Genomic DNA, 72,089 nt, shown 5'->3' on the forward strand with positions numbered 1-72,089 from the left:
TTGTCAGACTATCTAAAATGATAAATGTTACAGGGGATGTAGATGTGGGGAAATGGGGACACTAATACACTGTTGGTGGAACTGTGAACTGATTTCACCATTTTGGAAAGCAATCTGGAATTATGCCCAAAGAGTTATAAAATTGTATGTCTTTTAATTCAGCAATATCACTATTAGCTTTATTTCCTAAGATGATCAGGGAAAAAAGAAAATAACTTATCAGTTCTAAAATATTTATAGCTGCTCTCTTTGTGGTGTCAAAGAATTGTAAATTGAGATGTCTGTCAATAAGGGAATGACTAAACAAGTTGTGACACATGATTGTGATAGAATACTACTGAAATGACAAGCAGGTTAATTAAAAATAACACCATGGAAAGATGCACATGAAATGATAAAGACTGAAATAAGCAAAATCACGAGGATATTATATACAACAGAACATTGTTTGAAAAATGACTTGTTATTTCCACCCCCAGAGAAAGAACTAATAAATAAAAATAAGTAAGGAATAGTTTTATACAAACATATATCTTTTTTGTCAAACAGTGCCTTTTCTATGGATGGATGGAAGGACAGGAGAGAGTTCTCTGGGAATTTTAATATAACAACTAATTAAATAAATAACTAAATTTAAAATTTAGAACTCCAAAAAACAAATAGTATTTTATTTGATCCTTACAATATCTTCTGGATATAGGTGTTATTGTCCCCCAATTTTATAACTGAGGAAACTAAAAATAGATAAAAGTCAAATGACTTGTCAAGGGTCACACAGTTAAAAATGTCTGATTCTGGTTTTAAACTTGCATATTCCTGACTCATTTGTGTTTCTTATGAACATCAGGAATTCTGAGTCAGTTCTGCATTGGTAGAAGCATGTATAGTTGAGCACTGCTTTCAAAAAATGTAATCATAGCAAAAGTATTAGTTGTCTCAAATTATCTGCACATCATTACATATACTCTGTCAACAACTGAAATGAGAAAACCAATAATTGAAAAACATCTATTTGTGGGGGTTTTCAAACTTTCAGTGGCATCATATTAGCTCGAGAAGCTATATGAACAGCATGCTTTTATTTTCCTTTTTTTCTTTTTCTTCTAGATCAAAGAATGACACAGATGGAGACTGGAACTGACAGGGATTATTTTAGGAGAAGGGCATAAAGAAAGGTCAGAATGGAAATAAATCCGTAAGCTAAAGTATCCATTGACCCATTTGTGAGAAATTGTGAAGGCTTTTGAGAGAGTGTGGCTCAAGTCCTCAATAAAGTTCAGTGGAAGTAGAAACTGGAGGGAGTAGTGTGACAGAACTCTATGATTATTTTTAAGATGATTCAGGAAATGAAAAATCTAATGAAATCCAGGGAACAAGACTAGAATTAGAATAAGCTGATTGACAAAAAAAAAAGATACCAGTATCCACTTTATAATTTATTTCCTTTAGAATTTAGTGTAGGGTGCAGTTAAGTGGTTCTGTGGATTGAGAGTCAGACCTATAGAGGGAAGGACCTGGTTCAAATTTAGCCTCAGATCCTTCCTACTTGTGTGACCCTGAGAAAGTCACTTAACCCCCATTGCCTAGCCCTTACCTCTCTTCTGTTTTGGATCCAATATATGGTATTCATTCTTAGATGGAAGGTAACGGTTAAAAAAAAAAGCCTGCTCTATTCTGCACCTTATTTAGAGGCATATTGATATAAAAGGATAGTTAGTCACTTCAGTCATGAAAGCCAATTGGGCTTTCCTCAAACAACCCAGTGTTGTCTTCTGTTTAGTCCTGTGATTTCACGGGTGTGGGGAACTACCACTGGGGGAAAATTTTGCACTAATGGAAATCTGAAACCTGACTGTAAATTGTAGCTTTGGAGACCTGCTTGGGTTACTGAGAAATTAAGTGACTTTTCCAGTTACTCACATGGCTAATAAATGTTAGAAGCAGGACTTGAATCCATGCCTTCTTGAATCTAACACTGATTCTTCATCAGCTCTCTCATGTTTCCATATATCTATATGTCTCTCTCTATACACATATATATATAAACACCCACATATATAAACAAACACTGCATATACACATGAATATATAAGCATATGTGCATATCAACACATGTAGTCACACTTGTATGCATGTCATAGCTATAGCTTTGATATAAAAACTATACATATGGCATGTGTATATTAATGCATCTAATACTACTTCTGTTTCTTTGTAACACTTGGAGTCATGAAGACCTGCATTGAAATCCAGCCTCAGATATCAACTGTGTAACCCTGGACAAATCACTTAACCTAGTTTGCCTCTGTTTCCTCATTTGTAAAATGATCCAGAAAAGGAAATGACAAATTATTCTCATATATTTACCAAGAAAATCTCCAAAAATTGACTTAAAATAAGTAAAAGAAACAAACAATTGCTATACTACTATAACTACAAATTATTTTTACTACTGTGTGCTAATATTTGCCATTTAATACTTACTATTTTCACTTCACTTTATCTTGGGCAAATTAATGTTTGTTCAATAGTACATACTCATTATAGGTTAAATCATGTTTCTACCTTCACTGCAGAAAACACACAGATTTCTTTATTTTTCTAGCCCTTATCTTCTGCTTTGGAATCAATTCCAAATATTGACTCCAAGGCGAAAGAGGGGTAAGAGCTAGGGAAATGGGGCTCAGTGACTTGCCTAGGATTACACAGGTAGGGAGCTTTTGAGGCCATATTGAACCCAGGACCTTCTATCTTTACACCTGGCTCTCAACCCATTGAACCAGCTAGCTGTACCAGATTTCTAGAATTATTTGCCATTTCCTTATCCATTGAATTAAACACAGGCTAAATGATTTAATAGCTATTAAGTATCTGATATCAGATTTGAATTCAGGTCTTTCTGACTAGCCCAGCAGTCTATTCACTAGCCACTTTACTGCAGCTAAGAATGATAATACTTGTATCATTTACCTTATGGCATTTTGAGAGTCAAATATGATAACATATTCAGTGTGCTCCATAAGCTTTGTTTATGTTTATATAGATTTTTATTCATATTTATTATTTAAATAGTATTTATTATCATTATTGAAATATAAGCATTATTCAGAAATGTGCTCATTAATTCACTTTTCCCTATTTAGTTTAAAATATAAAATATTAGTATAATGATTTCCTAGATTCTAAATGATCCATTCTATAATTATACTTCTTTCTGTCTGCAATAATAAAGAAGCAAATTACACTTAAGAAGCATTTAAATATTTAAGATATTCTGGCCATTTTCAGCCATTTTCACCTATGAGACTAAAAACCGTCCTACAACTCCATTTGTTAAATTAGACACCAACTCACTTCCATGAATATTTTATTCCTTTGCAAAGGGAGGGCTGACCATATCTAAAATTCTCTGACTCTAAGGGTGACAGCTTCCAAAATGACTTCCATCCTGTTGTGCATGTACACAAAGTCTGTGAGAAATACTTTAATGAGATGGACACAGAGAAGAGTTTTGAGAAGATGCAGACAAACATCACACGTGAGTTTGATCTCTGTCATCCCTCTCTTTGTTACTTATTTAGTTTCTTTCATGAGACTAGATTTCTATCGCTATGTCTTAATACTGAAAAGTTAATTTAATTTATTGGATAGTATTGACACTAGGGTCAAAGAAACGCAGGTTTAAACTAATTAGTTTGACAATTAGTAATTGTGTGACCCTAGACAAGTCATTTGCCTATTCTGGATTTTATTCAACTCCATATGACATTCTTATAAGCATGATAACAATGGAATGATTAGGAAAGTCAAATCACCAAGCATTAATAAAGCAATTAATTTGTGGCATGCATTATGCTAAGTTCTAGGAATACAAATACAACTAAAAGAAAAAATTCCCTTCCTTCAAAGAGATTACATTCTGATGGGAAAATATAACACCTAAAATAAGAGGGAAGGAGAAGAATTCCTGTGGCATTCTTTCAAATTGTTCTAGAAATCCAAATTTCATCCCCCCTTTTAAAAATGCTTGTATTTCCTATTGCTGTTTTTAAACTATCTCTATAGATATATTTACTAATATTGCTATATTATAAAAGTTAACTTGGATTAAAAAACGTTTTGAGAGACAGAAATGTATGTTATGTATCTACATACACACATAATGGTCTGTTTGCTGTTCTGTGAACAAGCCATTCCTCTATGCTTCAGGTATTCTCTCTGGCTTTCCTTAATGCCTGGAACATTCTCCTCTGCCATCACTACTGACCACAGTGACTTCCTTTAAGTATCAACTAAAATCCCACTTTTTATAGGAAACTTTTTTGGACCTCTCTAAATTCCAGTGCTTTCCCTCCATTAATTATTTTCTATTCGTCTAATATATAACTTGATTTGCATATGTTTGCATTGTTGTCTCCCTCAATGGCTTGTAAGCCGTTTGAAGGTAGGGACTCTCATTTGGCTCTTTTTGTATCCTTAGAACTTAGGAAAGCACCTGGCATATAGAAGGGGCTAGTAGGTGTTTAATAAATGTTTATTGATTGATTGATTCACATGCAGACAGCTTTGTGACCCTGGGCAAATCACTTAACTTATATTTGCCTCAGTTTCCTCAACTTTAAAAAGGGAATAATGATAGCACTTGCCTCATTATTGTGAGCATCAAATAAGATAATATCTGTAATAGTGCTTAAGAAGATGTCTGGCATATAATAAGCATTATGTTAATTCTTATTCTTATCTCTTGCCTTGGTTGTAAATGTCTATCCACTCTAATTTTTCAAAAGTAGTAATTAATGGGTAGTTATCTATTTTTAATTAGAAAGTTATTATAAAACAATATCTGTGTTTCATTGTCGAACTTTTTAAAGAGGTGATTCAAATATGCACATAATTTACCATGGGTTTCCGAATGACAAAGAAAAAATCTGCTATATGTAAAAATAATTTTCACAATATGGGTCGAGAGTGCTGCAGAAAAAAATAACAATGAATGATCTCCATTTAAGAACTGCCTCTGTCACCAATTATCTACAAAGCCTCATCAAATTCAAATTTTGTTTTTTGTTCTCAGTTTCCATATCTGTGAACCAATTTGCTGAACCTTTAACCTTTAAGGACACTTTCAGCTGCAATATTTCACAATACTGGTCATATAACAATCATTGAACTTCTTTGCTTGGAAATTAATTTTAATGGGTTATCAACAACAACAAATAATCCACAAGTAATCACTAATATTCACCTTAAACAACCTTCTTAAAAATCTGATATTTTAAAAGTTGGCATCAATTTTCCATTAAAACTAGTACATGAGGTCTATAGCATGTTTTAGGTGAATATTAGTGCTAATCTTGAAACAATTTCTGGGGAGAATATGATTGATGAAACTATCAACTTTGATCAAAATGTCTAAAGTTAGTCAAGAGGAGGATCCACAGTAATTATGGCTCATGACTTGGGCATTCTTCAACAACAAGCTCTTGAATGACTGCCTACACATCAGAGGAGCCAAGGAAGTGTGCCAAGAAAGGATATGAGCCTCCACATGCAGAGAAAATGTCACAAAAGTTAAAACTGGGCTGTCGGAGGATGTAAGGGGATAAGAGAAAGATTGCAAAGGAAAGATAGAGAATAATTGCATCATGGTTCAAGTTAGTGGGTGAGAAGTAGGAGTTATAATAAGTCTAATGCAGAAAATAACTTCTGCAATATTCTGGACCATGCTTTCCTGAGTTTTATTGACCTCTTCCACCACAAAAAATGGGGTTTCAGTTAAAAGATGTGAGTTAGTGTATTATAACTGTCTATATTTCTAAGAAGGAATCTCACAGAGAAAAATTGGAGGAATTTTCTCATAGATTCTTGGATTCATAATAATAACTCAGTTTGAATGATTGGGGCTGCATCTCAGGGTACCAAAATTTAAGGGACATAATAATTTAGCATATGAACCTTTTCAGCAGTGCAGAATCAATTTAACTTAATTTAGCACCTATTAATTATTGCAATTACACTCAACTATTAGCCACTGAAGTTGCTTTCAGTAATGCCTCCCCCTCAGACACAATTGAATCTGTCTTATTTATAAGGGTTATATTCATACAATGAAAAACAGAGTTGCTCAGAGAATTCAGACATACGTGCTACTTACAAAGGGCACCAAAGTTATCAGTTAATGTTCTGTTGGTGGGACAGTGTTAGGTGTTCAACTTCTGTGTGATTTCTTGATTCCCCCAGGATATTGCATGAACACGTAAGTGAGTATGCCATAGTATGTGAAATTGCTTCAAGGGATCAAGTTGGACTCCAGAAATAATCTGAAATTAAATACAGAGATAAAGAATAGAACCAAAATTGAAGTTAGAGTGAAGATCTTAGGTTGTAAGAACTTTACACAGAAGGCATCAAAATTCCAGCAGAAACTTAAAGTAAACAGGGGCCTGAAATGTTAGAAAAACTTCATAACCCTATTATTTGTTCTTAAACTATCTCTACATGATCACAATATTGATGAGAACACAGGGGAAATTTTAAAAGGTAAATTATGGCTTTAGGAGACCCATACATCTCTGAAAAAAAAAGAGTCAGTCTTCCTAATTATGGAGTTGTATTTTATGAGTTTCATGACATTGGCATGTTTTAGAAAAAGTTGGTAAAATTAATGGCACTGAGACAATAATTAGGATAATATTTGATGTGATACTTGGCACTTTCCCTTCAAAAAGTGGTTATTTTGAAATATTGTGTGTCAGTGTAAGGAGGTCATAGGTGAGGAGATAGAGAAGGAACATAAATATTCATAAGATCACCAATCAGATATTATAGTACGCATAGTCATGAAATTGTAACTCCCACATCCTAGATCACAACAAGCACACAAGGGTGAGCAGACCTACGGAGAGTTAGGTTTCTGCTTTTATGTCTGAATGTGGTTGCTGGATAGATTTACAGAGATTGAGATGGAGGGGACCCTTTGGAGTAGTAAATCAAGAGATGATCTGGAATATTCCCTCCTTAACAACCAGAAGGACAAAGTGATTAATAAACTTTGATAAACATATGCTTGGGTTAGATGAATTTTGCTAAGCTGATAGGTAGTTAACCTAAATCAAAAAGTAGCTGACCATGTTATTTGTTAGACAGTTAGAAACTACCTGATAAAAAGATGAGTCAATCCGTAGTCAAGATGTAACCATTTCTATCATGTAGGGCTTAGCAACAATCCAGTCTTCAAAGTCAGATTGTAAGAGCCTGCTCTGAAGAGGTCTTTAATATTCTAGGGTCTCTACAACTACAATAGATAAGTAGATACCCTAAATTTTCAGAGATCCCAAGACTTAGCCCTCCTAATTACCAGATGTTGTTCTGAAACGGGTACAAAGCATGGATTTAATCCATCTTCCATGGACCTTAATTAGTATTTTATTATTCCTTAGGAATTAGAGTTCCAGAACGAAATGACACCTTGGTCCTTTGGGAATTAGAGGTGATGACACCCTGTACCAAATCCATGCTTTATAAAATGCCTGGTAAAGAGAATGTTCTTAATAAATGTTTATTGATTGATTAATTGCTGTATCCCCATAGAAATTTTGAGGATGGATGGCTCCTATCAAAATTCTATCAAGGTTACCTTAGTGTGAGCAAATTCAAAGCTACTGCTCCCTTTATTCTCAGGATCTAGAGTATCAAAACTGAAATCATCTTCCCCTTTCCACCTTACCTAGGGTAATGATTCAAAATTCAGTTCCATCCTTCCACTGTCCATAGTCTCTCTTCTTCCCTGTTATTAAAGTGAGCCCCCTGGTATATTTACTCATTTGTTAACTAGATTTCATCTTTTTATACTCCATTATCAGAATAATATACATCAAATGAGAAGATGAATATTGAGAATTCCTGCCTTGGGGGATGGTGGTTTTCAAGGTTTTTTCTCATTCTAAGAATCTTTAATCCTTAAATTTCTCTTATAACAGTGTTATTTGTTTACTCAATGCCTTTTTCTATGCCTTTTTTCTAACAAAGCAACTTAAAATATACCGTTTGGTTTACAGGTTCCTTCATGATCAGATCCCAATATATTTCCCACTACTTCCCAGAATGAGACCTCTGCTCTAGGCAGGCCATTCTTTTAACTGGCCTTTAAACAGTTCATTCTTGCACTTGGTGCCTTCAGCTCGACTTTTCCCCATATCTCAAATTCCTTCCTTCTTTACCTCTTGCTTAAAGCCTGCCCATCCTTCCCAGCTTTGCTAAATCTAGGTTTTCTATAAAGGCTTCCTTGACTTCTTCAACCTTCTTGATTTCACTATGCTACCATACTTAGTCTACATGACACAGATAAGTGCCTAATTAAATTCTTTTTCATGTTTCCCTAGCAATACTATAAACTCTTAAAACATCATGTTTTATACGTCTATATGGCCCTTCACACCCTATGAGATTTTGAAAAGTAGTGAGGACATAAACAATCAGGATGCAATAAATATTTTCTTAGTCATTGGTTATGGATTGATTGCCACTGGATTTTTAAATAAGAAAGACCTGAAAGCTGAGCCACCATTTCTCAACTTTGAGATTTGATACATAGGAGGTTTTTTTTTTTACCTTTTTCCTCTATTTTGCTGGTAGTTGAGTATCTAAATGTGTTGATGCTCCCCAGGCTATAGCCAAATGAGATAATTCTTCTTAGTTAGCTCTGTGTGATTTGGAACAGCAGTTTTCTTATATCCTATTTCTATGATTCAGTCTCATGGGTAAGTACATAAGTTTAATTGCATGTTTGTTTTTCATTTTAATCAAGGTAATTAAATGCTAATCATATTTCTTGTATGATAGCTTTTAGTTTCAAATTCTTATATTAAATCCTCTAAGGTCATATCCAGTCCTTTCAATCATTTTACATCCATTCCTCCTCAAACTTCATTATAGCAAACTCAATTGGTTATGTGACTATTTGTACTTCATATAAAGTAATAAATTCATAACTTTAAAGGTATTATTTAAGGTAGTAGATTCACTGTGACCGAGTGAACTACTTTTTAATATAACTATTGATCAACTGATGTTTTGTTTTATTTTGTTGTCTTTTAGTATTTCCAAATAATTCAAAATACTAAGTAATATAACTTCTGTCATCGACTTTTATAGTCATCATTTATTATATTGTTACAATTAATGTAATAAAATTTCTATTCCCCCATTAAAAGACCCCTCTATTTAACACCTTCATTTTTCTTTGCTTAATTATATATGAACACAGATTTGACTACAGAAAAAACTCATGATTTGTTTTTGTGTATGTTTTAAAACATTTTAAAAAGGGGACATTTGGGATGTGTAACTAATAAGACAGATTAATTAAACTTTCTAAATTTTTTTGCAACTCTTCAAACTCTCAGAAAAGGAGGCCTACTACAGAGTGATTTACAACTAAACATGCTGAAAAAGGTGTTTTTGTTTTACAACATAAGATACTTTATGAATAAATACAGAATTCAGATAATTAGAGCAATCACTAAGCATGCCTTCCACATTAGCCTCCATGTACACTCAACAAACGCACTAGTCAACTGGCACACTTTTGTAAAGTCTGATTCTAAGGGAGGAATCTCAGTTATTGAAGTGATTCTTCCTACCCCACAAGAGGCAACAGATGTTGATTCTATTCAAGTAAATAAATTAAAAGATGACAGCAGAGGAGAAAAGAGATGGCTACCATTGTACTATTACCAAGCTCTAGTATAGACTCTAACCCAATTTTAGTTACTGTAACTAAATATTCCTTACTTTCTCCTCACAACCAACAAAAAGTGGCCAAAGATAACTCTGCTCAGCTATATAAAAGAAAGGATGAAAGCAAAAGAAGGAATCAATAGTGCATATGATGACTGTATTCAGTCTTAATCAAAGGGGATGGAGTCTTAATTTGGCTGAGTCCTTGAACTCAGAGGTTATTCAGAGCCCTGACCAAGACTAGTAAAGTCAATGAAAGGAGGGTGAGGAAACATTTGTAAAAAATAGACTTGAATACAGGACTACAATCCCCAAGAGCCTTTGCTCCACTTCCCCAGAATGCCTTGTAATCTCACCTGGGCCGAGATCGAGAAGGTATTTAAGCTGATTCAAAGGCTTTTGAGGGGAGCTCTCTTGGCTCTTTTTGGACTTCCGTTTTGGAGCAGGCGCTCTCTTGCGTGATATGAGGTTATTTTGTCTAGGCATCTGGCCTAGGCACATGTTTCTTACTTGTATATTCTTTAATCTTTAACCTTTAATAAACCTCTAAAAAATATAATACTTCTTGCAGAGAGAAACTAATTTCTACCTGCCTCAGTCTCCCTGTCTCCCCTAAATTTTAATCTTTACACATTATAGCCCAACTTAAGGGTTCTGTTCATTAACCAAGGGGAAGGAGGCAGAAAATGAATTGTGCACAAATTTAAAAAAAGTCCAAAAAACACCACATCTTAAAAGGAAAACTGCTAAAAGTTCAGCCTACAATTTAATCAGTGAACACCAAACATTCTAAAACCACAAATAACAATGAGAAAAACCTTGAAGAGTATACAAATTCTCTTAAATATTATAAAATGAAAGAAAATGAGCCAGCAGGACCTGATGAAAGAAATCCTATGAATCCCCTTCTCATATTGCATAGGAAAAAAACTCTAGAATGTTTCAAAATAGAAATAAAATCCATTAAAAAGGAACTATTATTAAGTATAGGTTATAAATTCAAGATATTGACATGTAATTTAAAAAAATTATAAATCCCATGCAGGACAATCACTTTAAAGAAGTGGGAAAAATGGACATTAACAAATGAACTATAAAGGAAAAAATAATTTGGAGAATACAAATGAAAGACATTAAAGATCCCAAGAATTCCACAAGTTCAAACAAATGGCCTTGAATATAAGATGTACAGAAATAATGAGAGGAATATAAAATACAGGAACAGGAGAAATAAAAAAAACAAAAACAAACAAAACTCAAATATCATAAAGCAAGAAGTAACATAAGAAAACATGAAATTTCATTTTTATGTTTCAAAATGTATGCTTTATTAAGTTTATTAGACTTTTCTAAATGAGATATATTAGTTAAGATTTTTCAAATGTCAATAATGTTCATCTTACTTCTGATTTTTAAATTTTCTTAAACTTTTAAACTTTTACTTTTCAATTCCATTTTCTTTTTTTCCTAGCATTTTTTTAAATTTTATTTTTTGAATGAATTTATTTAGTCAATTTAGAACATTATTCCTTGGTTACAATAATCACATTATTTCCCTCCCTCCCCTGCTCCTACCCTTCCCACAGCTGCATTACATATGTCCTTGATCAAAACCTGTTTCCATGCTGTTGGTGTTTGCACTAGATGTTCATCTAGAATCTCCATCCCTAACCATATCCCCTGGACCCATGTATTCAAGCAGTTGTTTTTCTTCTGTGTTTCTACTCCCACAGTTTTTCCTCTAAATATGGATAATAGAAAACATGAAATTTCCAAATAATTCAAAAGCATTTCTTAATAAGGATTATAAAGCACTGATTGAAATAAATTACATATGTATTACATATATTGCCAAATTAAAATACAAAAAGAACAACATTGGTCTTCATTCTCGAAGATACATGCTGGTTAAATAATTTCATTTAGAAGCAACAAATTTTGTAAATTACCAGGTGAGGCTTCCAAATAAGAAATAATTCAAACAACAAAATATAATTCTACCTCACTAAAAATTTCAAAAGGGAATGTAATATCTTCCAAAAATCCAAATTCAAACTGCAAGTGAAAATTAAATTATCTGAAAGCATTAACTTATATATGATATCCCTTCAGCTCTTATATCTACTGTCCCTTCATGTAAATATCAATTCTCAAGTAAAACATTATCAGATAGAAACAGTTCAATAATATAAACATTGTTTTGTTTTGTTTTTTCTCCAATACCATATATATCAGGTTCCAATTGCCCATTATTAGCAATAGGGGCACAAAGGAGAAACAGATAAGGAAAAATAAGAATATTGGTTCTGAATCAAAAATGCAATTTTAAAAGTCTGGAAAAAAGAGACAATATATATAATATATCAAGACAATATATATCTTATAAAATTTCAGAAAAGGGTACAATTGATAAAATTAATATAATAAAAGGTTGGAAGAAAGTGTAGATTTTCAACTAATCACTAAAATGATTGAGAAAATAAAAAAATACATTATGACATGCATATGAAGACTTTTAACATTTAATTTTGGCTATTGAGCTGACATCTCTAGTTTAAAAGTAGAAGTAATTCTAACTCTGAAACATCTTATACTTTTAAATATTTTTAAAACTACATATTTTGCAATTTAAAAGAAAGCATTTAATTCAGAGATAACTTTTCAGTATATTTCCTTTTTTCCTTGTGTTACTAGAAGTCTGTTTTCAACTTAAAAATTAGTATTTCCAATGAATTTTGAATGAGTGTGGTTCTTTAGGTATATATGGAATAATCTGGTCTTCAAATAAAGTTATCTTCCAAAATACCAATGGGGAGGCATTTATTTTCTTAATGATTCCTTCAGGTGCCATGTTCTGAATGTTTAAAGGTATGAATTATTTAAAGATTGCATTGCACTGTGATGGAACTTTCTAACTAGGCAACTGCAATAAACCTGCCTTCACAGGAAGTAGATAAGCTCTTTTATCCATACTGAGTACTGATCAATATCCTCTTGTTTCAGTGACATCAACTTCATTTCTCAAGGTGCTAGTTAAAAAATCAATTACAAAGGAATTAAGACCTTGGCATAAAACTATCACTGGATGTTATATCTTTGTCATTATATACCATAATCAATGCAACAAACAGTCCTTTAGGGCCTTCTATGGACATGTCATTGGAAATAATAATTGACAAGTTTCCAAGTCCTGGCATTAAACTTAGGTAAGTTTACAAACATCTAACAAATTCATTAAATTTGGAAGAATAAAGCCAGCAACTCTGATTTAGTTTTATAAGCACATCAAAAGACTATCAGATACATCTAATCATACTCTGGGCATATCAATTTATCTGTCTCATCCTCAGTTTCCTCATCTATAAAATAAAGTAATTGGCTTAAATGATCTTTAAGTTCTCTTAATGATTTAACTTTATGATTCCAACTGGAATCTGGCTTTGTAAACACATTTATATTTAAAATGTTTCTTTCTATTTATGATTTATTTCACTTGGTGCCTTCAGTCAAAGTCTATGTAAGGATATACAGAAGCCTGTGCTTTCATATCCTAGAACATGGCAAGACTTTTCAATTTTGTTTGTATCTATTAAATTTTGGTATATAAAAGTGATGATTCTTTAGTATCACTGATCATTAATGTTCAAATATAGAATAAAGGTATTATTGTTGACTTCTGGTTGTAGAGCCAAAATGGTGGAGTAATCCAGACCAGCTCTTGTGCCACCATGAGAATCCTTTCTAACCAAGATTAAAATATCACCACAAAACAAATATAGGAATGAAAGAACCAATAAGAAGACAGAGTAAAACAACTTTCAAGAAAAGAAAAACCCAGAAGGTAGGCAAAGAACATCTGGGGCACTGGGGTGAGAGGTAAGCAGAGACAGCAAGAAGCTGCAAGAAGGGAAGAGCAAGCCAAGATCAAGTCATACTCCCTCACCACATATCTGTTGTCCAAGGTTCTAAATCCAAGCCCAAGCCAAAAATCCAGACACTGATATCCTGCCTTGGCAAATAGTAGTACAAACTAACCCCTACACATTGAAATGTCAAAACTGTGAGAAGTCTCGACCCCATCCCAGGGAATTCTAGTCTGAGCTTGGGATAAGGAATTGGTTCACATTTTGGGGTGACTGATAATACTAAAGTACTAAGTATTGATCTTTTTGCCAAAAGCTTAGAGTAGAACTCTAAGACAGGACAATCAAGGGTTTGCCTGATTGGACCAAGTACACAGTGAGAGCAAAGATTTGAGCCTAAGCCTAGGACTAGAATTTGATCACTCCCTCCCTGATGTGATCAAGATCAGAGTGAGATCAGAAGCTTACACCTAAGCCTGAGACAAGTCTTTAAGCTAACAGCATTCAAGGGTTAATCAAATCAGCAGTGGGAGGGGGCTCTCAGAGCTCTCAACACTCAGATCATCACATAATCCCCCAAACCTATAATCCCCCTAGCTATAATTATATATAAAAAATGAACAACAACCAAAAAAGCACCTACCTCTAAAGAATTTTTATGGAGACAAAGAGCAAGGCACAGACACAGAAGGGGGAAATGAAAGCAAAGAAAATACACACAAGGTCTAAAAGAAAAATATGGATTAGAAACAGATTCTGGAAAAAAACTAAAAAAGACTCTAGAAACCAATTTAGAGAGGCAGAGGAAAAGTGTGAAAAAGAAATGAAAATGATGTAAGAAGAAATGGGTCAATTGAAAAAGGAGAGCCAAAAACTGACAGAGGAAAACCAGACCTTAACAACCAGAATTGACTGTCTAGAAGCTAATGATTTCATGAGAAATCAAGAAACAATAAAGCAGAATCAAAGGAATGAAAAAATAGAAGAAAACTTCAAATATCTTATTGAAAAAACAATTGACCTTGAAAGCATATCCAGGAAGGACAATCTGATAATTATTGGATTACCAGAAAGCCATGAAGAAGAAAAGACCTTGAATATCATATTACAAGAAATATTCAAAGAAAACTGCCCAGAGATACTCAAACAAGAAAATAAAATTAAAATTGAAAGAATTCACAGATCAGCTCCAGAAAGAAATCCTCATTTGGCAACTTCCAGGAACATAATAGCCAAATTTAAGAACCACAAAGCCAAGGAAAAAATACTTTAAGAAGCCAGAAATAAGCCATTCAAATACTGTGGAGCTATAATCAGGATCATTCAAGACTCAGCAACTTCTATATTAAAGGACTGAAAGGCATGGAATATGATATTCAGGAAAGCAAATGATTTGGGTTACAACCCAAAGTCACCTATCCAACAAAACCGAGTATATTCTTTCAGGGTAAAAATGGACATTCAATAAGATCAGAGATTTCCAAGCATTCCTGAGGAATAAGCCAGACCTAAACAAAAAAGTTGAAATCCAAATCCAAAACACAAAAGAAGCCCAGAAATATAAATAAGAAAGAGAAAATTTAAGGATCTCATTAAGGTAAAAATGTTTATATGCCTACAAGGAAAGAGGATTTCTGTAATTCTCAAAAATTATTATTAGTAGAAGAGAAGATAGAAGGAATTTTCAGAAAGAGGGTAGAAAAATCTGGTTATGATAACATGATATATATATATGATATATATGTAAATTTGATGACATGGAATGCTTTTCATGTATGATATGATATGTATGCATATAAATAACATGTAAAAGAAATCAATCAAGGGCTGAAAGAGAGGTTTTCACTGAAAGAAAAGGGAAGGGAGAGATAGAAAGGAGTAAATTATGTAACATAAAGAGGTGTGAAAAATCATTATAGAGAGGGGAGAATAAGGGTGGTGAGGGGCAATACTTAAACTTTACTCTCATTGTAACTGGCTCAGAGAGGGAAAAACACATATACTCAGTGGGATATACAATTCTATCACTCTACAAAGAGGTAGAAGGGGAATAATGTAAAGGACAATTTTCTTGTTGTGACCTAATTTATATTAATTATTGGTCACCATAGATATCCCAAATAATAAAATAAAAATGCCCAAGTCAGTCTGAAATTTTATGGTGATTTAATTAATATAGTGAAAAGAAATTAAGAAGAAGGGAGAAGGAAAGGGTGTAGGATTAGGGGATCTAGAAAGTAAGGGTTTGGAGTGTGAAGGAGGAAGGAATCAGCCTAAATTCCAAGAGGGCTCAGCCAAGATGCCTGAATCTGAATTAGCTCTCACCACCAAACCTACCACCCAAACTCAGACAAATAGCTGCCACCACTCCAAGATCTTGGAACACTTAGCACACTGCGAGCCAGAGAAGCCTCTCTGGGGAAAGAGACCAAGAGAGGAAGTGATATACCATATATAGATGATTTTATGTCACTTTCCTTTGTCTCATCTGTACCAATGTTAGGTTACCTTGACTTAGGACAACTCAGGGGTCTGTCTGCTGTTTCTGCACGTCTGTTGAAGGCCATCTTCTTAGATAATAAATCTTTGAGTATGGTGCAGACATTCCTCAGCTTGTTAAACTAAGTACGGAGGACAAATGTAGAGTTCCCAAGACTTGATTCTGTTAAACCAAGTATCTCCATTGTTACTAATCAGAAAATAGCTAAATCAGATCTTCTACAGTATGGTCTGAGTAGGGTGGAGTAATTTTAAAATTCACAATAAGAACATGGAAATAGGTTTTGAACAATGATTCATGTATAACCCAGTGGAATTGCTTGTCAGCTCTAGGAGCGGGGAGGGAAGAGGGATAGGAAAAATCATAAATCATGTAACCATGGAAAAATATTCTAAATAAATATTTTTTTAAAAATAGAATAACAGTATTGTTGTTGCTGTTATTCATTTTAACCAATGTAAATACTGGATAGAGGTGAATGTAAAGCCAGGAAACTCTGAGTTCAATTTTTGTTTCTGAGACATATTGACTAGGTAATCTTTAACAAGTTGCTTAACATTTCAATGATCTATGCACCTCTTAAACAATGAGATGTGTAAAATTTATAATTATATCTCAATAATAAAAATATTATATCTTATGAGGTTTATTAAAGATCAGGGAATAAAGAAGATACAAAATAAAAACCACATGCCCATGGCTGGTTAGCCATTTTTAAAATCCCCATTCATCACCATCACCACTGGCTGCAAGCCCAAGAAGAGGAAGGACTCACCCATCCTCACATTATATCCTCTGTATACAGGAAGTATGGAATGATAAGAAGTCAATGGGCTCCCAGGAAATGTAGTTTGTTTTTAAGGTAACAGATTTTCAATTATATATTCCTTCCTGGGAGCCAAGGAAGATTAATCTCTCTGATGGGAGTTATAAACATACCAACTTTGAAATTACAACAATTTGAGGATAAGAGGAAAAGAGAACAAAACCAATGATTGCTCACGCATTATGGGGAAGTCCCCTTTGGCATAAGAGTATACATACAAAATAAATGCATTCAACCCCACACAGTTCAAGTCACCACATCTCAAAGTCCACTCTGGATCTTCAGGTACAGTGTATGATCTGTGGAGCCATGTTCATGGTACCTTCTCCAAATACTTCACTTTCTGGATTCAGAGATTTTCTTATCCCAAAATTACTCTAAAAAAGAATGTAACCCTTGCATTTTAGAATAATTATACATTCCCTCCTGAAGAGGGTATTGAAAAATACAGGGATCGCTTAGGAATGCATGGCTGAGTTATGAGACATATGAATCGATTGGCAAGATAAATAAAAAATATCAATGAAATCCATATAAAAGAGAAAATAATTTGTGGATGAAATATAGACTATCAAAATCTTATGTGTAAAAATTTCTAAGTAAAGGAAAATAAACCTATAACAGGTCCTTGAATCCAGGCCCAATCAAAGAAATATCTATCCCACAAGTCTGTAGGACAAAATGTAGTAATATTTCACTTACCCATTTGCAGCCAAGACCATAAGATGTTGCAATACTATAAGAGAGAAAAAGGACTGATAGGGAGTATCATTCCCTAGTCTGACTGTAAGTATATTTCTCAGGGATACTGGAGCCAGAACAATTAGAGTGTGTTTCAGGGAAGTCCTGGGTCTTTACATATGTTAATTGCCACAACCTTGAGTCTAACAAATGATCAAATCCTTGAGCTCTTTGCATAGAATATCATCAATCCATGTAGGATTGGTTTGGTCTCTTTGACCTTGTGCTTGATTAGCACTCTGCAAGTAGCTTTGTGCTTCTTTGGCACTGTGCAATGACTCTTTTTGTATTCCCATCTCCTAGAATCAGACAGAATCATTAAGCAAAGATCCATAAAACTTTCTTTTAAATAATCAATGGCATAATTTTTATAGTCTAAAGCTTTTTGGGTATGCATTGACATTATACCAAATATATTTTAAACTTATATTACTGCAAAATCAAAAAAGTTAAAGAAAATCTTCTCAATACTGTTGACATATTCTTCAAATACAAAAAGGAGAGAAAAATAAAACGGAAATAGTATATTGCACATACAAGCAAAAACAATAATAAATGAGTTTTAAAATTTAAAAATATATAGCTTACAATCATTGACACACTGTGTCAGCTAAGGAAATGTAGAGTACAAAGGTTTCACACCCAAAAATGAGATACATTTCCTTTTTAACTTAATGACTGTGTGAGTACCAATGATTTTTCAGAATAAAACAATAATATAATAGATAATGCACATTCAAAGAAGTACCAAAGTTCCCAAAATTCACAATAGCCCAGCTAATTACAATAGCAAACAAACTCACTATCATATTTCACATAAGTTGCCATATGACAAAAAATAAACCCTATGAACTGATGGATATTTGTCACAATTTTTACAGATATAGCAACTCTTTCAAACTTGGCAAGTATATTTTTAAAACAAAGTAAAACTTATTTGGGTCTAGAACATCACCAAGAAATCTAGATTGTTCTGGTAGAAGTAAATTAACTTGAAGAGGTTTTTCAGGAGCTCTTTTTTCAGATTCCTGATTCATAGAAACATCTTGGTAGGAACATTTCTTTGTTTCTCTACCTTTTATACAGCATTCTTTAAAATGTAAATATTAAAAAATACTCATCCATTCAGAAACCACTAGTTAATTATAATTATTTCTGAAGACCCCTTAGTATCACCATTAAATTCTTAGCTTATTAAATTCTCTAAAGGTTGTTAGCCAGGTTGAGTCCATCCATCATCTATGTGACAATTAAATGAAAAATGGGGAAAAATTTTATGGATTTTTATAATATTTTACAATTTTTTGTTCAGTAGCCATAGGGGAAAGGTAACAGAATATATCTAATAGTTAAAACACAGTAGATTAAAATGATTCAGTGTAACAGAATAGTATCAAATACATTAATATATGAACTTAAAACAACAAAATTAAAACTTAAACAAAACAATCAACAAAATACAATAAAATACAGAGTCTATATACAGATAAAACATTGGAGTCTGAAAAGGCTCAAAAATCTCACCTCCAGTCTCATTAAAGTTCCTTTTTTATTATCCACTGAGATTCCTTTTGTCAGTACTGTGGTATCTCCCATAGCGAGGGAGAACATGGGTTTTAGTAATCTCAAACTGAGCAGTCTGAAATGGCAAAGATTTAAAGGGAGATTAATTTCTCCCTTGAATCTCAGGTAAGATAAGTAAAAGGATTAGTGCATGAATGGTATAAGCTGTTTGAAATAGGTAATGCATTGCTCTTTCATAAAACATATCATGCTTGTAATCAACTTCCTGTTTTGAAGAGTCTCTTCCTTCTCCTTGTCCTATCACCCTTGAGGTCCCCTGTCATGTGGAGGCTAATTGTTACTTAATGAAGAACATCCCAGTTTTTACCAGTTGGTTTGTAATTCCAAAGACACAGTGGCAGCTACCAGCAGCCTGGGACCTGGGGCTGGGCCTGGGGTTGGATGATAGATCTGGGTCAGAGGTGAGAGATAAGGAGCAGAGTTGCTGGGGGGCCTGGGACTGGGGCCCCAATGAGCTATTGGGGTCAGCAACTGAAGGAAGCAGTATCAGCAATGCCAGAGTCAACAGCGAGGAATGAGGAAGAAGGAATGAGGGAGGAATGTGGAACAAAAGAGGAATAAGGAACAAAGGAGGAATAAGGAATGAGGACTCAAGCAGTTGGGGGAGAGAAGCAGTTTATTTCTTCTTTGCCAAACTAAAAATGGCCTGGCCAGTAGGGAGAGGAAGCAATTGGGCAAAAAGTAGGAAAAGAAAAATGCAGCAGCTCCAAAGAGAGTTGAAGTTTGTGAGGGTAGGTGGGTGGGTGGATGGGGTGGACAAAAAGCCTTGGCAGGAGAAATGTGGCTTAAAAAAATTATCTAGGTTATCTTTAAAAAAATTGAGAGAGTTTCTCGTCCCTTCTGGTTACCAACTGTAAAATTCAAAATTATATCTGAATAATAAAAAGCATTTTATTTTATAAGGTTTATTAAAGATCATTACAAATCAAGGAATAAAGAGGATACAAAATAAAAACCACATGCGCATGGCTGGTTAGCCATTTTAAAAATCCCCACTCATCACCATCACAGCTAACTACAAACCCAAGAAGAAGCAGGACTCTCCCTGTCCTTACATTATATTCTCTGTCTACAGGAAGTATGTAATGACAGGAAGTCAGTGGGCTCCTGGGAAATGTAGTTCTTTTTTTCAGGGTAACATTTTCAATTATACAGTTGCAGAGAAAGTAATAATTTGAATTATTAAAAGAAATTTCCACATTCCAGTAGGTCCATATAATAAATAAAGTCATGGATGAATGGAAGACACTTAATTTTATATAATTTTTGTACTCTCACACTAACAGATGATTGTTATGCCATTATCAGCTTGGGGTAAGAAAATGGAAGGAGATAGAAGCGAGAAAGGTCAGGCAGATGAATAGATAAACAGAAATATACCCCTAGCCCTATATAGAAAAGTATTATAATCTACTCTTCCTGTTATGTTTATGGATTTATATCTCAGTATGGAAATATTTAACTGTGGGAAACCCTAAGCTCCAAAAGGTTGTATACTAGAGTGCTTTTAACAGTTAGACTAAAACAAGAACAATAGCTTCATGTATCACAATTTAAATACTGAACTATTATGAAGTAGAGACATAGAAGCAGCAGGTAGAATTAAAGAAATGGATATATAAGGGAGGCAGATGGAATTTTCTTAAGGTATCATTCTGTCTGCTCCTTTGAAAAAGATATTCCCTGCCTAACTGACCACCGTCCTTATATGCCACTTGCTTATAAACACAACAACAACAACAACATATACTCTGTGAACTTGTTACTTGGGGACCCATTTCCAAATTTTAAAACAATATTAAAAAGGAAATAGGCTGAGGAAATTATGGAAGGTCCTTCTAAAAAGCCCAACAAAAACTAAATAATACATTCAAGAATTTATCCCTATAGGTATTCCTTTCCCCTCCTCCTGACTCTATTATATTATCCTTCCACAATAAATTAGAGTTGTCCTTGAAGAAGATTCTTAATTGATCTCTATTGGTCTTTAAGGCACTTAGCTAATTTGCTTATGTAGAAAAGAAATATATTTTCAAGGTCAAGTAGCTTGAAATTAAAAAAAAATCCTCAACTACAATAAGAATCGATCTCTCTGTTTCTTGGATTCAGTCTTTGTCTCTTTCTGTGTTTCTCCCACCTCCACATATTTATTTATTGATATTAATAGATATGTACTATATGTCTATATATTTCCCTACCATGGAAAAGCAAAGGTTAGCAATATTTGTGCATCCTACAGTTTGAAAAAAAATATTTTAATGAACATATGCAGATATTTTTTCTCTCTTGTTATTTTTAGTTTTGGGAGGGCTCATTTTCCACAAGCTTCCTTTCTCTCCTTGGTTTGGAGATTTGCTCAGTGAGCCTTTCAATTCCCATTTTCTCTTTTATAAGGTCTGAGATACTCAGAAAACTTTTAATCACCACAATCTGTAGCTTCAAAATGTCTCCAGCAAGAACATTCTAATGAAACAATGGGTAAAAATACATTTATTATTCTGCCCTATCTCTCTAAGAAATGTTCAATGCAAGCTACAGGTTCTAGTTTTATTTCCATTATAATATAATTTTATTTTATTTTAAATTTTAATTTAATTTAATTTTTTTTAAACTCTTACCTTCCATCTTGGAGTCAATACTGTGTATTGGCTCCAAGGCAGAAGAATGGTAAGGGCTAGGTAATGGGGGTCAAGTGACTTGCCCAGGGTTACACAGTTGGAAAGTGTCTGAGGCCAGATTTGAATCTAGCATCTCTTGTCTCTAGGCCTGGCTTTCAATATACTGAGCTACCCCTCTGCCCCCTATTTTTAAATGATTGCATGATAATATTTATTTTTATTCCACAATTATCTTCCAAAGAATCTTACCTACCCAAAAGACTATTCTCTAATTGTAATAAAGAAAACCACTTAAGCAGAAACAATTAAATAAATATGACAATGTTTGTAACTTTCAGAATCCATAACTATCCCTAGTATTTTTGACCAAAAAAGAGTATTTCACTTCTGTCCCATGGAACTAATGACAAAAATACTTCCATAAATGTTTTGTCATATATGATAGTCTTCCCTTCATCTTTGTAAGAACAAATGTTCAATAACTGAATAAATGAGTCAATAGATATGAACATTTGAAATAAATTTTCTTGTAAAATCCAAAAGATTAGAAACTCCTAATAATATCAATTCACAGCTTTATCAAAAGAAACCATGTTCTTAGTAGTTTGTGACAAATAATACATACTACATAAATGCTTATTCCTTTTTTCTTTCCTTCCCTTGTTTTCTCCTAATTTTCTCTTTATTTTAATAATTTGAATAATGTTTACAAATGGTTCTTTGTAGGTTGCAAACAATTTGATATCTTAACAAATTTACTTTCAGTTCCAAATCATTCTATTTCACATATGTCACTCTGCTTAGTTTCAACTTCATCAAATAGGATGCTTTGGTTTGGATACCTCTTGTTACCCCACTATTTTTTTTCTCCTTGGTATATTGTCTCCCTTCATTAGATTTCAATCTCTTTGTGGTCTAGGGCTCTATTTTTATAAATTATATCCCCAGAGATTAATGCAGTTCCTGGAATGTAATAGGAACATAATAAAGTTATTCTGGAGTAGATTGAATAGGAAATGGTCTCCCTTACTCTACTCTCAATCTACACATTGAGAAGGAAAGAAACACTATACCCATTATACATATGAAGTTATATAAAGTATTTCCACATTAGTCATGAAAGTGAAAACATTTCTTCCAGATTGCTTTGCTATTTTCCCAGGTGTTTTTTGTTAAATAACCAGTTCTTGCCCCAGTAGTTAGGATTATGATTGTGATAATTTACTTGTATATTTTAAAATTAAATTAAATTTTTTAAATGCATAAATTATTACTTAGATTCCATCAATTCTCTCTCTGAGGAGAGAATTTTCCATCATGAATCCTTTGGAAATGTGGTAGAACAATGCATTGATCAGAGTAGCTAAATCTTTCATAATTGATTTTCATTATAATAATGCTATTTCCGTGTACAATTTTCTCCTAGTTCCAGTGACTGCACTTTGCATTAGATCATATAAGTTTTCCCTCACCTTTCTGAAATAATTCCCTTCCTGACTTCTTACAGTATTATATTCCATCACACTAACATACTACAGCTTGTTCAGTCATTTAGCTATTGATGATATTTTCTTCGTTTCCAATTCTTTGCTAATACAGAAAGAGCTACTCTAAATATATTTGTACATATGAGCCCTTCCCTTTTTCTTTAATGTCTTTGAATATAGATCTGATGGAGTTATTTTTGGGTCAAAGGATATGCATTATTGTATAGCCCTTTGAGGCATAGTCTCAAATTGTTCATAATAATGTTAGGACCAGTTCAGTGCTCCACCAATATTTCATTCATGTGCCTATTTTTTTTCCATAAAGAGCAACATCTTTCATTTTCCTTTCCTATGATATAAATCAATGTGATGGGTATGCGGTTGCACTTTAAAGTTCTTTTATTTGCATTTCTCTAATAATGTTCATTTAACGAATTTCATATGGACCATATCTTTTAACCATTTTTCAATTTGAGAATGGCTCTTTTTTTTTTTGTCAAATTGGATCAGTTCTTTACCTAAGAAATTGATCTGAGAACCTTGCTGTAAATTATTTTCCAGTTCTTTTTTTTCCTTCTAAATTTACCTGAGTCAGTTTTGTATATGAAAATATATTCTAAAATTTAATAAAAATTTTCCATTTTACCTCCCATTATCCTCCCTTTGTCTTGTTTGGTCATTAACTCTCACTTGATCTATACATCTGACAAGTAATCCTCTTTCTCTTCTCTGATTTACTTATACTATTCCCTTTTATTTCTAAATCAGGTAACAGTGTGAGATGTTTGTCTACATCTCATTTCTTCCAGATTGCTTTGCTATTTTCCCAGGTGTTTTTTGTTAAATAACCAGTTCTTGTCCCAGTAGTTAAGATTATTATTGTGATAATTTACTTGTATATATTTTGTACTTGCTCTATTCTGTGGATCAATCACTCTTTTTCTAGTATAAGATTATTATTATTTTTATTATAGTACAGTTTATAGTATACTTTGTATATATCTGTAGTATACTTTGAAAGGTTTGGTATTTCTAATCCACTATCTTCCCTTTTCCAGCCCCTCAACACAGATTCCCTTGATATTCTCAACTTTTATTTCCCATCTGAATTAATTTTTAAATAATGTTTTCTAGCTCTATAAAACAATCCACTGATAGTTTGATTGGCAATGAACACATACATATGAATACATAAATTAATTTAGATAGTATTGTCATTTTTATTACAGATGTTCAGTCTTCTTATGATCAACTAATATCTCTCCACTGTTTTAGATCTGCCTTTATTTGTATGAAGAATGTTTTGTAATTTTTTCATAAAATTTTAGTGTGTGTCTTGTCAGGTAGACTGCCAAGTATTTGATACTGTCTGCAGTTATTTTAACTGAAAGTTCTCTTTCTATCATTTCTGTTAGACTATAGAAATGCTTAAGGTTTATGGGAGCTTGTTTGCAACTTCACTAACTTATTTCACTTATAATTTTACATAATCCTGTCTAATTCTTTAGGTATAGCACATCAGATCATTTATAATGATAGATTTTGTTACTGTTGCTCATTTTTATTCATTTAATTTCCTTTTTTATTGCTATAGCTGGTTTCTCTAGGCTGACCCTGAATAATGGTAATAATGGATATCTTTGGTTCACCTTTGAGCTACTTCAATTTACCATATCTTTTAACTGTCTTTTGGGAGAATGGTTCATACATTTGTATCAATTTCCTAAATTCCATGGATAATAGACTGTAATCAGTGAGCTCTCTTGGTGATTTCTTAACCTCTAGAGGTTTCATTCTCATTTCTATACAGATAATGCCTATATCTATATATCAAGTCTATACTTCTTCCTGAACCATAGATCTACATCACTGCAGAATATCTGCACTTGAATCTTCATACATGGAGAAAACATAACAAGTCCCTTTTACCAAACATTCTTATTCATTTTTAAAGTTACCAGTATTCTATAGGTAACTTTTTTCTTTACATGTTTTATCTAGAAGATTAAGGAATAAGGGACATTCCAAACATGTGTTATAATTAAAATAGTGGGAGAGCATAAACTGTTATATTTAAAGGAGTTGTCTGCCATAAACTGTGGCAGCTAAAAGGGTTGGGGTCATAAACTGTAGTGAGTTAAATAGTTGAAGATATAAATTATAGTAGATATAAGAGTGGGTGAGTAAATTTGTGACCTCAGAAAATATGTTTCACTACAGCGTCTTGTTTTAAATTAAATATAAGGTGGTCGCCAGGGAACTATTCCCAATTATGAATATATCCAAGTCAACTGGGTTTTATAGAGATTTTAATTAATAATACAATGAGGAATTAAAGAAAGAGAGAAAGAGTAAGAAAAAGGAAATAAATATGAAGGGCCTTAAGCCAACATGGCCTAGACCTGAGTCTTAAGAGAGAGAGATCAATCAGTCTTTTATCACTCACCACAAGGTCTGTCTAAGCAAGGATTCTAGTGACAGAGTCTCCTCAGAGAGAGTTCCAGCCAGAGTCCACTCAAAGAGTCTTCCAGTCAGAGACTGTTTCAAAGGGCCTCTCTCAAGAGCCTCCAGAGGGACAGAGTCCCCTCAGAGGAGCTCCAGCGAGACCTCCTTAGAGATTGTCCTCCAAGAGCTTCCCTTCTCCAGAGACTCTCCTCCAGAGCTTCCAAAAGGATTGCTTTTCAAGAGATTCTGCTTTTTCTTATATAGGGGGTTTTCTCCTAGGTCACCTCCCCTAAGTCCTTACATCTACCAATCACAGTAGACATTTTCCAAAGGACAACCCATTCTAAAAACACTGATGGGTCGACTAATCCCTTTAGTAAGTTTGAACCAGAAAAAAAACTTCTGAATAAGTTTTACCTCTTTGCTCCTGGCAAGTTTACAAGTTGCCTGACCTTTAATAGGTACTTAGCACCCCATTGTATAAATTCTAAAAATAGGCATGGCTTAAAGAACTTTTTGCCTCATTATAAGTATGGGTTAAAGTACTTTCGTTGTTTAGCAAGGAGTTCTCTCCCCCAAAGCAGTCCCAAGTACAAGTGGAGCAGAGGTCCTCCCATTTCTGATCCAAGTAGAGTTCTCACATCCAAATGTGGAATGTTCCCAATAGGGAGTTGTTCCAATTGAGAATTCCCCAATGGGGAAATTTTTAACATTCACAAGTCTGAGAAATTTCAAGATTTACAATCCCCCCTGATGATCATTGGGAGACTAGTCTCCCCATTGATCATTTAACATAACCCAAATCCATCTCCAAACAACTACAAAAGAAAAAAAATGCCTCAAACTAAATTTTGAAGTGACATAACAAATAGAAGACAGAGTGAAAATGTAGAGGGACAGCAGGAAGCATCTGTTTCTCTGGGTAAAAGGTATAGAACATCTAGTACTGTACCAGTACTCTTCAGTTTTGTTTAGGTAAAAAAATGAAAAACTTGGAACTTGTATTTAAGGAATATAGAAAAATAGGCAAAGTAGATGAGGCATGACATAAAACACTATGATAAAAATTAGGATATGTCATCTAAAAGGAGAGAGAAAACAGCATACCATGCAATCCAGAAATTGGTGGACATGCATCTGTTTTTTAATAACATGAAACATTTTATGAAGGAAGTGCTATTGTAGCTGGATGTAGAAGGATGGGATACTTTTCAATGGACACAGATGGACAGTGGAAAATCCTGAACAAAATCACAGTGCACTCAAAGGGAAGGGTCTGAGAAAGTACATGGCATGTGCAAAGAAAGCACAACAATATTCCTATTTGGTATAATATAGAATAATGTTTTCAAACTCAAATAGAAACAGAGATCACTAAACCTTAATAAGGATCTCTGTAGGCTGCTTATTGACTTAGAAAATGACACACACACACACATATATATATATATATGTATATATATATATGTGTGTATATATATTACATATTATATTTTTTTATTTTGTTAAATGTTTCCAAAGTGCATATTAATCTGGTTTTAGAAACACTAGCAAATGTTGTGGGGTCCATTTTTGATGTCCCTGATGTAAGGAATGCTTAATACTATATATATTTTCATATATACATAAAACAAAGCTTTTGAACAGAAGAATGACTAGTGCTTTAAGAGGATAATTCAGGCATATCTGTGGAGAGGATGAAAGGATGCAAGAAATGTAAGGTAACTTAAATAGTTGCCAAATGTGAATTAGTTAAAAAATAAATTAGATATGTTTAGTTTGACAAAATGATTGTTGGGGGTGAGGAAAGGACTCAGTACTTTACTTTTAATAATTGAGGGGCTTTCATATTGAAAAAAGAATTGGATTTGCTCTTATTGATACAAGGTCCAAACTAAAACCAATGAGTCGAAACTATAGGTAAGTAGATTCCAAATCAGATATAAGGGGAAAAAGTTATTGAAAATAGAATGATTTGTTTTTGGAGATAGTAAGAACCCTCTCCCTTAAATTCTTTAATGCAGAACTAGAGAATCAGTTGTCATAGATGACACAGAGAAAATTCTACTGAGATGGACTAGATAAACTTTGAAGTTCTTTCCTTCTAGCCCTAAGATTCCACAATTCCAAGAGTATTTTTGTTTGTTTTGTTTTTAAGGGGTGAATTGAAAAGGGAAATAAGTGAGTAGTCTTTAGAGTCAAGGGACAGATCAATGAAATGACTAGCACGAAATTTTATTTAAAGGAAAACAAAGGCCTGAGAGTAGCAGTTTCAATAGAAGAAAGTAATAAATACTACAAGGTAGAATGAGTGGGTCTTTATTCATGATTGTCTAATGGGGCTGATATGATACATACAACTAATAAAAAATAGTAATAATTTTCAAATTTAGGAAATCAAAAAAATCTGAATTAAGTTATTAAAACACATGATGAAATCAAGTTCTAGATAAGATCAACCAATCAATAAATAAAGTAATTCACGAAACAAAGAATCAATAGTAGTTTCCAGAGTGATCATACTGCAATAAGATTTGCATTCACTCCCTGAGAATTTCTGATCTATTTTAATGGTCCTAAATGACACTGCCACTGAGACTTTGATAACCCTGAAAAGCAACCCTCATAGGAAAAAAAAAAGTTCCCAGCTTCTAGAAATCTGCCAACAATGCTGCACAACAGTTTGGAACAAGGAAATGAACCGCTGCATCCAATGGAAACTGCCATGGGACTTTAGGCAGGTAAAGTGTAATTAACTAAATTAGAAGTAATGAAAATGCTTCGCTTAAACTGCAGAGAAACTGTACAGAGATTTGCTATACTATAGTGTTTCGTGGTCCATTTGAACTCCTGCATACAATTAAAAGACATTTCCTCTAAAAAAGATCAAGGGATTTTCATGAGGGAAAATTACTACTGCTTGCCAGCTCTTTCTTAATGAGTTTTAAAATCTGCCTATATTATATGTGAGCCAATTGGCCCCATTTTACTTTTACTCAGGTGGATGACACTATGAATGGATCGCTTTTCTCTCAGGGTAAAACCGGAATGGGAGAAGGGGAGAAAACATTTTTCTTTTTGAGTTACCATTTCCTTTAAGAAATATATATATATATATATATATATATATATATATATATATATATATATATATGTGTGTGTGTGTGTGTGTGTGTGTGTGTGTGTATGTGTATATATATATATATACTTATACAACAGAATATAATATGTAGAAGAATGTAATATGTAACAGAATATAATATGTATATTTTTTATAAATATGGAATACATTATAAGTATGCTTATCCAAGAGAAACAATCTGTATAAATGGAGATTTTGAACCTTTGACTTCATTCCCCAGAATTCCTTAATATTTCCCAAAATTTCCTATAGTCTTTCCTGTGTCTCCACATTGGCAAGATCACTTTATTGGTATTTAAGTGGATGTATGCTCCTCCCATGTTTTCTTTTTGACCTGCGACCTGGCTGAAGCCAGAGAGTTCTTTTGCTTTAGCTATTATTAATAAAAATTTATAAAATATAATATGTAGTTATTATATATTAATTTTAATCTTTACAATTCTCATATTAACTATGTCCAAAAATATTTTTTTTATTATTTTCATCCTCCCTCCCAGCCTTCTCCCTTTCCCTAAGGCAAGTAATATGATATAGGTTGTACATATATAATCATATAATACACAATTCTTTATTTATCATGTTGTGAAACAAGACACATATTGCTTTCACTAGAGAAAAAATTCATGGAGGAAATAAAGTGAAGAATAGTATGCTTCAATCTACATTCAAACTCCATCTGGTCCTTCTGTGATGCGGAGGGGTAACCTTTTTCATCATGAAACCCTTGCAGAAGTACTAGATCCTTGCCTTTTTATGATAGTTAAGAGAAGACATGTTTAAAGGCATTCACATGGCTAGAATGCATGTATGGTACCTCCTCTAAAAACCTTGGGCAGTATCAATCAAAATACATACAATTATCTTACATTAGTTACATTTTAGCTGTCATAGTTTTCTCCAAAGGAATATTGTACATACTGTTGTGAATGACTGGTTATCCTAATTTTGTATATACATTTACAAAATATATATTTTAAGGTAGAGTTTCTTTACAGTTTGTTACTTTTTCCTTAATATTTTGAAAATTATATTTCATCACAGTTGATTTTCTTATAATCTTATGTGTTTTATAGTAATCATTTAAGGAAATTATTTTGAGGAATCCATAAAATCTACCAGATTGACAAAGCAGTCCATTATATAAAAAAGTTTAAGAAACTCAGGTTTAAGAGAATCATTCTGTGAGAAGGAATCTTACTAATTGGTGCCCTTTAAACATAAAAGTTTTCTTTAGAAATGGATTTCGCATGAGAAATAATTAGTTTTGGAAGGTGCTCTTCATAAGAGGTACTTAATGTCAGGGTCTTAGGATTATAAACAGATATATATGTCAGATAAGAATCAGGTTAGAGCTAGAAAGCATCTTAGTGGGCATCCAGTCAAGTTCCTCATTCTGAAGATAATGAAAGTAACCTTAACTAAGTTTTGTTGGTTCTCATGGTCATAAGCCCTTAAAACAGAGTAGGTTGCCAAATAAGTTAAAAGGGAACACATTCTCTACTTATTATTATGAGGAGCTAAGCTTAATTAAAGTTCATGAAAAGTCAATCAGAGGAAATTGAAAATTGAACAGCTTTATTAGGGCTTTTAGCCCTAGGTAGTTTTTATTTATCTTTTTTGTCCTCCCTTTCTTGAGGACCCTGAATTTTCTGCATTTCATTTTCATTATTGTCATGCATTACTTCCAACCAGCATTTCTCTAATGCTCTAGCTTACTAACAAATAGAAGACCTAGTCTTTTTACTTCTGAAGTTTTTAACACTAAAAAAGAGACTACAGAGAATAGATGGCACTTTGCTATGCCTCCCACTTCTTTTAATATATATATATATATACATATATATATATACACACAACATATGCATATGTAATATACCTATTATATAAAGAAAGAAGAAAGATCTATCTATATATATATGTTTATGTATATAACATACACATACATATTTATATTTGGTAAGGTTGTGAATGGCTTTTTAAATATAGAAAGTATTGGGGGCAGCGGGGTGGCTCAAATCTGGCCTCAGACACTTCCCAGCTGTGTGACCCTGGGCAAGTCACTTGACCCCCATTGCCTAGCCCTTACTACTCTTCTGCCTTGGAGCCAATACACAGTATTGACTCCAAGATGGAAGGTAAGGGTTTAAAAAAATAAATATAGAAAGTACTAAAGCATTAGTAATAGTGTATAGGAAAATTGAGCCTGCTCTGGATATGGCTTTCCCAAAGTCATCTGGCCAGTAAGTAGTATAGATAGAATTATAGCATAAATTGTCTGATTCAGATATTTAGCAACGTAGCAGTTCTATACAGGCAAAAGAACAACAAATGCATCAAAGAGTGTACACTGGTTTACTCATCATTTAGTATTTGTCTATTTCTAATTCAGTAAGTGAAAAAGGGGGAAAGAAATAAATAGGCAAAATGTTGATGTAGTAGAACATCATTTCTATAGTTAAGGTATTCTTTTCAGTGATTTTTCTCTTTAAACATATGGATGTACTTTCCACCTAAATATTTGTTCTTCTCAAGGAGGGACAGGATATGGTCAGAGAGGTAAAATGAAATATCAGTCATCACTAGACCAAGCAGCCAACCTTCCTGAAAACTTGCTCAAGAAGAATATAAAAAATCATGCTTATGAAAGGCAAGTAAGTAGAAACTATTATCCAAGGGAGAAAAGGACCAGATTTTTAGTCAGAAAACTTAGGTGAACATCCAGGTTTTCATTTACTATCTATATGAATTTAAGCAAGTCACTTAACTTAATATCTTAATATCAGCTTCCATATCTGAAAATGAAGAGGTTAAACTAAAATGTAGTCACTATATTGTTTTTTAAAATCCCTTCTATCTAAAATCATAAAAGCACCCCACTGAATAATTAGTGGGATGCCCTAATCCACCACAGTTCACAAGAGATCTAATCCCTGCTTTCACCCTCCTATTCACCTAGAAGTATGACATCCATTGAGACCCTTGAAAGCAGTTTCAGACCATTTCTTTTCTGGAGCATGAGGTCAAGTTTGCCCTAAAGTGCCTTTCATATCTTTATGTTGGAAGCAACTCCAACAAAAGAGTGAAAGAATTTATTTTAAATTAAATCAGATCACATTCCAAAGTTTGTTCTATCTCAACTTAATACATATAGGATTGAATGTAACTATCATCTGGGAATTTGGACCTGTTTTTATAAAACCTAGACAATGTGTAGTAATAATAATAATCTAGTATTTATATACAATTCAAAAGTTGACAAAGTGCTTTACAAATAATTTCTAATTTTATCCTGAAAACAATCCTGTAAAATAGGTGCTATTATAATCCTCATTTTACAAATAAGGAAGCTGAGGCAGATTTAGGTAATTTGGCCTATGTCCATATGACAATCTTGAGAACATATCAAGAAAACTACTGCATGCACCTAAAATTCTTTCCTTTAGATTAGCATTCCCTTATTTCTTCAACTGATGCTCAGATAGAATGATCATTAGTGCTCCTGAATCCTGTCATCTTCTTTTTGACAATATTTATGCTAAATATATCACTCAGAAATGGACTCAGCATTTTATATGGCATGTGATCTGAGCAGAAGTGAATGGAATAATCGCACCTTTTTGTCTTAGACACTGTCTAGTCTTATTGTAGTGAAATATTACAGCAGTCTTTTGACACTTATTGCTCTATTGACTCATTGAGCTAGCATCCTGTGAAAAGTCAGGCATTAAACATGTTCCTCTTATTTTATGTTCATGAATTTGATTTTTAAACTTAAAGATTTTATATTTGTCATTTTCAAATTTCATATATTCACTTTTGCCCATTATTCTTAAATGTAAACAAACATTCTATTCTAAAAATATATTAACATTAATTGCATTGTCTTCTTGACCTGTTTGTAACTAAGACAAGGCTTAAGATAAGGGGATTGGGTCCTTAGCCAAAGACAAGAGGCATTTCATGAAGGGGGGGAGGAGATATACATATGCAAATATGTATAGATACATGTAATGTATAAATATGAAATAATAATAATGTATGTTTATAGTTTTTTGATTGTACAAAAAGTTGTAAATTTTATAGGAATATAGCTGGAGAAAATTTGCCATATATATGGCAAAGCAGAAATGAGAGAGGACAACTTATACAGCATAGAAATAGTAACTTAAAGAGGATCACACACAAATTTAAGACAGTGAGCTTTATAAGTCTGTGTATGTACATATAAAGCATGGGTATGAAGAGGACTTTTGATAGCTTTGAGATTCTGTGAATATTCAGTTCTGAGAAGAGAGATCATTAAATTTGTTCAGTTGAAAACATCTTTCTTGTTATCTTACTTATACTTAGTGTGAAAACTTCAACTGTAGATTTGTGTATATGCACATGTGTATAAATTGGACTTAACTAGCAACTGTATGTATTTATATATAATCAAGATATATATGCATATTCATACATCTAAAATAGATGCATAGGTACAGTTGAGATATTGTTTATTAACAAATAAAGCATTCTTTGAGGATGGAAAGAGTAATGATCCCCATTATGCATATCAAAATATAGATGGACAGAAGCAGAAAGTTCTTGGGGGTAAGGGGGATATAGAAAATTAGAGTAATAAACATTCGTGTAAATTGCACAGTAATATAAATATCAAGGTCATATTATAATGATAGCAGATATGACAAGGATCAAACACAAAGGCATTTTATTCCAGGGTTCTGATTATTCCACTGGGCATTGACTAGTGAAGCACATGACACTCATTATAGTAAATGTATAACAGAAAAGTTACTTGCTTAGATTTTTTGCATAACAAATCATTTCTGTTTATTCATTATGGCAGAAGCAATAGCATACATGATATTTTGGTGGGGTGAGGGATTATTTGAATGGAGGAAGACTTTCTAATAGTAATTTTTCATTTAGTTTTATTTTCTCCATACCTCATTCCTTAGTATTAGAAAAAAGCTACATGCTCAAAAAACTCATAAAAGCTACATAACAAAAAACATGTCATTGGCTCCCTTTAAAATGACTATGTTATCATATGAATGGATTGAAACATCTTAATGAAAAATAATTTCATTGGATATTGTTTCATTTTGTTCCCTTCCATGAATTCCACAATCCAGCTACACTGACTTACTTCCTTAGTTGTTTGTTTCCCAACTCTATGCTTATGTCTCTGATATTCTCTGTTTTCCTTCAGTTCTCAGATTAAAGTGTACTATCTTCCAGAGGCCATTCTAAACTCTCCCCAACAACTAATGCCTACTTTCTTTCTTTTTTTTTTAAACTCTTACCTTCCATCTTGGAGTCAATACTGTGTATTGGCTCCAAGGCAGAAGAGTGGTAAGGGCTAGGCAATGGGGGTCAAGTGACTTGCCCAGGGTCACACAGCTGTGAAGTGTCTGAGGCCAGATTTGAACCCAGGACCGCCTGTCTCTAAGCCTGGCTCTCAATCTACTGAGCTACCCAGCTGCCCCCTAATGCCCACTTTCAAATTACATTCTCTACACTCTGCATGTATTTTATATGCATCTAGTTATTTGAATGTTCTCTTCCCTATTAAAATATAAACTCTATGAGGAGAGATTATATTTTCCATTTCTTTGTTTCCCTAGAGTTTAGCACAGTGGCCAGTGCTTAGCAGGTGCTAAAAAGGAAGACAAATTGAATCCCCTCCCCCAGCAATCTCCAACTCTCTTCTTAAATAATGTTAGTATTTACATTATAAGGCTTAAGGTTTTAGCCTCTATCATTGTGGGCCAGTTTTTTTAAGTTCAACTTGTCTAATGTAGATGTAACTTCCTTTGAATTTAAATAATTTCATTAATATATACACATATATGTGTATATATATACATACATACATATATACATATATACATATATATATATATATTCCTTGGTACTTAGAATAAGGAACATAAGATTTAATTATTTTCTTAGTTATCTGATAGCTAATACAAATTGAGAACACTGACACATAATTATCAATTAGCTAATAAGCATATATAAGCCATTAATATGTGTCAAATTCTATTCTAATTACTAGGAGTTTAAAGAAGACAAAAACTCAGTACTTTGCCTTAAAGAGGTTATAGCCTGTTGATGGTGAGAACATGTAAATAACTATATCCAAGGCATATATAAAGTAGTTGAAAATGAATCTCAGAGGGAAAAGTATGGGATGGGGAGGGGTAATGTGCCTGAGAAAAGTCTCCAATGGAAGACATAATTTGAGCTGAGTCTTGAAAGAATACAGGAGAACCAAGAAGTGGAGATGATGAGTGAGACCATCACATGCATAGAGAATATCCATTGTAAAATCATAGTGTCAGAAAATAGAGCATCATATATATGTGGATCAACAAGTAAGTCAGTATGGCTGGGTTGTAAAGTGTGTGGGAAAGAGTGACAATTAAGAAGACAAGAAAGGTAGGTAGAGGTCAAGTTGAGAAGGAACTGAAGTTCAAAGTAGGTTTTATATTTGAACCTGTATGTAATAGGGAGCCACTGAAATTTATTGAGTAGAAAAGTATTACAGTCAAAGCTAAACTTTAGGGAAAATTTCTTTGGCAGTTGAATGAATTATGGATTGGAGTGGGGAGAGACATGAAACAAGGAAAACAATTAGAAGATGGTTATAATTGTTCTGGCAGTAGGTGCTGGCAGAGTATATGAGGTTGGTGGTAGAAGTGCAGAGTTCATACAAGAAATGTAATGAAGATGGAAACAATAAAAGTTGACAACAGAATGAAAATATTGAGTAAGTACAAGTGAAGAATTGAAGGTGACACTGAATTTAAAAATCCTAGTAACTAAAGAATATAATAGTGGGGAAAAGGGAGGAAAAGAATGTTATATTTTAGATACTGATTTTGTGATATCTGCAAGGCAATCAGTTCTAGTTACATAAAAAGCCATCATTGCCCATGTTGGTTGGACTCCTAAAATAGGAGAGATGCTGGGGATTCATAAGTAAATCTGGTAATTATCTACATAGAGAATAGTTGAATTCATAGAAACTGAATGGATAACCAAGTAAGAAGAAAAATTAAAGGAATCAGGATAGAGCTTTAAATGTCACCACTAATTAGTGGGCATTACCTAGAGAAATGCAAAGGGTGAAGAAGCTATGGTAAAGGGCAGCTAGGAAGCACAGTGATTTGAATGTCAGGCCTGGAGTTGAGAGGTTCTAAGTTCAAATATGGCCTCTGATACTTCCTAGCTGTATGATCCCTGGCAAAACACTTAACCCCAGTTACTTAGCCCTCACAATTCTTCTGCATTACAAATTATACTTTATATTGATTCTGACAGAAAGAAAGAGTTTAAAAGAAAAAGAACCAATGTGTGTAAAATAGGTTAACGAATAAGGCAAAAACAGTGTCATGAAAACATAGAGGAGAGATTATCCAGGAAGTGATGGACAATAAGTAAGAAAATCATGGTTAATTTTAAGTATGGGACAAAGCAGGATTAAGTAAATCTCTCATGCCCTATGCAAAGTCTCTAAATATGATTTCAAAAAGTACCAACTTCTGAAATCAGTTGTATGGCAACAAGAAAATGCACCAATGGTGTCATAATATTGGCAAAGACAAAGGAGACTTTCCAAAATAACTTTATTTTAAACTTTTTTTTCCCTTTAAAAAAATAAGACGAAATAGTTCATGTACTGAGGTGAAGTCAAGATGGTGGCGTAGAAGCAGCAAAAGTTCAGACCTCTGAATACCCTTCCTTACTAATTACCAATTACAAATTAAATGCTCCTAAGGGACTGAAAATCAAACCTAACAACAGGACAGAGCCAAGGAACCCTCCTGCTGGACTCAACTTAAAGGTATGCCCCCCCCCAAAAAAAAGCCAGAATTAAAAAACACTCGGGTTTAAGGGAAAAGAAGGTCCTGGGAAGCCTCCCCCTCCACCTAGAGCTCTAAGCCTCCAGCAGCAGCAGGAATCTCTGGGCAGGCAAAGGCCCTGGTCTAAAGGGTGTACTGGGCGGGCAGGGCTGTGCCATGCTCAGAGCATCGAATACAGGTGGTGGAGAAGGAGCTGGAGAGGGAGTACAGAGCAGGCAGCCTGGTCATAGAGGCAGAGACCCTCCATATTGCTCCAGCCTTCCAGGAGGTTTTGGCCTCCGAGCACATCCAGCCCAAACCAGCTGGACTTTAATCTAATCAAAAGACTCCAGAGGACAGGGAAGCTCAAACTACAACACCCTCCCCCACAGACTGCACAGAGAGATCTCCTGACAAACTCCAAGAGGGGAGACTTTCAAAAAACCCAAAACCAAAAATGTGAGAGGAACAAGAGCACAGACAAATATGGGGAGTAAAGAGGGAGGTAAATATGAATAAACAACAGAAAAAGAAAAATGAAATTACAATAGACAGCTTCTATACAGGCAATGAACAAAGAGCAAACGGAACAGAGGAGGAGGGTTCACCAATCAATAAATCATAAATCCCAGCAAATTGGATACAGGCTTTGGAAGAACTCAAAATGCAATTCAAAACACAATTAAGAGAGGCTGAAGACAATTGGGAAAAGAACTTAAAAACTAAGATAAGTCATCTGGAAACAGAAAATAGTGTCTTGAAAGCCAAAATCAACCAGCTTGAAAATGAGGCAAAGGAGATGAAAGATGAGGCAAAGGAGATAAGAGATGAGGTAAAGGAATGAAAGATGACCTCCAAAGAAAATCAGACCAGAAGGAGAAGGATGAACAAAAAGCCAGGGATGAAATCCAGGCTTTAAAAACCAGAATACAACAACTACAATTAAGTGACCTCACAAGGCAGCAGGACACTATAAAACAAAACCAAAAGAATGAAAAAATGGAGGAAAATATGAGGCATCTCATTCACAAAACAGAAGATTCAGAAAATCGTTCAAGGAGAGACAATTTAAGAATCATTGGTCTGCCAAAAGACCATGCATGACAAAAGAAAAAGCCTGTATATAATACTACAGGAAATTATCCAAGAAAACTGCCCTGACATTCTAGAACAAGAGGGAAAAGTAGAGATTGAAAGAATCCACAGATCACCTCCTGTACTTAATCCCCAACTGAAAACACCCAGGAATGCTATAGCCAAATTCAAGAACTATCAGACCAAAGAAAAAAATATTACTAGCTGCCAAGAAGAATTCATTCAGATACCATGGAGCCACAGTGAGAATAACCCAGGATCTGGCTTCATCTACACTGAAGGACCAAAAGGCATGGAATATGATATTCTGGAAAGCAAGGGAACTAGGTCTATAACCAAGAATCAACTACCCAGCAAAACTGACTATATTCTTACAGGGGAAAGTATTGTTATTCAACAAAATAGAAGAATTCCAAGAATTTGTAAAGAAAAGACCAAATCTGAACAGAAAATCTGATGCCCAAGCACAGAACTCAAGAAAATCATCAAAAGGTAAATAAAAAAGGGGGAAAAAAGAAAGAAAAAACAACTTTTTAAAAGAGACTCAATAAGTTAAAATGGTATATATCCCTATAAAAAAAGAGGTCATTGGTAACTCTTAAAAATTGTTATTATCACCTTGGCAGTTAGAATAATTACACTTAGAGGGAACAGTTACAAACTGTATAGGATGAAATGACAAGACATAAATAGGTATATAGATATATGTATGTATAAATACACATACATGTGTGTATATAAATGTATATATATATATATAATACAACTAGAGCTAAAAAAGAGATTGATACTAAAAGAAATGGGAAAAGAAACAAAAAGGGATAAATTTATATGTCACAAAGAAGCTCATGGTGGGAGGGGGGAGAACATCAATTCACTGGAAGGGTAAAGAGGTTGGAGATAGGAAATACTCAGCTCTTACATGCTTTGAAATTGATACTAAGAGGGAAGAACAATCCAATCCATTGGGGCAGAGAATAGATTTGTGCCCTATAGAGGAGTAGAAGGGTAACAAACAGACTGCTGGGGAGGGAAGCAGTACAAGGGAGAGAGAGGGTGGGTGGGTAGTTTTAAAATGACTGCCAAGAAAATAAGGGGGAAGACAAAGGAAGTAAAATAAGGGAGGGAACTAGGGACTGATTAAAAACAAACATTGGTGTAGAAGGAAATAGTGACACAAGAAAAGGCAGGACTGGGAGTAGAAATCAAAATGCTCGGAAATACACAGCTAGTAATCATAACTCTGATTGTGAATGGAATGAACTCACCCATAAAATGCAAGCAAATAGCAGAATGGATTAGAATTCAAAACCCTGCCATATGCTATCTACAAGAAACACACATGAGGAAGCGAGATGCACACAGGGTATCAGGAGTGAAACAAGGATGCCCATAATCACCTCTATTATTTAACATTGTACTAGAAACACTAGCAGTAGAAATTAGAGAAGAAAAAGAAATTGAAGGTATTAAAATTGGCAATGAGGAGACCAAGCTATCACTCTTTGCTGATGATATGATGGTCTACTTAAAGAATCCTAGACAATCAATCAAAAAGCTAGTCAAAATAATGAACAACTTTAGCAAAGTTGCAAGATACAAAATAAACCCACATAAGTCATCAGCATTTCTATATATCTCCAACCCATTTCAGCAGCAAGAATTAGAAAGAGAAATTCCATTTAAAAACCACCCTAGACAATATAAAATACTTGGGAATCTATCTGCCGAGACAAACACAGGAACTAAATGAACCCAACTGCAAAACACTCTCCACACAATTAAAACTAGATCTAAACAATTGGAAAAACTTTGATTGCTCATGGGTAGGATGGACTAACATAATAAAAATGACATTCCTGCCCAAATTAATTAATTTATTTAGTGCCATACCTATTGAACTACCAAAAAACTTTTTTACTGAATTAGAAAAAATATATAAAGTTCATTTGGAAGAACAAATGATCAAGGATATCCAGGGAAATCATGAAAAAAAATGCAAAGGAAGGAGGACTTGCAATCCCAGATCTCAAACTATACTATTAAGGAATCGTCATCAAAACAATTTGGTACTGACTAAGAAACACAAAAGAAGGATCAGTGGAATAGACTTGGGGTAAATGACCTCAGCAAGACAGTCTATGATAAACCCCAAGATCCCAGTTTTGGGGACCAAAACCCACTTTTTGATAAAAAAAAAAACTGCTGGGATAATTGGAAGACAGTATGGGAGAATAGGTTTGGATCAACATCTCATACCCTACACCAAGATAAACACAGAATGGGTGAATGACCTGAATATAAAGAAGGAAACTATAAGCAAATTACACAAACACAGAATAGTATACTTGTCAGATCTTTGGGGAAGGAAAGACTTTAAAACCAAACAAGGGCTAGAAAAAAAAATCACAAAATGTAAAATCAATAATTTTGATTACATCAAATTAAAAAAGGTTTTTGTACAAATAAAACTAATGCATCCAAAATTAGAAGGGAAGCAAAAAATTGGGAAACAATCTTCAAAGCAAAAACCTCCGACAAAGGTCTAGTTACTCAAATTTATAAAGAGCCAAACCAATTGTACAAAAAAATCAAGTCATTCTCCAATTGATAAATGGGCAAGGGACATGAATAGGCAATTTTCAGTTAAAGAAATCAAAATATTAATAAGCACATGAAAATGTTCTAAATCTCTTATAATCAGAGAAATGCAAATCAAAACAACTTTGAGGCATCACCTCACACCTGGCAGATTGGCCAACATGACAGGAAAGGAAAGTAATGAATGCTGAAGGGCATGTGGCAATGTCGGGACATTAATGCATTGCTGGTGGGGTTGTGAATTGATCCAACCATTCTGGAGGGTAATTTGGAACTATTCCCAAAGGGTGCTAAGGGACTATCTGCCCTTTGATGCAACCATAGCACTGCTGGGTTTGTACCACAAAGAGATAATAAGGATAAAGAAATGTACAAAAATATTCATAGCTGCGCTCTTTATGGTGGCAAAAACTTGGAAAATGAGGGGATGCCCTTCAATTGGGGAATGACTGAACAAACTGTGGTATATGTTGGTGACGGAATACTATTGTGCTCAAAGGAATAATAAACTGGAGGAATTCCATGAGGACTGGAACAACCTCCAGGAATTGATGCGAAGTGAGAGGAGCAGAACCAGAACATTATACATAGAGTCTGATATATTGGGGTACAATTGAATATAATGGACTTCTCCATTAGTGGCAATGCAGTGATCCTGAACAACTTGGAGGAACATATGAGAAAAACCACTATCTACATTCAGAGGAAACACCGTGTGAGTAAAAACACCGAAGAAAAACAACTGCTTGAATACATGGGTTGAAGGGATATGGTTGGGGATGTAGACTCTAAATGAATATCCTAGTGCAAAGATCAACAACACGGAAATAGGCTCTGATCAAGGACACAAGTAATACCCAATGAAATTGCACATTGGCTGCAGGAAGGGTGGGTGGAGGGGAGGGAGGGAAATAATGTGATTATTGTAACCAAGGAATAATGTTCTAAATTGACTAAATAAACTAATTCAAATAAAAAAAAAAAACAAATAAATAGTTCATGTACTATTGGGAAAAATAAAATAAAAAAAATAAGTCATCTAAAAGAGAATACCATGAATACTTAACATTATCAAATCCTTGCTACCTTCTTAGAGATAAAGGAACCTGATGTGAGTTTGCTGTGGAATGCAAAATAGTCTCTGAATTCTTAGAAACCAATTTGATCTCACTTCCATACCATACTTGTGTGTGTGTGTGTGTGTGTGTGCGCACGTGTGTGTGATCTGGAGAGCTTAGTGCATTCCTAATGGCTCCCACACTGCACTCAGTACCAATGTACCAAGTCATTTCTCTAGTTAGGCTGTTTGGTCTTTTGGATTCATTTAACATGGTTTCAGCTTTGAGAAATACAGTGCTTTGCTTCCCTTTTCTTTGATGTCACATTGAACACCCAAGAGTAAGTGTTTAGTTTAAACCATCTGCTCTCTTATTGCTCTACGGAGGAAGAAATCCATCTTTTCTTTCTTTTTAATAGTTTTAAGGTTAACATTTCTATAAAAGTTGGCAGATATGTATAAATCAAATGGTGACATTTTAATTGTTGATAGGATGAGGTGAATTTTAGTGTGAAAACATATTTTTCCAGATTTCAGGAATATGGGTAGAGATTACTCCAATTTGGCTATATTCTAAGAAATATGTTTTACCTGCTATAATTTTAAGAGATTATTCAAGAGCTATAATATAAGAACTACAAAATTCCAACTTTCATAGCCTGAACCCATAGCTAACATGTTTGAACTATGACAACTCTTCTGGATTGGGCTTCATTCAGTCCAGTCAACCAGTAGTTTAGGTTCAATAACCAGAATAAAATAGAACATTCATAGATCATTAAACAGTTAACAAAATGAGATTTTCTTAGAAACAGCATAAGGATAATCAACAAGGGAAGGCACTAAGAACTCTTTGAATTGATTCAGCTGAACAAAACTCCCATTATGATACACCAGCCAAGGATCTGAGAGCCCCCCTCCAATTTCTTATGGCTATTTTATACTGAAGCAATGAAGAAGTGAGTTAATATTCTGAGCCCTAAGTCCCTATAGCCAGCCAAGATGCAAAAAAATACCATAACATCTCAACAGTAATCTGACCTGTTTGTGGTACAGGTCATGGAAAGATTAAAATATTGCTGCTAGTGCAATAATATAGTCATAATTACCACTCTAGTACTAGAAGATCTCTGGCCACCTTCATAATGATTAAATTTCAATTTCACCATTTAATTAATGAATCTAGAGAAAGAGTGGCGGAGCTAAAGTCAGGATGACCCAAACTCAAATCACTGATAGTTACTATCTGTATCACCTTGTGCAAATCATTTATCTTTCAATGTCTTAATTTACTTAGAATGAAAAATAAAGATAAAAATCTTATCTATATCATGAGATTATTTTAAATCTCAAATTATAATGCCAGTACTTTGCATGATATAAATGCTAGATATTGTTATAATACTTATGATAGCACTTTAAGGTAATCAGAAATTATTAGCACCCCCTTTGCAGTTAGATCATTTTAGCAAATGTGCCATTTTGTGATAATGTATAAAGGTAAAGAATTGAGGATACTAGATGATTAAAAATATTTCTAGATTCAAACCATTTGTTACAGTAACAGCAATTAACATTAAATTTTCCTGAATAATTCTAGCAAAAATAATCTAATCTCCTAATACTCAGTCATGAGGAAGAGCAGCATCTGCTTGGCAGAGAGAATGAAAAAAATGTTAGGTTTAACTCAATTCATCTCTGAGCCTGTGCTGTCTTTTTGTAATTTGTGCCAGTGGACATAGACAATATTTCCTTCCTTTCTAAATTATGAAAGCCCTTTCCAGTTCAATAGTTCAAATTTCAGTGTCTCTGTGCCCAACAAGGGCTGCCAATGAGTAGGCTGTGACCAATCTCATGGCATCATAGAAAAGATGTCAGTATTACTTATTTTAGGTTCCAAGGGGCAGGAATCCAATAACAGAAAGAGAATTGGAGAATAGGCATTTGGTTTTGTTCCCTTTAATATTGTGCTCTGACCTTCATGATTGTAGCATTGAGCATAGGTGCAGTATAACTATTAAGTGTTATATCATTCCTTGCAGGCATTTGAAAAATAGTGCTTTAATATGCCAACTATATGATGGAGTTTCATCTTTTCTCTTTGAGGAAAATGTGTGCATGCTTTAATTCAGGGTATTTGTGAATACTAAGAATTCAATTATCTATTTTCTTATATATGTGAATTTCAAAGCATATTACATATGGTTATATCCTTTTATAAAGTCTCAGAAATTAGTTCAAAAGCTCAGTAGATAATAATAATACATTAGGGTTGTCTATTTGGCAATCTGTTCAGCAAGAGGCATTGACATAGATATCAATTACATGCATGAGATCTCCTCATCTTACCAAATCAATATTCATCCAAATCTATGAAAATGGATTTTAATTGGCAAGCAGATTTATGTCAAATGTGCCAAACTAAATTAGCTTTTGATTTTTACGGGACACTTGAATGCCAGTATACATTAAGTTTCAAAATGCTTTCCTGTTTTTAACTCACCTCAAGTTGTTTATCTGAAACATATATTTCTCCATGTGGAAAAGATAGGTATATACTTAAAATTTCAAAAATATTGCCAATTTGGGTCAAACTGATGGATTGTCATAGTAATGTAGGTATATTTGTATGAGTTTAACCCAGCTTTCGTTTAACCTGACTGTTCCAATTTTGAAAAAGGGAAGAAAACATTTGACTATTCCAGTCATTCTGACTTAGAACTTGACCCACAAAACATGAAGACTTGTAGCTTAAACATAAAAATAAATTATCCAGGTCATAAGAATGTAACACATCTGGATACCTGCATTATTCACAGAAATATACATATATGTGTATACATATATACACATTTGGAAATAAAATTCAGGCTATTATCACATCATACAGAAATATAATATTAAGAGGCAATAATGGTGTAATGTCTGTTAAAGAAAAAGGTTATATATGTTCAGATTAAAAATAGTTCAGGTCTAATAATCTTTACTTTCATCAGTTTTATGTGTGTGTGTGTGTGTGTGTGTGTGTGTGTGTGTGTGTGTCTAACAAGCAACCTGACAATGAATATAGGACTGGCATTACAATCAGGAAGGTCCAGTTTCAAGCCCTGCCTCAGACACAAACTAGTTGTGAGTTACTGGGTTAACTATTTAATATGGTCATGTTCTAGACAGCTCTCTAAGTGTTATCAATTACTAAGAAGGTGCTAATCTACACTCATTAAGCCTCTTCATCAGAGTCCCCTTTGCCAGTGAAACCATAAGTTCACTCTGTTGCTATCCTAATTGTTTAATTTTAATTGCAGTACCTCCAACACAAAGGTGAACCGGGATCTTACATTAAGGTGGAAGTATAGGATGTTGGTCGATAGTATAGAAGTAGGAATGAAGAAGAGACAAGGAAGAGAATACTGATAATAATAATAAGTAGTAGTAGTAGCAGCAGCAGCAGCAGCAGGAACAACTGCAACAGCAACAGTATCAGTAGTAGCAACAGGAGCAGCAGCAGTAGTAGTAGCGATACAAGTAATAATAATAGTAGCAGTAGTAAATACCAAAAAATGTTCCTCTTTGAATTAGAAATGGCAATAAAATACGAACTGAGTGACTTTGACATTTATATTTCTGCCACCTCAGGTGGTACTGTTTTGATTTCATTCTAGAGTAACCAAATTGAGGTTGTACTTTGGAGAAGGGGAGGGGGCATAGTTAGAGAGTAGGACTGGAGAAAACAAGGTAAATTCATATTATAGTGATGACTTTTAGTGAATTCTCAAAAAAAAAAGGCTACAACATTGACATTGTCTAAATGACTGAAAACAGAGTAGGAAATTGTTTAAAATCTCTGGTCTCTTGAATTCAGTCTAAATCGGCTCACGTACAAAACTGGCTCCCTGATTGAGTTGTTTCATTAAGTATATGAAATGAGACAAGTGAAACACTTGGGAAACCAGAGAGATTTAGAAGCAAAGAGTGAATTCAAAGAGATGATTTGAAGGTTATGTGGCAAAATGCTCAGTTTCTCCAACTAATTAGGGCTGTTGGGACTATGGGTAATGTGTAGTTTCTAGGTCATAGCGAGTTTAGAGGCTTCTTTAACCACTGGAAAAATAAAGTTTGGCTCAACTATTTTACAATACAATTTATTCCTTCACCTCACCTCACATTTATCTGTCTTCATTGATTAAGTCCTTTGTTCTTTGTCAATTTTTTTTTTTGCCAGCAAGGAAGGTGAGTAGACTGAGTGTGACCTGGATTTTTTAAAATTCCCTTTCCCTAATTCCTGCTCTTAAGAAGTCTATTTAAATAAATGCTTGTATTATTAAAATGCATGTTTATGATATACAAGGACTGTTTCTGTTACAAACTGACTTATTCAGAGGCCCTTGATAAAATGCAAATACTCTCTGAAAGAAAAAAATGGGATTTCATTGCTTAATAATTTTACACACAGAGGTAATTCTATGTAGCACATAACCAGTCAGCTTTGGCTTCTACTTCTAATCATTGCAGTACAATGCCATCTTTTTTTGTTAGAAATCACAAGTGAATTGATTAAATTATCTGAATATAGACTCTGGAAATAACTAAATCAATTGAAATTTCACAACTCTTTCTCTCTGCATGGGCTATCTCCCCCCCCCAAAAGATTATAGATGTGTTTTCTTGATTTGGAGGAGGTGGGGTGACATTGGAGGGAGGTGAAGAAGATACATGCATGTCATGACCTTTCTCTTCAGAGTCTACAATATCTCAAATTCCATTTAATCCAATGTAGCAAACAATTATTAATTGCCCAGTACATGTAGAATCCTATGCTAGATTTTACAGATGCAAAGATAAAAATGAAGTAGTTCCTTCCCAAGAGACATTCATATTCTACTGAAATATCAGATTCTTTCCCCCCTATATATTGACCAATGCTTATAAAGAACCAATAATGTATTCCATTTACTGAATCAGTTTGTGGTTATTATTTTATTTATCTATGAAATTTTCACTTCATTTCAAGAGATAGAAACTAGTCAATTCAATAATAAACACTGATTCAACATATCACATCTCAATTTTTCAGGAAAAGGTACTTTTCATAACTAACCTACAGACGAGTTTTGGGGTTAGGTTTTCTCACAATCCATTGAATTGATTAAGATTCATTCTTGTTTTTGTGGAGATTGAAAAACACATTAAAAGCAATTATGCATTTTAAGACACCATTGAAAGTTTGGCTTTGAATTTCTCCAAGATATTTGCCATTACTGAGGAGTCAATCTAATACAGAAAGAAGTTTTTTTGTTTGCTTGTTTTTTACTCTCTTTTAGTTTAAGTATTTAGATGTTTTAAAAGTAGGTATGCAGTAAATTCATCTTTTGAAATTAGATTGTTCAGTGTTTCATCTGATAATTCACAAAAGAAAGTTATTTGGTCCCTAAAGGATGAAACAGGAATTTTCAAAGTGTTTTCTTAAGCTTTCTTTAAATCATATTAATTAAAAATACAGGAGACATCTTTCCAAGTTCCTAGTTTATTGAATCATACTAGGAAAAGGCATCAATTACACTGCTATGTTTTTAATAATTCTGTGTTTATCTTCTTTTAGAAGTATCTATTATGCTTCATTAAATATTAATTTACCTTATAAAACTCATTTTAACAGTATACTTACAGAACCACAATGCAATTTTAATTTAGGCATTAAATACATATTTTAAAAATGCATTGCATTCTGTATTTATCTACCATTGAAGAATGTATTCAACAGAGATTTAGAACATTTCAGTATTTATGCTCCCTGATGCAAGTTTAATAAACAATTTCAATCATTTATAACCATTGACACTTTTTAAATTAGAAGAAATTATTTAAACTATTAGGCATTTTGCATCAGGGAAATGTTTTATACAGACATAGTACACAAGTAAGTACATAATATGCTTTATAGTATGTATATGTGTGTGTATATATAATAATATAGTCTATCCTATACTATTTATCTTCTAATTAAATATATAATATTGCCAAATCATTGTGGCATAAATGTCACGATTCACATTATTTTTTTTTAAAAGGTTGTTAGACTTAAAATAAAAAAAAACCCTAAAATTCACACCAGATCAAATAATGATAAAGAAATTCAGTGAGAAAGTACAATAGATTTTTTCAGCCCACAACTGCCAAAAAAAAAAAGTCAGTCAGACGATCTCCAGACTTCCAGTTCTATTAGTAAAGGGTAAGAAACATAAGTATCCTGCAAGATCCTTGTCCAGAAGTAGCAAGAAAGGAGGAACTCCTTAGCCTCATAGTTGAAATCTTGGAATCTCTAAGGAATGCATGGCATTGACCAGAACTCTATAGTAGTGCTCAAAACAGGACACCAATGTCTCTTAGCACTATGACCTAAGATACCATAAGAAAGTCTAGCAGTCTAAAATATAAAACAGTTAAAAAATATATTATAAATTAATGTATTCTTCCCAAAGTAAAAATGACTATGCATAAGAACTTGAAGCAGTGAGAAACAGGGTATAGGAAAAATTCTCTTAACAAAAAGAGAAACTGAAGCTCCCATTTAAGAATTTAGACTTATTGTGACAGGGCTAAGTCCCACAATAAAGTTGGACTTCTGGTCAAGACCAAAAGACCCTGAGCACTGTGAGGGACCTTCTTTTATCCCCAAGGAATATCACAATTTTTATACCAGTACAAAAAAATGATCCAAGACAACAGCTATCCTCATCTAAAAATAGAGGCATGCGGAAGCAATGTTCATCGGTTAGGACCACTAGGGAATACTTCTCATTGGTAGAAGTCACTTGATAGACCCAAGGGGAGTAGGGAGCCTAAACTCTACTTTTTGAGCCTGGTGATGTAGGGAGGAAGTATCAGGCCTAAAAGCAGGGCAAAAGCCTGATGATGTATATTAGGGCAAGTAGCATGTACACAGGGGTCAAGGAGTATCATAAGGGTATCACAAGGAAAAAGTGTCTGTGTTAATGAAGTCACACGTTCAAGATCAAGATTTCTCAAGAATTCTCAAGAGTGAGGCTGATACTAAGGTCTATGCTAAAACAGCTATTTACTTAATTCTAAACCATAATACTTCTACTAAAATACTCACTTATGATATCATTAGTTATTTACCTATCACAATTATAATTAACTTAAAACTATTAAAATCTAATCCTCATATAAGGGGTTGGGGATTTTCACACTTTCAAGGGAGAGATTTTTTCAAAAGAATATATAGAAGAAATAAAATATTAAACAAAATAAAAGCTCTGGAAGAAAGAATTGAAAAGAGAATAAATAGCCTAAAAAAGAACATAATAAAAACTACCTAAGTAATATTAGTTATCCTAAAAACCAGGAAAAAAAAAAACAGGAATCATAACCATATAAAACAAGAAGAAATAATGGAACAAAAGATAAAAAAATGAAAATGATATCAAAAGCACTATTTAAAGAGAAGAACCAGGGTTCTGCTAATTTCACTTTAATTAGTTCATATAATTCTTTCCAGGTTTTTCTGAACTCTTCTTATTCATCATTCATTATGACATAATAGTTTTCCATTGCAACCATATACCACAACTTGTTCAGTCATGCCCCAATTTATGGATATGACCTCACTTTCCATATCTTTGCCATTATAAAAAGAACTGCTAAAAATATTTTTTGTATCAGTAGGTCCTTTTATCTTAGCTCTAATCTTTTTGGGATATAGACCCAGTACTTGTATTACTATGTCAAAAGCTATGAATACATTTGTGGTCCAATGGTTCTATATTGTTCTCCAGAATGGTTGTTATCATTTCACAGTTCAACTAACATCACATTACTGTCTCAATTTTACTGCATTCTAACATTTACCATTTTCCATTTTGATCATATTAGTGACTCAGATAAGTGTCAGGTGGTATCCCAAAGTTGTTTTAATTTGTATTTCTCTAATCAATAGTGACTTGGAGCATTTCTTCATATGACTATAAATAGATAGTTTTAATTTCTTCATCTTAGAACTGCTTGTTTATATTTTCTGACCATTTATTAGTTGGGGAATATTTCGTAGTCCTATAAATTTGGAAATGAGGCCTTTGTAAGAGATACTTCCTATAACAATTTCTCCCCATATTTGTTGTTTCCCTTCTAATCTTGAGTACATTGGTTTTGTTTGTACAGAAAATTTTAATTTAACATAATCCAAATTATACATTTAATTTTTCATGATGCTCTCTGTGCCTTGTTTAGTCAATTTTTTCCCTTATCCATAAATCTGGCAGGTAAACTTTTCAATGTTCCCCTAACTTATTTATGGTATTCCCACTTATTTCTAGATTAAGGATCCATTTTCATTTTATATTGTCATATGGTATGAGATTGTGGTTTATATCTAGTTTCTGCCATATTATTTTCTTCTTTTACCAGAATTTTTTGTCAAATAAACAAATAGAGAATTCTTCCCTTCAATAGCTTGGATCTTTCAATTTATTGAACACTAGGTTACTATAGTCACTAATTGATCTGTGCTGATTTCTTAAACTATTCCATCAACCCACGACTCTGTTTCTTAACCAGTAGCAGATTGTTTTGGTGATTACTGTGTTTGTCTCTCTACTTTAAATACATTTCTTATGAATAGCATATTTTGGGATTTGTTTTTATTCACTCTCCTATCTTTTTCATTTTATTGTTGAAGTCATCTCATTCATATTCACAGCTATGATTACTGTATGTTACTCTCAATTTTATTTTCCATGATTACTCCTCCCACTTTCCTATTCACAAATATTTTGCTTCCAACTATTGCCTCTCTCAGTTTGCCCTTCTTTTTGTTTACCTCCACCTTTTCATAATCCCCTTCTCTATCCTACTTCCCTATAGGATAAGGTAGGTGCCTATAGCTGACTGAATGTGGTTATTATTTCCACTTTGGGATAATTCCCATGTTATTAAACTTCAAGCATTATGTATCACATCCCCTCATCTTGTGCTTTACTGTATTAACTATTCTCATATACTGTTTCATATGAGATAATTCCTTCCTTAGTCTCTTTTTTTTCTTCTCCCTTTGTGTGCTTTTTTCTAATCCACTGATTTGGGGCAGGGAGGAGGTGATGTGTATTAATACATTCTGCTTCGGTCATTTATTCATTCTATGTAGACTGCTTCTTATTGTCTTAATAGTGATAAAGTTTTTAAGTACTTTAAATATTTTGAACACTTTAAATGTCTTACATGACTGAAGTATAATATACATCTTAAGTATTTAATTATCTTTCCCAGTTTGCATGTATTCAATTCAACATTACTGAAAACCATAAGTTTTCCCTTTTCTATTTACCCTTTTTTGTTCCCAACTGTGAAATTTGATCATCAAATTTTCTTTTCAGTTCTCTCTCTCTCTCTCTCTCTCTCTCTCTCTCTCTCTCTCTCTCTCTCTCTCTCTCTCTCTTTCCTGGAAGTCCTCTAATTTATTAAATGTCACTTTTTTCCCATAGAGGGGGTTATATTTACTTTTGCTGAGTATATGATTTGTTCTGGTTCTTTAATGTAGAAGTTCCTGATTCTTATGTAATCCTGACTCTGTCTCTATGATATTTGAATTATTTCTTTTCGGTTAATTCTAGTACTTTTCCCTTGGTCTGGGAATTTTTTAAAAACTGCTATAAATAATTCTGGGTTGTTTTATATTAGGAATTTATTTAGAAGGTAATTAGGGGATTTTTTTCAATTTCTTTTTCCCCCTCTTGTTCAAGAATATCAGGGCAGTTTTCCTTGATGATTTCTTATAAAATGGTGTACAGGCTCTTTTGTTTGTTTGTTTGTTTTTTAATAATAGTTTTCAGGTACTTTTGATGATTCTTAGATTGTAACAGCTAGATGTAGTTTGTAGGTCCATTGCTTTTCTAGTGAGATATTTCAATATTCTTCTATTTTTTCTTAGTTTTAATTTAATTATGTTGTTTTCTTATGTTTTATGGGGTCATTCATTTCTATTATTCATTTCTATTTTTTTCAGAGTTATTTTCGTCCTTGAGCTATGTTTTCTTTCCCATTGGGCACATTTTAGTTTTTTTTTTTTAATCTTTTAAACAATTTTTTAATTTGTTCATTTTCAAACATTATTCCTTGGAAAGAAAGATCATTTTCTTTTCCTCCCCTCCTCCCGCCACCCCTCCCATAGCCAACGCACAATTCCACTGGGTATCACATGTGTCCTTGATTTGAACCTATTTCCATATTGTTGGTATTTGCATTAAGACGTTCACATTTTAGTTTTTACAGAATTGTTTTCTTCAATGTATTTTGGGGGCCTTCCATTTCCATTTGGCCCATTCTAGCTTCCAAATTGTTAAATATTTCTATCATTTCTTTTAATTCTTTAAAAAAATTTTTTTTAAACTTCTGTTCAAATTCTTCCAGAGTTTAAAGTTTGACATTCTTTCTCACTTTCCTTTGGGGCTTCACATTTCCTTTTTGCCACTGTTATCCTCTTTGAGTTTATATTTTGATCCCTCTGTTACTAAAGCAGCTTTCTAAGTTTAACTAAATTTCTTTTGCCTTTTGCTCAATTTTCTAGTTATTATATTTTTCACCCTTCTTACCTTGGCTATCTGTTGGGGATCTGCTTTGTCATTAGGGTGCAGAGAATGTTGTTCCAAACTTGTAGTGTAGCCTTCTCTAGTGCTTGGGCTATGTCTGGCTGCCTTTGGGTCCCTCAGTGTGCACTTGCCAGAGGTGAACTATGGGGCTTCTTATGGGGAGACTTGCAGCAGTATTTGCTGCCTGGATTTAACTAATCTTGCTTTCAATTTCCTTATTGTTTCCTTTATTGGACTGTTGTATTCTCTGCCCTTTCATTACCTTAGTCCCCATGGAAGAAGGTATAGTTTATATTGGGCAGCTCCTCCATTGTGATGTCTCATTGCCTCAGACCACTTGGCAACTCCTAAGGCTGTTACTCACTGTACCTTTTCATTACCTAAGGCCATGTGGAAATGAATATCACTTCTTTTGAGCTGTTCCCTCCATACCCCTGCTACTATCATTGCTTAAAGCCATGCAAGGTGTGATAAAGGATGAAAAGGTTTGCAATTTGCAAAAACTGTTGAAAAAAACTGAGAGATGGAAACCTTAGGGAATGATTGACCAAGGGTCACATGGGAATCTGAGCCTTGGGATCTGGCAAAATTTGATGCCCAACAGTTGGATTTTCTGGATTTCTGGATTTTCTGGAGGTTTTCTGGATCTGGCTGCTGGCAACATCAGTGAGAAGATCTCTGGACCTCTTGGACATTTACTAAATTAAGATCCTGGCCCTATTTGGATTGGACTCCTGGTGTGAGATCCGGATATTTGGAAGTTAATGTTTTAGCTTAGTTATATAGTTTAATTAATTATATATATTATCTTTTAAATTAAGTATACGAATAAGTTTATTCCTAAACCCTTATTCCTTCGTACCCTTCCCAAACAATAAATCAGAATTTATTTATGTTTTCCTCTTATTCTTTCCTCACCCCAAATCCTACCATAACAAAGTGTAGCTGCTCTGAGATTCCTTCCCAAGTTTCTTTACCTAACGTCTTCATAGGGCTGGTGTTGGAATTCTCATCTTCTGTTTCATTGCCTAAGGTCTCTTTGCAGGTAGTAGGGCTGCACTAGCATGTGCTCTTCAAGCTCTCCCTAATGCAACAAAGGATATAAACAGTCAATTCTCAGGTGAAGAAATTAAAACTATCTTTAGTCATATAAAAATGCTTCAAATCAATATTAATTAGAGAAATACAAATGAAAACAACTCTGAAGATCTACCTCACATATAACAGGCTAATCTGACAAAAAGGAAAATAATAAATGTTGGAAGGGATATGGGGGGGGAAAGTGTCAGTTATCCACAGTTGATAGAGCTGTGCACTGATACAGCCATTCTGGAGAGCATGTTTGGAACCATGGCCAAACAACCACAAAACTGCCATAGACCCTTTAACCTAGCAATATCACTACAAAGTCTGTATCCAAAAGAGATCAAAGATAGGAGGAATGAGTCTATTTGTACAAAATAATTATAGCAGCTTTTCTCCTGGTAGCAAACAACTAGAAACTGAAAGGATGTTCATCAATTGAGGAATGGCTGAACAAGTAGTAGTATATGTTTGTAATAAAATACAATTTTGCATTAAGAAATGACAAAAAAGTTGATCACCCAAAAAAATGCTGGAAAGGTTTATATGAAGTGATTCAAAGTAAAAATTATGAGGTTGGTTGTAGCTTAATAACTTTATTAAATCAAAACTAGTAGTAGTAGAGAGAGGAAAAGTAGGATAAAGGTAGCGAGGCATTTAACCTTTCTAATCTGTTGCAGCCATTGTAGTTACTAGCTATACTTCTCCATGGGTCCACTCTGCTTCTCCAAATACATACCAAAAGGGACCCCAACTTCCTCTTGGTATAAATTTATAAGCTTCTTTCTCTACCAACTAACTCTCACACTTCACATCTCAGGAACCAATCATAGTTTCTTAATTTGCCACTCCCACCCCACCCATGAGGGAAGTGCCTGTGGAATCATTGTTTCCTGTCTCAATTCCTTGATTCTTTAATGTCCTTTTTTTGAGGCTTGTCTATACCTGAATTTACTGAATGGTATTTGACCTCCAGGTCACTGAGAGAAGACACCAAAAAAAGTGACACTGGAAAGAAAGAAATTCACTTCCAACATTAGAACCAGGAGAATGCTATACACAATTAGAGACAAAATACACAATGATCAATTCTGAATGACAACTGTTATCAGAAATGAAAGGATTCAGGATAAGATGAATAGAATTCTCTGGAGGCTGCATTTTTCATTTTAAAATGTTAATTTATTAATCTATTGCTCAAGATTTTCTAATTAGCCACTATACTCCTTGACAATCTGAATTGACAAGCACAGAACTCAAGACAGGCAGTGAGAGAGACAGAGAGGCAGAAAAGTAGACAGAGACAGAGACAGAGACAGACAGAGACAGAGAAAGCAAAAGATTTATATAAGAGCACTATTAATAGGTAGGCAGGAAATCTGGGTCATTGAAGAGCAGAGACTCAAACATGAGAAAAATTAGCAGCTAGTTTGAGTGAGAAGAGAGGGAGAGAGAGAGAGAGAGAGAGAGAGAGAGAGAGAGAGAGAGAGAGAGAGAGAGAGAGAGAGAGAGAGAGAGAGAGAGAGAGAGAGAGAGAGAGAGAGAAAAGGTAGTCAGAGAATAGGGACAAGGAGGAACAACTAGGCAAAAAAGACTGACTTCCTATCAAGCAAATACACACACACATCCCTTCTGATGGCATCTCTCAGGACATCTCAGATTGAAGGACAGTATCATAAGAAGAACAGAGAAAAGAACTCTTTCATCACAGGAAGGACAGTGTCCCAATGATACCTAGAGACTCACCACAGATCTGAAAAGTACCAGCTTCCCAACATGGCAGCTGCCTAGCTGATTCCAATACTTAATCAAATCCTGTTTTCAAATAAATGAGCAGATTTCTTCCCTGCAGGTAACAAAAATCAGCCCACTGATAAATCTTTAACCCTTTTGGGTTCAACCTAGATACATAGCTTGGGGAAAAACATGTGTGACTGAGTTTTAATATCAAACTCTTCTTGGGGTCCAAAGATAGAATCATTTCTCAAAAAATATCTCAATTCAAAATTAACTTTACACAAGGACAACTTCAAGGAATTCATGGCAAAAAAGGCTATCCACTGCTATAGAAGGAATCAACAATGTCTGATTACAGATATGCCATTCTTCACATTATTTCATCAATGAAATTTTTTCTAATGTAAGTAACATATTTCTTGTTTCACAACATGATGAATGTGGAAGTATACATTGTATAACACATTTACAAACTATATCATATTTCCTGCCATTCAGCTTGGGATTGACCTCCATGGCTACCTGGTGTCTGAAATTTTGTGTTCTAGAATATGAAGTGAGGGGACAGCTAGATAAATAGCTACCAAGCATTTTTCTCAAAATGCAAAACATAAAGGCCAATGCAGGCTGCCAGAAGGGTCATTCATAACTGGGACTTTTCTATTTGAGCTATTTGAACTGGCTGCTTGGTTGGTTTTCTTGGGTTGCCTTGTTGGGTTTTCTCCTTCTTTAAAGCATGAATATGGAGGCCTTCCTACTACTTGGTAGTATGTTGGCCCTTAAATCTCAGAACCTGGCCAAAGAACAGACCCCAAGACAAATGTCACAGTTCCCTTCCTTGGTTTTTTGAGTCCTAATCTTTTCACTTATTCACCTTTTTTCCCCCAAAAGGAACAATAATAACTTTGATAATAACTTATTTACTTAGCACTTTAAGGTTCATGAAGCTCTTCCCTCACAACAGCTTTGTGAGGCAGATGGAACAAGTATTTATATATATATATATATATATATATATATATATTTTTTTTTTTTTCCCCTGATGAGGAGATCTCTGTTTAGAATGGTGAGGTGACTTAGCCAGAGTCACATTAAATGTCAGAGTTCATGCCTCCCAGGCTGTTCTTTTAGGCTGCCTTATGAGTATCCACTTAGAAGCCCAGAAGGGTCTCAGACCTAAATAGGGTCATATGGATGGGGGGAGAGGGGTAAGAAGGAAGAGAGACAGCAGGGAATTGGGAGGAGGAGGAGGAGGAGGAGGAGTTTTTGATGACATGATTTTCTCCTTGCAGACAAATTCAGACATCTTAAGCCTGGATTCAAATGCAGACATCTACTTCTCCTGGGTGGTCTGGGTTTTCCATCTTCAGAGTGACCAGCAGAATTCTCACCTGGGTCAAGGCTTCATCCAGATTGCAGGAGTTTGGTAATTTTCTCCTCCACACAGAGTCACACACTACAAACCCACACAGAGCCTGGAGACTGAATCAAAGATCCTTCCCAAGAAGACCAAGCCCTGGGCAGGGACCATCCTTTTAGTGTCCATTGTAAGGAGTCCATTCCCTCACACCCTAGCTACAGGCTGTAGTTCCTTTCCCAAGTCTGATTCTATCCTGTCCCTTTAGTTTAAACACTCCCATTTCTTTGTAACCCAGGTAATGTCAAGCAATCATATTTCCAGCTTCCCAAATTCTTTTATTCTCGGGACTGTCAATTTCACGTGGCTGGTGTTCCCAGGGATGGGGGCCAGGGTAGCCAGAGACTCGAGGCTCCGTGTGGGTTTGTGGTGCGTGACTCTGTGTGGAGGCCTGAGAGAAAATTACCGAGCCCCTCTCCTTAATTAAAGATGTGGTTTTTCTGACTATTTAATAGTTCTGTGTGTGTGTGTGTGTGTGTGTTTCTCTCAGTTTCACACTATAATCAGTACAGGGATTTTCATAGATTTACTTGTATAGAAAGAAATTTTGGGGAACAGTATGTACATATAAGCTATTAAGAAAGAATGATAAGTTCACAGTAATAGCAATATTGCACAATGATCAACTCTGAATGACTTCATTATTCTCAACAATGCAATGGTTAAAGACAATTCTGGAGGACTTAGGATGAAAAATGTTAATCATCTCCAGAGGAAACTGATGGAATCTGAATTCAGATAGAAGCAATTTTAAAAATTCTATTTTCTTGCCTTATGCTTTTATTTTGGACTATTTTCTTTCACAATATGACATATATAAATGTATTTTGTATGATTACACATATGTAACATATGAAAATGTTTGCTATCTCATGGAGGGGTGAGGGCAAACACAAGACGGATGAGAACTTCTTAATTTTTTTTAAGATAGACTAGATAATTTTTTAAGCCACGTTTCTCCAAGGCTTTTCAGCAAAGCCTCTTGATTTAGCTTGCTCCTGCCTCCATTCATCCTCTCTGAACCTGCTTGACTCAGATTGCTCACCTGGTCCAGGCCCTGCCCACCCAGCTCCTGCTCCTGCTCCTGACCTCCAGCCATCTCACTCACCTGGCCCAGGCCCAGGCCCAGGCCCAGCCCCAGCAACTCTGGCCTCCAAGCCACAATGTTCATTGCCCCAGGCCCAGCCCCAGGACCCAGGCTGCTGGTAGCTGCCACTTGTGTCTTCAGAATCAAAAACCAGCTGGTAAAAATGGGGTTGATCTTTCCTTAGGCTACAATTAGCCTATTTAGGCAGGGGACCATGGGGTGGGGTGGGGTGGGGAATGAGGACAAGGAAGAGACTTTTCCAAACAGGAAGTTGATTTCAAGCATGGCTTATTTCAAGGGATATATTTTGAGTGCACTGATTCTGCTACTTATTGCACCTGAGATTCAGGGGGGAAATTCATCTCCCTGCAACTTTTTAGCCCAATTTGAGATTCCAAAAACCCACCCTCACTATGGAGGGGCAGCTCAGTGGCTCAGTGGATTGAGAGCCAGGTCTAGAGACGGGAGGTCCTGGGTTCTAATCTGGCCTCAGACACTTCCTAGCGGTGTGGCCCTGGGCAAGTCACTTGAACCCCATTGCCTACCACTTACTGATCTTCTGCCTTAGAACCAATTCCCTAGTTCTGACAATAGGCATCTCAGTGGATAAAAGAAAAAAAAAAGAAAAATCGATGAACTTTAAAGAGACTGGAGGTTATATTTTTAAGGCTTTTCAGACTCCAATGTTTTATAAAAAATCTATTTTATTGCATTTTACTGATTGTTTTAAGATTTAATTTTGTTGGTTTTAAGTTCATATATCAATGTATTCAATACTATTCTGTTACACTGAATCATTTTAATGTACTGGGTTTTAACTACTGTTATATTCTGTTGCTTTTCCCCAACAATTATACTAAACAAATATTATTGAATAAGCCTATATTAAAAACAGCCCTTTTTCGGTTTTGAATTTGTAAATTGTCACCTAAATGATGGATAGACTTCATCAAAACTGGTTACAATTGTATAACAACCTTTGGAAAATTTAATGAGCTAAATATTTCAAATTGATTTTAAGGGGTCTTTTAGACATGATTTTTATATTTTTTTCATCAAGTCTGATAAGGTCCATTTTAGTAGCTGGAGTGAAATATAATTATAATCCCCACCTCCCACAGTTATAAAAATGTGAACAGATGGGATATCACAGTCTCATACCAAAGGAGCTAGGAAGTTAAAACCAGGGCATGGTACCCCTGGATGGCTCCCAAAAGAGGAGCATTTCTCACTTATAACTCTTCAGCTTACTTTACTTCAACCAGAACAATCTAGATTTCTTGATGATATTCTAGACCCAAATAAGTTTTACTTTGTTTAAAAATGTATTTGCACCCACATCCAGAGGAAACACAGTGGGAGTAAAAACACCAAAGAAAAACAACTGCTTGAATACATGGGTCAAAATGATATGGTTGGGGATGTAGACTCTAAATGAACATCATAGTGCAAACAACATGGAAATAGGTTCTGATCAAGGTCACAAGTAATACCCAATGAAATTGTGCATTGGCTATGGGAAGAGTGGGTGAAGGGGAGGGAGGGAAATAATGTGATTATTGTAACAAAGAAATAATGTTCTAAATTGACTAAATAAACTTATTCAAATGGAAAAAAAATAAAACTAAAATAAATAAAATAAAAATAAAAATGTATTTGCCAAGGTTGAAAGATTTGCTAGGTCTGTAAAAATTGTGACAAATATCCATCAATTCATAGATTTTTATGTCATACAGCAACTTATGTGAAATATGATAGTGGGTTAGTTTGCTATTGTAATTAATTGGGCTATTGTGAAGTTTGGGGATATTGATACCTTTTTAAATGTGCATTACATGTGGTACTACTGTTCTTTATTAAAAAAAAAAGATGTTACCTTGTGAAATTCATTTGCTTACACTCATAGTGGATCATGGCCAGGTATGAAGAGGAAATGGATCTCATTTTTGGTGAAAAAACCTTGTTTTCTACATTTCCTTAGCTGACACAGTGTGTCAATGATTAAGTTATATTTTTGAATTTTAAAACTCCTTTATTATTATACTTTTTCTTGCATGTGCAATATACTATTTCAGTTTTTTTATTTTTTTTCTCCTTTTTATATTTGAAGCACATGTCACAAGTACTAAGAAGATTTAACTTTTTTTTTATTTAGCAGTAATATATGTTTAAAATATATTTGCTATAATATTAATGCATGCCCCAAAAGCTTGAGACTATAAAAATGATGCCATTAATTGTTTAAAAAGAAAATTTATAGGACTTTGCTTAATGATTCTGTCTGATTCCAGGACAAAAAAAAAAAGAGCTCAGACTTAACCTGAATAGTGCCAAAAGAGCACACAGGGAAGAAGAAGAAGGAGGAGGAGGAGGAGGGGGAGGAGGAGGAGGAGGAGGAAGAGGAGGAGGAGGAGGAAGAGGAAGAAGAGGAAGGAGGAGGAGGAGGAGAAAGAAGAGGAAGAAGAAGAGGAAGAAGAAGGAAGAAGAAGAAGAAGGAAGAAGAACAAGAACAAGAAGAACAAGAACAAGAACAAGAACAAGAACAAGAAGAAGAAGAAAAAACCAATCCAGGAAGGATTGATGCACTTCTAAGCCAATACAAAGGACTTGAACCTAGTGTGAGACTTGAGGTTGCGATGCTTGACATATGTTAAGATGTAGGCCTTCCTTGTATCCACACTCTTCATGAAAATACTTACAGACAAGTACAAAAATTTGGCTCCTACCTGGTTCCTATAATCTAGTCCCTTTTCTGTCTTTCATAGTGTGGCAACTTTCTGTAGTCCTGGCTACTGACTGGGTAAATGCTTACTTGCTTACATCATTTTAATTGGGCCCTTATTCAAGGACCTATTAGAGATTTACTTTTCTTTTACTTGGAATTTTTATACATAAGACTTTGATAGTCTATATTTCATCCAGAAATTATCTTTTTTTATTTGGATTTTTTTGATGTTTTTGATTTCTCTTATCAATTGATTCATATACCTCATAACTCAGCCATGCATCCCTAAGTGATCCCTGTGTTTTTCAATCACCCTCTTCAGGGGGGAATGTAAAATTTTTATTATTTTAAATTGAAAAGTTTAAATTCCTTGAGAGAGAAATTTTAGGTTAAGAAACATGGTACCTCTCAGAATCCAGAAAGTGAACTGCTTGGAAAAGACACCATGAAGATGCCTCCACAGACCACAAGCTGCACGAGAAGATCCAGAGTGAACTTTGGGATGTGGTGATTTGAAAGGTGTGGGATTTGAATACATTTGTTTTGTATGTATACTCTTATGTCAAAGGGAACTGCCCCCTAAGTGACTTTTTGTCAAAGCGCCTAGCAATTATTGATTTTTTTCTCTTTTCCTCTTATCCTCAAATTATTGTAATTTTCTGGCTGGTATGTTTATAAGACTCATTGTAGAGACTAGTCTTCCTCAGGCCTTGACTGGGTGGAGTATGTAAAATGGAGATTTGAACCCTAGACTTCAATCCCCAGAAGTCCTTGGTATTTCCCAGAATTCCCTATAATCTCACCTAAGTTTCCACCTGGCAAGATCACAATTAGTATTTAATCTGGCAGTAATGACTACCTTGCTCTCTTCCATTTGCAAGGATGTAGTAAGTAAGCTGAGAGCGGGGGCCATCTGAATTTGGCTAATCAGCCCTGGGCACATGAGTTATTACTTTGTATTTTCTTTATTCCTTGATTTCCAATAATATTTTAATAAACCTCTTAATATGTAATATTTTATCACTAGATACTAATTTAATTTTTCCAGGAGGGAGAGAATTTGTAACTAATTTTTAAAATTAATGTTTAAATAATTTTGTCTAAATGGAAAAATTAATATTTTTAAATAAAAATAAATTCTTCAACAAAATCAGTGGTGATTCCCTCTACATCTTAGATAAGAATAAGGAAATCCTGTTTAGCCAGTGGAAGAGAATAATTGATGTCAGAAGTTACTGATTCTAATTTGAGCACTTGTATTTTGGAGACACAGAAAACTGTTATTGACTTCGCTGAAAATCATGTGAATACCCCCAAATTTTACAGGTCTTTTCATCTTCATTTCTGTTGACTTTAGTGTTTTCTTATAACTGGGTCAAAAGGTATGATTAATGAACTCAGGCCTATGGGTTTCATAGAGTTTATTTTTTCTCTTAATTTTCATGGATATGGAATAAAGTTACCTATTGAATCAAGGTAATATGTGTTGGATATTGCTCACACACTAAGTTTATAGATTTAATAAAAGTTTACTAGGCATGAAAATGCTGTTAATATAGGCTAGGGGGCAAAGGATTTTAAGAAATGACTGGAATGGCAGGTAAGAAGGGAAAAAATATCTCTGCAGACTTAAATGTAGAGTTTGAGAAACATTTCAAATAATCTGATTTATGGTCATTTTGTGAAAAGAGAATTATATTTTTAAAAGTCACATGAAGCTATTTTACATTAAAATCACACCACATGCACATTATACAGGAGGTAAAACCTTCAATGATCAACATTCATATGGGTTATGATTGTGCACAAAACCAAATATAACTTGAATATTTGGTTGTGTTTTGACAGTCAAAATGGAATTGAAAAGCAATGTTTCCATAGTTATTTTTTGAGAAGTCATATTGTTACTTTTTGTTTTTATGTTAGTCATTTTTGTATGAATCCTCCTAATATACACCTTAGGATTCAGACACAGCTTTTAATAACACCACCACCACCACCACCACCAACAAAAAAACTAAGAAAACATAGCTAACATGGAACATGAATGCCAATGCATACACTGATATAGCCCTATGTTGTTGCTGTTATTCAGTTCAGTCATGTCTGACTTTTTATGACCTCCATGGACCTAATGTCCATAGAATTTTCTTGGCAAATATACTGAAGAGACTTGTCATTCCCTTCTCTATTCTATTTCTTCTTAAATCCCACTCAAAAAAGCAAGAAAGAAGATATACTTTATTCTCTTTTCTCCTGGACTTGTTTTTTTTTTAACTATTCCTAAGGGCTAACTCAGCTTCTTTTTAGTCCTCTATTAATTTAAATGATTGCAGTCATTTTGTACATTTTTCATCTGGTTCTACTTATACTACTCTACCTCAATGTATAAAAATCATTTTATGCTCTTGAGAATACTCTCTCAACTTAGTGCAGACTTCTATATTGTTGCTTCCCAGCATTTGAAATGTTATTACTCCCCTTAATTATTAACTTGATTTTTTGTCCCCTTCTGAACCCTCTAAGTCATTTGGGTACTACCTCTGGAAATTAGGTTGAATATACTTTGTATTTAATTATGTGTGTGTGTGTGTCTGTGTGTGTGTGGTGTGTCACTATTGTTGTTTGCCCTAATAAACCATAAGCTCCTTGGGGACAAAGATTGAGCTGTGTTGTCTTTGTATTCCCAGTATTTCGCAAAGTTCCTGGCCCATAGTAGATACTTAATATATGAATTTCTGAGGAGTAACAGGAGCAGGGAAGACTTCATGAAAGTAGTGAAATACAGTTTGAATTTAAAAAGATGTGCAGGAATTCAATAGCTAGTATTAACTAAGGTTGGAAAGCAAGATCGATTTTTTGAAAATCGTGCTTAGAAATTTAAATTTTAAATAAGAATCCACAGGGAACTAATAAAGTTCCTTAAGGAGTAATATGACTAGGCTTAAATCCTGTAGGGTAGTAGATTTTAATAGAAAAAAAAAAACAAGACAAAAAAAAACAGATGATCATCTGTTGAGAGGTCACTGCATTTGTTTAGGAAAGAGATAATGAAAACTTGCATTAGTTAGGTAGAAATGGGGGTTGATGATAGACAGTAAAGAAATAATTAGGCCAAAATTCCCAGGAATTGTTAAATAATTGGATATTAGAAGTTAGACAAAGAGAGGAAACAAATATTTAAGTGACAGTTGATTGGTTATCACAGATAGAAATAATGAAATTACTAGGAGGAAGCCTTTAGGGAAAACTATAAAACTGTAAAACACACTCAATGTTCGTTGAGTTTGATGTGCTGGTAGGACACCATATAAGCAATTGTAAAGGATGATGTGGAGTTCAGATAAATGATCTGAGGTAAATAGATCAGCTCCACAGTGAAAGTGACTTCATTGGAGTGAATATGATTGACAGGAAAAAAACAGAGAGATAATGCCCAAGGAAAAGAAGTTGGGAGACACCTGCCTTAAAGTACCAAGAAAAATATGAGGAGGTATAATATGAAAGGGAATATTCATAGAAGTATTTGGAAAAAGACAGAAGTATTCGGAAAAAGAAAGTTGTCAACTTTTATTTCTGTTTTTAAGAAAAATAGAACAAGGACTAATTAAAGGGCAATAGAATTGATTAGGATGTCACTGGTGATTTATGACAGAATAATTTGAATAGTTAAAAAGATTAGAAGCCAGCTTTTAAACAGTGTTTTAGGGAAAAGAAAGTGATGAGAAAGGGGAGGCATAAAGTAAATTTTTTTCAAGAAATATAGTACTTCCAAGCCTGATCTTCATACCTTCTATAATATGCCTTCAAACTAATATTTTTCCTTTTTTCACAAAATTCAATTTGCATATTATATTTCAGTTATGAAATATTTATATTTTGATTTATTTTGTGCTCACCCACCTCTGTAAATTTCTGCCTACAGTTCATAACTATGTAAAGGAGTAGACTGTGTACGTTGCAAATATTAGAAAAGGAACTTCTGTTCATCCTTTCTCTTCCATAACGAAAAAGAATCAGTGGAACCCTTCCTAAGCAAACCTTTTTGTAGACGATATTTCTTAACCAGTGAGATCCTTATTCCAAGGTCCGACTTTGTTGCCAATTCTCTAACATCCTTTTTGAATCCACCCTTAATATTGATCTCTCTGTCTTCTCCTTAGCATTTAGCAAAATCATACATATGATGTTGGATGTGTATACATGCATAAAACTTCCATATGCAATTTTAAATAATTTGAGGGCAGTAACTACTATTTTGTCCTTGCATTCCCATCCCCTGGAATTATATCCTGTATATAATAAGCATCTAATGATTAAGTATTGAATTGAACTTGTGACACAGTCAAAAAAGTACTAAATTTGGAGTCAGACAGTCTGGGTCACATCCTAATTTTGCTACTACTTTTCTAACTTAAAGAAGTCTCATATTCAGGGTTTTAAAACCATTCAGACAGCCTTTCAGCTTTCTGAGTGAATGCCATTGCATTGATCTGGGCCATAGAAATGGGAGCTAATGTGAGTCCCTGGCTACAATCAAGTCCCTTAGCTATTATTTTTATTTTTGAATTTTCTGACTTTTAATGCTGACCTACTCCATTTTTCTGTACTCCCAAATGCATAAACTCACATATTTCAATATCATAGTGAGATTCCGTGTTTTGTATTTCATTATGTAGCCAGGATTACACTGTGACCATTTTCTACAAGGGAAGCAGCTTGTTAGATGTTGACTTAGGCACATATGCAATAATTAGATAAACATTTGGCATTATTGTCCTAATTAGGTTGGTGTTTCTTGAGGTTAGATGTTAGTAGTTATTGGCTAGTATATTAGACTTGCAGTCAGAAGTGGGCAGATTCATATCTTGCTTCAGCTTCTTACAGGCTGCATAACTTTTGCCAAACCATTTATTATCTCTGAACCTATTTTCTCATGGCTATGATGGGGAAAATAATAGCACCTATCTTAGACAGAATTGTGAGGTTTGAATGAAATCATGCATGTAAAGCTCTCTGCAAATTCTGAAGTGCCATTCAATTGTCAATTATTACTATTGGTGTTGTTACATAATTGATTCTAAGAATGTTCTATCACGCCTTTCATTGCTCTTGTTGTTATTCTTGTTTCCCCTGTTCCTCTTTCTATGTACTTTGTAGGCAATAGTTTATCAATTGAATGCATAACTTTAAAATCTTTGAATAAACAAATTCTTTATTGTATTATTGTGATGTTCTGTTCAAAGATAGTTTCTCTGTAAGTCGCCTATTTTGTAATCTTTAATTTTCTCATTAAAAAAATTTTTTTGAACAACATCTCAGGTATAGTCACACCTATAATCAAGTAAGCAGTCAAATGAACAGTAATCAGTGATGGACAACAATATAACCCACATTGAAGAAACTATATAGCAAAACTTCCCTATACTGTGCTCACTTTTAAATGATGCTGATTATTCCTGGCATCCACATTTCAAGAATATTGATGGGAATATGTTAATGTCTTCTTAGTGCTTTTCAGTTCATTGAAGAAACGTGCTATATAAATTCAAGGTGCCAAAGTTTAAAGGGCAAATTCACTTGCACAAGGTTAGACCATGGGAAATAGGTTGAGTTGTCATAGCTAATGTGCAGTGAAGAGTTAACGAATTTCATGGTAAATTCTATCAATGCAAGTAGACAGTCTAAATAAATTAGGCTAAAAAACAAGTCATATTGCATCAATAAGGAATATATTTTCCATCCAAAATTATCTAAGTGTTTGCTCCCATTTTATTTGCTAAAAGAACTTTATGATCCAGGGTCAGGGAGAGACTAAATTACCCCTTCCCCTGCAATGCACTCATACCTTTATGCTAAACATTTACATACTGCTTCCTTTCCTATTTTGTACTGATGACCATACTGGCAACTTGCCCCATACCCAAGGGAACATCACTTTGCATAGTACTGGCATAAGCTGTTTAATCAAAAATATCATCAATTGCAGAATCCAATTTCATTCTTCATGGTTAATGAAAGGAAATTGCATGTTGGCTAAATTCACTGACTATGAGGATTGGCAGTTGTTTAGCATTTCCTCACCTTGTGTTCCCAGGAGATAATTGCATATGGGTTAGAATAAGTGAAGGTTGTGTTGAGGCCCAAAAAGAGCTATAAAGGAAGAGACAACCAAAACATGTGTAACAAATTGAACAGGGATAGAAGACTTGAGTTAATGTGTGTTTCTATAATTATAAGCAACACAATAATAGAGACATGGTGGAAAATTCACCTTCCTGGCAGTCAGAAAACCTAAATTGTCACTCTAATGAGCTGTATAACCTTGGACAAGTCCTGTAGCCATTTTTGACTTGTTACTTCATCTAAAAATTAAGGAGTTTGAACCAAATTTCTCAATTCCCTTATTCTAATGTTTCAATGAATTTGTGATCACTTTGATGTAAGTTCTTCCAATGGTATAGTTCTTATCCCAGGTTTGTCACATATCAGACACTTAGGAAATGCTGGTCAACTGATTATGTTTTTAAAAGACTTACAATATTAAGAGTTTTCTGGATTTCTTGAAATGATGTGGTGACTAATGAAGTACTCTGGCTAGCCATCTGTGGTCTTCTGCTCTAGATTTTGGATATGAAATTTGGTATTTGAGGTCTTGGTGTTGCCACTTCCTATAGTATTTACTTGGTGACTTTTCAACACATTGAAAGTAAATGAACCACTTGACCTCAGCCAAACTTGCAGCAATGATTCTTTATAAAACAGGTAAATGCCAGCACCTCAGCCACAGTGTTGTCACTTCCCAGTTGGCTGATGTATATGTGGTTGAGTAGCACTGAATGTTACTTTTATGAACTGATAAGCTGATAAGCCTGGTATATGATTATTATGACTCCCATAATTAGAGTGGAACTCTAAGATTTTTCTCTTCCAAGACCTCTGATAAACTGAAGGACTTTAGTGAACTTTACATTTATTGCACCAGGAAGAAAAAGATATGCAAATATAAGTCATTTATCATGGGATGCCATGGGAACTCTTCATAAAGACAATTAGTGAACTCAATCATAAGAGTTAAGTCACAGGCTCATTAATGTTTTTGTGAACATCTAATTATGTAAAATGGTTTAACAAATATTAAAACCCCAGGGTTTACTTAATGAAGTGGGTTTGATTTTTTTAATATAAATTCTACTTAGTGAGACTCTCTATTGTGCCAAGTTCTCTGCAAAGTGTCTGAAGTGTAGCTGTCCTGTGGTGTACTTTGCAGTTGTGCTTGGCATATGAATTATTCCTCCAGAGCAAATAAGGAGCAAAGACTCACCATCTCATATGAGCAGCCCGTCAAATGCACTGAACACAAGTAGAGGGGTTTCCCTGATTGAAATGGCAGTCATATTGAGTGTACTTATAAAGAATACTTTCTTTCTCAGTATATCTGATATGAAGAGCACATTTCCACAGAGTTTAAAGGTACCCAGAAGGTAGAGCTTTTTTTTCTGCTATATTTTAAAGTCAAAATGCCTGAAATTTTTAAAAATGTAATACCAAATTTGAATTTAAAAACTCACAGAAGCTACCAAACAAAAACTTCTAATAACTACTAGTAAAACCAAAGACATTTAGATATATTCAAAAGCAATCATGTGGAGAATAATCCCATATTCTGGTGCATCAGCTCAAACAATGGTAAATTTTCAAGGGTATTTAGTTATCATCTCATCAGGTTTTTTTACAAAAGGGATAAATAAGGCTTTGAGAGGTTCAATGACTTGACCAAGAGTACTCAAGTAATTAAGATCTAAATCTCCTAATTCCCAGACCACATTCCAGCTGCTTCTCTATATCTATATTATTTAATTTCTTAGATTGCTTTCACTCAAGACCCAAGTATCTTGCCTCTACTTTCCCAGTAGCAAAATAAAGAAACAGACATATTTAAGAAGTCGTAATGAAAAATGACTGTTTCAACAACAATAAAACATTTTGATTAAGGTGAAAAAACAAAGCTTCAATTTCCAAACATATTTGTTCTAAAAAGTTTTCAATTTAATCACATGCAGAGCAAAGTTCATTTAAACGCTTTCTGCACTTAACATTTAATTATATTTATCTCTGACACAAACAGTAAAGCATTCTACTGTTAATAGATATTCCAAAATTTGTGGTGTTATTATATGTAGATATTAATAGCAATAATGTAGAGATTAAGTTACCTGCTTAGGGTCATACAACTAGTACGGATCTAAGTTGGATTTGAACAACCCAGGTCTTCTAGTCCTCTGAGTGCAGAATGCTATCCTCAATGCCATCTAGAATTTTATTACAGAGTCCATTCAAGGGAAGAAACTGGCACTCTACCTATAAGGAAGCATGAAAAAAAGAAATGTTAGGAATTTAAGATGACTCCCTACCCCCAAGAAATTCGTTTGGTTTCACTGCACTTATTTGTTGCTACTGTTTGTGTTTTTTTTTGCCTTGCTTTTGTTTTTAATCTCTCTCTTGGTTTTCAAATGGGAAAAAGTGATTTTAGAATTAGTAATGCCACCGGACTCCCTCCAAAAGAGGACCATTGAAATATTTTGTTTAAATACCCGAAACGAAACAAAAAAAGAGTCCATAAGAAAACACAGAGATAGCGCGTGGAAGCGGGTAGCCCAACAGATTTATGCACGGGCAGGGGGCGGTGCGACTGGGCACCACTTTCCACCTGCCTCTGCGCGCCAGAGCGGAACAAACAAGACGACAGACCAATGGGAGTTAGCACTGGTGAGAAGGTCGCCAATGAGGTGAGCGCCCGCGAGCAAGGAAGCGGACTGTTCAGACAGACTGAGGTTCTGTCCAATGCTGTATTTCTGATTCCTCTTGGCATTGAAGTGACTCTGAGTTCAAGGTTCACCTTCAACAGTGGAAAGGCTGTATATATCGTTGCTGCCCATTTAAACATACAAGTACATCCTGAGCAAGAAGCTGTCTCCTGCTCCAAAGAACTTTCAATTTGGATTTAGCTCATTCAGATTATTTCTGCAGATTGTTTTGGCAGAGCAACAACTCCAGGACTGGAGTTATGAAGCTCTTCCAAGAGAGGAGGAGGCATGTAGTCCATTAGCCGCTGGCAGATGAGGCTGGAAGTTTTACTTGATTGGGAAAGTGAGTTACCTGGGAATTAGAAGGAAAAGAAATGGACTTTCTTAAATAACCTTGAAAGAGTCATCTCTACATATAGCCCAGAAAGGACAGTAAGAGAACACCCTAAGAAGCACACCACTAAATGGTAACTATCTAAGCTGGCCATTCCATTGCAAAATAACTCACATTGTATTGCTAACATAACAAGCAGGGCAATTGAGAAGATTTATACTCTGCTTTGACTCAAGAATTCTATTTAGCTTTTCAAGAATGGAACAGATTCTAAGTTCAGGGAGCAATATTCTCAATACTTCAAAGGGAACTTTTATCACAAAGGGGTGATAAGTATGAGAGAGCTGGGTACTTGATGACCTTTAAGTTAAAAATTAACCCCCTCCCAAAGTTCTATGATATAAACGTGTTTATGTAAATCCTTTCCCCATTCCTTTTTTAGGATAGTAGTTTCTGCCCAATTTATGCCAAATTATTTATGAAAGATAAAGAAAAATACATTATTCCCCATTTTTCTGCCTTAGAAATTCTTATGGTAATGCTGTGAGAAATAAACATTGCTTTGGGGGAAAAAAAAGAAAACACAGAAAAGAGGGATAGTTTTGAAATTAATGTGTACAATTATATCAATAATTAAATAAGCATACATATACCCATACCTTTATACATGTGTATAATGAAATAGAAATAGGGTAATCTATATGACGCTATTTCTTGTTGCAATGGTATTCTGACAGACTAGAGAGAGCTGCTACTAAGTATGGGGACACACATGCCTATTTGCAATGGAGACAGAAGTACTTTGAGAGACACTGAGAGATACTGATACAGGGGAATGCTCTGGGGTTTGCCTACTGATCCCTACTGATGACTAGTGTGGATCAATATTTCTCCTAATCTCTTCCTACCCTCTCTCCCGCCCTCCTGCACCCTCTCCTCCCTGCCTCCCTCACCTTCCAGTTCTTCTTGAAGCTTTTTGGCTTCTTCTCTCCCCCCCCCCCCCCCCCAGTGAACTATAAAGTTACTCTTTTCCTTTTCAAGTCAGGGGGTTTATTGGGAAACAGAATGGGAAACTGAGGTAAGAGGGATGAGGGTGTCCCTAATCTAAAATGAAGATTATGAGGGCTTGGGAAGTCACAACTGTGACAGAGGGACAGTCAGAGATGCAGGACAACAGTTAAAATCTTCTTTCTTCTTCACAAAGCTACCAATTTCAGAAGCCCCCTCTCAAGGGTCCTTCAGCCTGGGACAGATACTAAATAATATCAGTTCAGCTTCTCCCCCCTGGCTAGCTTCAAATCCTGGTCTGTAAAATCTCAAAGAGAGAGCAGAGGTTTTCCTTTAGTCAGAGAGCCCAAAAAGCCAAGTCTCCTCAGTTCAATAACCCCCCCCAGAGCGAGAGTGAGCCTCAAGGTTCCAATTCCTCTCCTCTGGTCCCTCTCCCCCAACTGCCTCTCCTGGGAACATTCTGTTTGGAACCTTCTCCTTGATTTTTCAGATCAGGTCCCCAGCTTGTTTCTTGCATCTTGGCTTGTCCTGCAAAACGTCTCTCTTCAAGTCTACCACAATCAAGTCTCTACCACAATAGGTGCTTATATATATCTGTATATCTGTCTGTATATAATGGTAGGAGAAGGAGATTCTTGGTTTCATGCACAATTCTCTTTTTGTATTCTGTTGAATATATGGAAAATCTTTTGTGTTAAAAGTTCAGAGTAAAAATAATTTAAATAATTTACAAATAATTAGTTCTTTAAAGGCAAGACTGTGCATGTGCATTTAAGTGTAGATAGAAATGTAGATACACACAAGCACACATATATAAAATATCTTATTAACATAGTTGAAAAAGCATTGGATTTGGAGTCAGAAAGACCAGGAGACAAATGCTGCCCTAGAAACATCATATGACCCTAGTGAAGTCTAGCATATCTAAGATTTAAGACCCTAGGACTCAGTTTCCTTATCATTCTTTTAAGAGAATTGGACTCTGTGGCCTCCATCTCCATCTCTGAATTTATTTATTGTCCTATTTTCCAAAAAGCCTTCAACAGAACTTTGCAAAGAGTAAATATAATAGCTACTTATTGAATAAAAATTAATATTACCTCTCTTTAGATTTGCCTTTATTAAGAGTTTGTGAGACAAAAATCAGATTTTTTAGTTTTATTTACCATAAGGGTTTTATTTATATATACATAATATTTATATTTTTAATTGTTTCATTAATCTGATCACCTGACATCCTTTTTGTTTCATATGGGAGAAATGGTAAAGTAGGTGAAATATTACTACTCTCTTTACTCAGCCAACATCATTATTTATATTTCTACTTATTGTGAAGTCTTGAGTAGATTAAGGGGGGAAAGAATCTTACATTTCCGTTTTCTCCTTTTTTTCTTTGACCTAGCATTGAATCCCATTTGCTCTCATCCATTTAATCTGATCATCTCAGTTATCCCAAATCCAAACTTTAACTTTTTGTTTCTCTTCAAGTCTTTCTGAAAATCAATTGTATTATGGTATGAGAACCTCTAAACAATGATTTTCCAACATGACAATGAAACTCCAGCAGCTAAAGCAATATCAAGTTCTAAAATCAGCATTTCCATCTCAAAAATTAGGACAACTAGGCAAAATTGTCTCTCATTTGGCAGTTATTTATCAATAATTATTTATTCTGCATTTCTAGGATGAAAAATGAAATTTAAAGTATGGCTGGCATTTAGGTGTATACTGGTATCTGTG

The sequence above is a fragment of the Monodelphis domestica genome, chromosome 6 (genome assembly GCF_027887165.1).
Source record: "Monodelphis domestica isolate mMonDom1 chromosome 6, mMonDom1.pri, whole genome shotgun sequence".
In the NCBI taxonomy this organism is placed as follows: Eukaryota; Metazoa; Chordata; class Mammalia; order Didelphimorphia; family Didelphidae; genus Monodelphis; species Monodelphis domestica.